Source organism: Phalacrocorax aristotelis, chromosome Z, assembly GCF_949628215.1.
Source record: "Phalacrocorax aristotelis chromosome Z, bGulAri2.1, whole genome shotgun sequence".
NCBI classification, from domain to species: domain Eukaryota; kingdom Metazoa; phylum Chordata; class Aves; order Suliformes; family Phalacrocoracidae; genus Phalacrocorax; species Phalacrocorax aristotelis.
This window is the reverse complement of record NC_134311.1, coordinates 14,162,593-14,234,681: the sequence shown is the minus strand read 5'-3', so window position 1 is coordinate 14,234,681 and position 72,089 is coordinate 14,162,593. Positions and strand designations below refer to the sequence as shown.

At 40.0% G+C, this 72,089-nt stretch overlaps 3 protein-coding genes across 3 annotated transcripts in view; 1 reads left to right on the top strand and 2 right to left on the bottom strand.

Annotated features, from left to right (window-relative positions):
* LVRN (laeverin) overlaps positions 1–6,630 on the bottom strand; it is a 42,413-nt gene extending 35,783 nt beyond the window's left edge. The window contains exon 1 of the mRNA XM_075078970.1: positions 5,932–6,630. Within this exon, the coding sequence (XP_074935071.1) occupies positions 5,932–6,536 (605 nt within the window). The 5' untranslated portion in view covers positions 6,537–6,630. The remainder of the gene's footprint in view (positions 1–5,931) is intronic.
* A 30,984-nt stretch (positions 6,631–37,614) lies between these two features.
* AP3S1 (adaptor related protein complex 3 subunit sigma 1) lies at positions 37,615–68,162 on the bottom strand. Its single transcript, XM_075079070.1, has 6 exons — positions 67,962–68,162; positions 64,551–64,642; positions 60,843–60,954; positions 52,824–52,895; positions 47,462–47,569; positions 37,615–38,308 (listed from the first exon to the last, which is right to left on the bottom strand). The coding sequence occupies exons 1-6, from the start codon at positions 68,028–68,030 to the stop codon at positions 38,180–38,182; spliced, it is 582 nt and encodes a 193-aa protein (XP_074935171.1). The 5' UTR covers positions 68,031–68,162; the 3' UTR covers positions 37,615–38,179.
* A 143-nt stretch (positions 68,163–68,305) lies between these two features.
* On the top strand, positions 68,306–71,747 carry ATG12 (autophagy related 12). Its single transcript, XM_075079071.1, has 4 exons — positions 68,306–68,486; positions 68,635–68,771; positions 70,215–70,277; positions 70,656–71,747. Exons 1-4 carry the CDS (start codon positions 68,306–68,308, stop codon positions 70,713–70,715), a joined length of 441 nt encoding a protein of 146 aa, XP_074935172.1. The 3' UTR covers positions 70,716–71,747.
* The last annotated feature ends 342 nt before the right edge of the window (positions 71,748–72,089 follow it).

Sequence of the window (72,089 nt, the reverse complement as noted above, 5' to 3'; positions counted from 1 at the left end):
CAGAAAGCTCAACATGAGCAAACACTGTGCTGGTGTGGCCAAGAAGGCCAACAGGATGCTGGCTTGCATCAAAAAGGGCATCACCAGCAGAGAGAAAGAAGTCATTATCCCACTCTACTCAGCGCTTGTCAGGCCACACCTGGAGTCCTGTGTACAGCTCTGGTCCCCGCTATACAAAAAGGATGTGGACAGGCTGGAAGGGGTCCAGAGAAGGGCCACCAAGATGATCAGAGGACTAGGAAGGCTGACATGTGAGGATAGGCTGGGAGAACTGGGTTTGATCAGCCTTGAGAAAAGGAGGCTCAGAGGGGATCTCATCACCATGTACCAGTACTTAAGGGGTAGCTACAAAGAAGATGGAGGCTCCCTTTTTACAAGGATTCACATGGAGAGGACAAGGGAGAATGGACACAAGTTGCTCTTGGGGAGATTCCGACTGGACAAGAGAGGGAAATTTTTCACAGTGCAGACAGTCACCATTGGAATAATCTCCCCAGGGAAGTGGTTGACTCGGCCACGTTGGACACCTTCAAGAGTCGTCTGGACAGGGTGCTGGGCCCTCTTATCTAGACTGTGCTCCTCCTAGACAGGTTGGACCAGATACCTCTGAGGTTCCTTCGAACCTGGGATTCTGTGTGATTCTGTGATTCTGTGGTGTGCTATGCCAGCTACCAGCTGCCTTGTTAAATGCAGCTGAAGCTCCACCTGAGACAGAACTATGACCTCCTCCCCTCCTTTAACCTGTCCAATGCCAGAAAGTGACTTAACCCTCTGCCAGGGTTGCACAAGAGCAGAAAAAATAACAAGTCGCTTCATCAAGGAAAGCAGTCACTGAAAATACTCTCATGTCTCTCTTGCCTTGCAGCAAAGTATGCTTTTGTGCATTCAGTTGTGCAATCAGTCTCAGTTTGGTTCTAGGAAACACTGAGCAACACCAAATGCCCCCACACCAGTGCAATTACTGCCTCAGGAGGCTCTGTACCAGCAGAAACTGATGCAGACACTTAGCAAATTTGCCCACAGGAATTCTTGTTCAAGAATACAAAATAGCATATATTTGGCAAAAGCATCGTGATAAAAAAGGAATATAAGGATGGATGAAATGTTCTTTTTCAGCTGGTCTCCAAATAAGAAAAAGAAAAATAGGAATGTTTCATGTTAGACAAATAACTGGTGTTTCAAACACACATTACCTCATATCATTTGTCAGAATGAGTCATTGTTGGGGCTTTTTTCTTGGTTTTTTATTTTTAGAAAGGTGAAGGCATTAGCATGACCAGAATTCCTAGCAAACTCTTTTTCACACTGCAGTGTTATCATAAAACAAATTACCCAGAAGGAAAATAATTTTTTAAAAAGACTAACATTGCCTAAGCAGACAAATAAATCCCTCTCTTAACCTTATAGTTTTGTGGATAGATTTCATTTTCTTTTTCAAAAAGTATCATACAATGCCTTTTTCCTGTAGTGAAACAAAATCAAAGCCACAATACTTTTAAATAATGAGAAACAAACAGATAACAGGATATCTTAGCCTAAATCTTTGACAATTTATGTTACACAAGTGCCTAAAAACAAGAAAAGGAAAATGAAGAATGCATCCTGTATAGTACACGAATGCCTAGAGGACACTGTTTCACCCAATAAAAAAACAGCATAATTGTAGAAGAAATGGTTTATGTTGATGCAAAAAAAAGGTTATTCTTTTAAAAATGCCTTCTCATTAAAATAATGTTATTTGTAATATTGATAGCATAATGGGGGTTTGTGTTAACATCTTTTATATCTGCTTTCATCCACTTTAAATATATATAAGATTAAACTGTAAAACAAACCCTTAAGTGGCTCCAACTAAGGGAGTTTTACAGTGAGCAGAATCCTGTTCTGTGCAGCAACATCCGGTCCCTCTTTTGGGTGAACGGGGCTCAGTACAAACATGCAGCCCAAAAAGACACCAAACCTGTTATTTGCTCTGATTTCTGTCCCATGTCTTTGATGGTCTTACCCACAGATTCATGTAAAATAGAGTAAGAAGAACTTCAGATCCCCTGCTGTGAGGCACAATGAACTGCTCGAATGCTGTTCTAATCCCCTTTGTCCTCATTCTAGTAATTGGTGCAGAAACAGCTGATAAAAATCAGCACAAATACTGTGTTCAATAACATTTTGGGATGCCTGTTAATACCAGCTCTATCCAGTCAAGTATTTTATAGAAGTTGCACAGGATATGTGCAGAGTAGCTACCAAGCAAAACTCTCAAAGGATCTGGAAACACTGACATGAACAGTGACTTACAGCCTGCACTTTACGGTACAGTCCATGGGGATCCTCTAACCCTGGAGTGTATACGTGAGCTCATTCACAGCAGTGCAAGATCTCTGGGCAGAACGATGCTACAACAAGCCTCCTGCATCATATATGTTTGGGCGAGTGCTGCTAGAGAAGGGCAAAGGTGGTTTCTGTATCTTTCTGCCTGCCCACAACCTCCCCAGCTATATGCAGAATACAGATGCCCTATTTCAACAGGAAAGCCTTCAGATACTTAGTGCTGGTGAAATGGGAGCATCCTCCGTTTTTTACTTCCTTTGCTCCTGCAAGCACTGCTGGCATGAGCAGTGTGCTATCCAAAATGCATGCTCCCATTTTTCAGAGCGTTCTTTCGTATGCAAGACCAGGTCAGGTAGGTAGTACAAATCGTCAACAACAGTAAAAACATACACAGTCATCAATGATCAAACTAATAACAAACAATTAACGTGTTGGAAATTCAATGAAGTTTGAGCTTTGGTTTATTCCTTTTTCCACAGAGGTGAGGCTAGCACTTCTGAAAATAGCTGTCTCTGCAAACAGCTTTCCCACACCACCTTGCCAGTGTGCTCCAGCTCCACACTGGAGAGAGGACAGGGAACAGTACTTTGTGTCAGCTAGCTAATTCTGCCAATCTGTCAAGAGCAATGTGGGTATCTGACCACAAAAAAAAAAAAAAAAAAGCTGGTGCCAAAGCCCAGACAGAAAAAACATTTCAGGGACGTTGCTTCCCTTTAGGATCTAGCTGTGTACTGAAAGCTTGCCCTTCTCTGCTTAAATTGTTCTGAAACAAGAGGTCTCTAGTGGTTCCACAAGCACAAATTACAAAAACCACTAAGTCTTGTAGTGCATACAAGAAATACAGGAATCTGCATGACCGTAGATAAATGGCACATTGCCTGTTACGGCTGGTGGTTTAAGTTTGGTGATGAAGTCAAATGCCTATGCAGGAATCAGACCCCAAAGGTCTGCCGGAGCCACGTACAAGTCACTTTAGAAGAGCTACAGGACAGTGTGCTGGAGATCGTGGTTTCCTCATGACGCAGTAATGGGCTTTGTACTGACAGCTGAAAGGCACTGAATTGTTTCAGGATCGCTCCTGATCTACATAATCCATTAGAATTAAACTTTTTCCATCATTAACAGCTTGCTAGAGCTTACAGACTATATCCCTCAAAACACATCTCCTCAAAAAAAAAAAAAAAAAAAAAGGCAAAACACCTTCAGTGTTACTGGATGCCATCAGATTAGGAAACAGCTGGTAAAGTGATGACTTTAGTCTTAGTCAAGGAAAAATAACAAGATACTATTGCATACTCTCAAATCAGAGAAAGCCATTTTAAAGCAGAAAGGATATGCAAAAGCCATTCGAGAATAGCAGGAATGTGGGCAGGAACAAGTAACGAGGACAATACGTTGTATCTGCAACCAGTGGATTTCCTTTGATTTATTTCAGTGTCTGAACACCACTGGCATCTCTTTAACCAGATTGCAGTCTCACACTTCATTAGTGCTTCATGATGAACTAAGAATGAAATGGAACAATTGTCATAAATCCTCTAAACAACTGGAATTTTACCTATACACACTGTTTTAATGATTTAAAAACTTTTTTTTCTTACTTTCTACTGTGCCAGCACAGCCAACAATAGCTTTGCTTTTTTCTTTTTTGATCCTCCAAATTTTACACAGTCTGAATTAAAATCTGATAGTGTAATTCAGTGTTTCATAGATAGGACTTGTTTGAAACAGCATCAGAAATCACACTGATACAGTATTAAGTAATTACATGCTTGTTCCTTTCCTACTTATTTGGAATTTTTTTAAAATTATGTAAATTAAGCAGTGTTCTAGATCTTCCTTAACTCAAATGCTGCACAAATAATTCTGTGAATGACAATCAGTTAATGAATAAACAGCAACTGAAGAAAAACAGAATATATTTCCTAAAAGTAATTATTACCATACTGCATTTTTATCTAAGACTAACCATCTTATCTCCTTTTTGTTAAAGAAAGTAAGTCTGCATAAATTAAATTTTCCAGATGTGGCAGACAACAGTATCAGTAAAGAGTTACACACAAGCTGGCAACCGAAAAGCCAACTCACTGCTGCAGAAAACCCGAAGTCCTCCTCCATTTTGATAAAAACCACTAACTTTATTTTGTGGTTTCTTATTATTATTACTCATACAGGGACTTGCATATATGGATCTTATGGGTAACAATACTACTTACTTGAACAAGAAGTCTATGAACTGCTGTGATACACTTTATTTTAGAGGACTCATTGGTAGGCTGGGAGCCAAGAACAATCGAATTTTAACTCTAGTTTTCCTTTTGACTCACTACTGATCCTGAGCAATTCACTACACCTTTAATTAATACAAATGAACTAACTTTAAAATAAGCAATTTATCTGCCTCTCCTTTAAAGGCCTGTTCTGAGAAACTTGTCTTCCACTGGAACTATTTAAATCATAATCTTAAGTTTCACTTTTCTTTAGCAAGTTTCACATCCCAAAGTTTAAAATGCAATTCACCTTGAGAAGATTCCTAAAGCAAGCATTACTTTGAGGGTGAAAATATGTTTTAGATGATTGACTACTTGATCAGCTCACACTGCCGCAGTACTGATTTTGCAGTGCAAGACAAAATAAAAAGGAAAGCATCCTAATAGCACTCACTGAGGAAATAATTTGGGTTTTGATGACAACTGAACAACTTCATGTGCAACAGCACCTACAAAGTCCAGCCGCCTGAAGCGGCCACCCACCCTACTCCACCACACTTCTGCAACTCCATGCGGTCAACATCTCCAAAGTCATTCCCCGACACACACCCGAAATCCTGGGTTCTAGATGAAGACATGCTCCCCACGAACACGGGCAGAGGAGGTGAGGAGCTGTCAGTGCTAAACAGGCATGTGTGTGGCCAGGATGAAGACTCTGAGCCGGAGTGCACCTCCCAGGAACTGGGCACAGGTACTGCCTGATCCGGCACTGCCACTCAAAGGCATAGAAAGACAATCGACGTTGTCCGCAAAACGTCGCTTGGCCATTTGAGACAGACCCTTTCCCCTGCCAGAGACAGATATCTGCCTGACAGACCCTCCTTAAGCCCTCCCAGACTAACTCCGGCGCAGCGGCCCCTCGCCAGCCTCTGCGAACAAGGGGGTCGCTGCAAACCGACCCAGCACGGTGCCAGCCGCCGGGAGCCGGTGTGGTGGATCGAGGCAGCTGCTGACGGAAAGCCAGGGCAAGCTAGATGGAGGTACTCTCCGGAGAGGAGAGCGACCACCGCGGAGCACAAACCTGAGTTTCTGACAAGTTACCTCTGCAGCCCGTGATGCACACCTGGGGAAAGGCTGCGGGCTGCGCACAGCGGCTGCCCCGGCCTCGGGCAGCCCGGCGGTGCAGAGCAGCCACCTCTCCTGCCCCGCAGGGCAGCGAGCTGCCACCCCCAAGTGCCGCCCAGCCCCGGCATCACCTGCAATACTGCCTGCGGAGCCGCAGCAGCGGCCCCGGGGCTGAGTTCGACGCCTCCGCGCCACGGGTGACCCCGCGGCGGGGCCGGGGGACCTCCGTGGGGGGCGCGGGGTCCTGGGGGCGGCCACTACCGCCTACCTGCTCCGTCCCTGGTCGGTGTAGCGGGTGAGGAAGAGCCCGTCGAGGTCCTCCTCCAGCCAGCCCTGGAAACCGAGCTGCAGCACGTACCGGCGCCCGGCCCGCAGCCGTCCCCGCAGCTCCAGCACCGCCAGCTCCCCCGCCGCCTCCTGCCGCAGCCCCGCCACCTCCACGGCGGCGCTGGCCTCGGGCAAGGGGCCGCGCACAGCGGCGGCCCCCCGGCTCTGCAGCCCGGAGCTGTGCAGCACCGCCGCCCCCGTGTCCTGCCGGCACCGCACCGTGATGTTCACCTGCCCGGTAAAGGCGAAGGGCCCCGCCTGGCCCGGCCGCACCCGCGGCCACAGCTCCAGGTCGTAGTGGAGGGGCAGGAGGTGGTGGGGCAGCCGGCGGCCGGAGCCGGCGGCGGGAGCGGGCCCCGGTGGGGCGGCGGGGCCGGGGGCCGCGGGGGGCGGTGGCGGCGGCGGCGGCGGCGGCTCCTCCCGCCAGCAGCGCCCGTAGAGGGCGGCGAGCGCCAGGAGGGCGGCCAGCAGCCCCAGCAGCAGGGCGGCCAGCAGGACGGCGGCCCTCCGCCCCACGTACAGCCCGCGGCCGCCGCGGGGACCCATCCCGCCGCTCTGCGCCGCCCGACGGACCCCGCCGGCCGCTACTTACGGGCGGGAGCGCCCCAGAGGCGGGACGGGACGGACGGGGGAGACCGCTCTCCCCCCTCCCAGGGAAGCCGCTCCCGGGAGGGCTGGAGCCGGCGGCGGGGGTGGGCGATGATGCTGGGTGGGGTCCGTGCCCTAGGATCCCCGGGGATGAGTGGTAACGGCACCGCCCGAACAGACGGACAGACGGCGTTGCAGGCACGGGACGCCCCCGGCACGCCCGGGCCGGGGCTGGGGCGCAGGGCGGACGGCGCGGGGCTGCCGAAAGGCCCCCGCCATCCCGGCGCGGCCGTCGCGCCGGAGCTGGGAGCTCCCGCCGGACAGAAAAGGAAAAACACCAAACACACAAATATTGGTACTTTTTCACCATCGTAAGGAATGACAAGGATGAGAAAATGAGGTTTCTGCGGAGTGCAGTACCCCTGTGGCACAGGTGAGGCCATGTCTCGAATACCATGTTCAGCTTTGGGCCCTTTAGTACAAGAACGACACTGAGGTGCTGGAGCACGTCCAGAGGCAGGCAACGAAGCTGGTGAAGGGTCCGGAGAGCCGGTCTTATGAGGAGCAGCTGAGGGAGCTGGGGTTGTTTAGTCTGGAGAAGAGGAGGCTGAGGGGAGACCTTATCACTCTCTACAGCTGCCTGAAAGGAGGTTGTAGCGAGGCAGTCTCTTCTCCCAGGTCACTAGCGATAGACTGAGAGGAAACAGCCTCAAGTTGCACTAGGGGAGGTTTAGACTGGATATCAGAAAAAATATCTTTACTGCAAGAGCAGTCAGGCATTGGAACAGGCTGCCCAGAGAGGCGCTGGAGTCACCATCCCTGGAGGTAATCAAAACACGTGTAGACGTGGCACTTCAGGGCGTGGTTTAGGAGACATGGTAGTGTTGGGTTGACAGCTGGGCTTGATCCTAGAGGTCTTTTCCAACCCTAATGATTCTGTGACTCTATGACTCTGTTTCTGTTTCACTACTTCAAGTGTGCAGAGTGTTGCAGGTAGAGTGGATTGGTTCCTGAGGGAAATCAACATGTTAAAAGAACTGGGGGCAGAGACATCGGACCGGAAAATCTTTGGTACATAAAAAAAACACAGACAAGGTGGGTTTCTGATAAATCGTCCTCGTTTAGAGCCTCGCTTTCCTGCATAATTCAGTTGAAGCTATAAACACCACCGTACTGTACATACATAGTTAAACCCGTTGAAATCATTAGGATTAATCCAGTGTTCCCAGTTAAACACATGCTTAAAAGTTTTGCCAAGTTTAGGCCAGATTGCCGGTGAGATTGCAAAATTAAATCTTTGTTGCCTTGTAAAACTTGCCTGTTTGTTTTGCTTGGTTGCAGCTCCTCTTCTACATCACAATGAGCCATGAATTAACAGGAGTGGTAGCTAGGAACAGCGGCCCTTACCTGCCATTGCTTCAGATGCTTTTTAATCTGGATTACAAGCAGGTTAATTCACTTCCCACACACATACTATTCTTTTGAAGCCAAGGTAGTTCCTTTGGGCTTGTAGCTCACAAAGCAGCCACCCTCAACAACAATCATCTCTATTTGCAAAATCGAGGCATTGGATTAGGTATGGCAGTCTGTTTTGTCACCAGAGTTAAAGCTAAACCAGCTAAAGTAAATTCCCCTTGATGACCTAAAACTAAAGGTTATCCCTCCTGCTAATTTATTTGTTAATTGAGAGATACCTTTTCCATGGTCCTGTACAGAGCACAGATACTGCTTTCCTTATGCTGGGCGCAGCAGGGCTGGCTGCTACAGGACTAGGGAATAGCTTTGAGCCACTGAAAAAAAGGAAAGTTTCTGGTTCCAGCAGAAGACCATAATCTGTTGTTTCCCTGTCACTTGAGGGGTGGACAGGATCCCCTCTGCCAGCCTGTCCCTCTGGTTGTGGGCTCTCCCACTCTTCTTGCCTCATCTGCTGCCTGCCGCAATGCCTTTGCTGTCTGCTCGCACTGGCCCATCTTCTGCTGTTTTCTTTCACACAGTGCAACTTGTATGTTTCTGTTTCTGTGCTTCTTTTCTCATTTCATTCTCATTTACCTCAGTCTTCCCCACCCACACCCTGGGACCTGTTTGTTTCTCCAGGTCAGGCCTGTGTCTCTTTCCACTCAACCCATCATCCTTTAACCCTTCTGTCCTTGCATGCCTCACATGCCTTTACTCTTCATCTTGCACATCAACAGCTTCTCCCTTTTCTCCTAACATGTTTTGCAACATGCATTATATTGCTCTCTTATACTAAGACTTTACAACAATCTCCAATGTACTTCTTGGAGGTCACTGGACCTGCAGCCACACAGCAGCCCTGGACAAACTGCCCTCAAACAAATATGACCTGCTGCATGTCACTTAAATTGAGTTCACATAAAATGTTTTCAAGGGTTTAGGAAAGTATCTTTTCCCTCTTATTGTCACTGTAAGTTTGGGAAGCAGTTTGTTGTACCAGTCCACAGAGTTGCTCCATCCCATGGGAGTGCTGACGTGGTATGGAGACTGGGTAACAGGATGATCAAGAGCTCCCAGAAAGATCAGGAAAGAAAAAGCAGTGCTGCAAAGAAGGAGGTGGCAGGAAGAAGAAATCACAAAAGTGCATCAGTGTTTCTAAGGCAAGAGCCCAATCACTCTAGAAAATTATGGAGGATTTCAATGCCCTACTTTCCAGATGTTTTTTATACACTCTCGACGTTGTTCAGTAAAACCATGCTCAGCCACTCACCTCAAAACAAGGCACAGGCATAATCAAAACTGTGAGGCATTTCATTCCACATTTGTGAAAACAAGCAGAACTGCTTGGTAATAAGCCTGTAAGTAGTGCAGACCCCGTGGGAAGGTTGCCCTTCTTAATGGTGCAGGATATGTTTTAAGGTTTACAATTCACATCCGTAAAACGTGCTTTGTTTTCTCTTGGTTGCAGTGGAGAATTCAAACCTGCTTCTTTCCTCAATTAACACGTAATAAAAACAGAATAGTTATGACTTACAGTAAATATTTTAAGAAGTGTTGTTTAAGTATCTTTTCCTCCCAAATTATTTATAACTACCTTATAAAGCGACTGATGGGTGAGTAGAGGCTTTTACCAGTCCATGGGTGTGGATTCCTCTCCTGGTGGGAACACACACTCACATGTTTGAAATGGGAAAATAGTTTGCATGCAGTATAAAAAGTGAGTAGCTTCTGTTGCAAATATTACAGTTCACCATCCTGCTAAACTTCTTTGTGGAGTCAAGATGTCTGAACGACATGTTTCTGATGTCCTGGGGCAGGACCAGCACTCTGGCCACAGCACGTGAGGCAGGGTCTTTTGTTCAGGCTCAGCCCAAATCCTGACCTTGGACGGAAACAGGAGGCTTGTATTTAAGTCAGCAGAAGCCTCTAGTACACATCTGAAGGTAGAAACAAATCACCTGTTATAAAAGGAGTCAGACAGCTCTGTCACTCTGAAGGACAGCAAAGCATGTGGCAAACTTTACTATCTTGTTCCAGACGAAGGGGTCTGTGCTGTGCTCATTAGCTGTTCAAAGTCCCATCAGTGGCCACTGGATTTTAAGCAACAGATAAAGGTCAGATATGACAGCGTAGGATCTACTATCCATTAAGGTGCAGTAAGGTAAACACCACTTCATGTGGCAGCTAGCCAGGAAATTTGACATAAAATCTCAATTAGCAAAATGGTACCATGACCCATCCTTAAAGTTCATCAAGATTCTTAGTTAATAGTATTGTTTTCATAAAAAATACTGTGGTATCGTCATAAATCATATATACTTGATGCTAAGAAAAAGGATAATCACATGTTTAAGTAATGTGAAATAATTGTTAGGCTGAAAGATGATTCCCTAAATCACATTATTAGCGATTTGTTCAACCTAATTGGAGGAGTTCTGGATGGTGGCATGTATAGGAATTCCAGCAGTGGGAGCTGGGGGTGATCAGCACACTCCTGAAACTTTTTTTTAAGAGAACAGTAGATCTTGTTTCCTCTTTAGGTTTTGGGGAGGTGCCTGATTTTTTCTGTATTTACAAAGTCAGATCAATACTCCTTGTACACGTGAGGGATCAATCCACCTACATCCATGAAATCCCTATTTTTTTTTTAACTTGGTCTGCTCATTTTATGCACTGTAATTTGCTGTGCATCATTTGTTCTCCTTCTTTAACAGAGCCAACGATATGTCAGAGCTGAAAATGTTGTAATGCCTGGAAGTATCTGTGGCAGGAGTTATTCCACAGGAGATGCTGAAGCTGCAGACTTTTACTATTGCTCTGATAGTCTGATTTAGTGGATATTTTGGGTTTCCCAGCTATATGAAGTAAGAAGTGTGAGCTGTACGTAGACATACGTAGTCTGCATAGCTGCAAATAAGTGCAATACACATGAGCCAAGTATGAGCAGCAGAGGACCATAACTTCTTACTGGACATGTCAAAGATGTCCTCAGCTTTTCTGCAAGCTCAGGATGAATACTTTATGTTCTCCTTTATGGAGTATGTATCTTCAATATCAAAGTCAACACAGGTGGTACTAGTTACCTAGTAATTGGAATTGGACTCCAAAGAACAAGGTTTCCTTTCCCTAATAGAAAAACCCACCACCAAAACCTCTGTTTCAATGTTTCTGTCCTAAGATTTTGTACACTCCCCATATAGATCTGTCAGTAGATATAAGGTTTACAAGCTGGCACAGTAGCAACTGAGCAAGGAACTTTATTTGTATTGACAAGACTGTCTTAACTGGCCAGTACAGAAAGGCAATGTGGAAAAGACTTCCAATTCAAGAGCGTCAAATTGGATCAAGTATTGGAGTATCATCAAAAAACATTATATTGAAAAATCAGATTAATGCTTGGAGTGAGGTGTCATTGCATTGTGGCCACTGTGTAAGCAAGGAAAGTGCTTTCACCATAAGACAGTCAAGTATCTAATTAAAAAATTGTAGTAGGGAAGCATGCTTGAAGCATTGCTATTATTGGTAATGATGTCTGATACTGTAATTGAAGTAATTTTTCACTTGTGCTTTAATTAAAAGATGTTCCTCCATGTTTTGGACCAACAGGCCACTGAAAATCCTTTTCTTGCAGACTACCAAACCATCCCAAAATTTGTTTTTACAGTTTATTCTCGTTCAGTGGACCAGCTGTGAACTTTTTACCAGGGCCTTGCTGACTGTCTCTGTAGAGCTATGTACCAATGCAATGGTTTGGATCTACACAGCAAACAGTGGGTAGAGGCAATAATACTCACCAGTGGAGAAAAGACAGCAACTGGGGCAAAACTAAGTGATTTATTTGAGTAGTTCTGCTTGTGGAGGACAACAGAGTAATCCTGAAAAGGTATGGGTAAAATGCGGTAGCAATGAACTCTAAAACTGGACATTAGCATAATGATCAGTGTGTCCAGAGCGCAGACTTGCACTCAGAGCTGGAGAAGGCTCCCTCCGAACAGCTCAGGGTGCTCAAAGGATCAAGAAAGGCCTGCAGCTATCTCTGAAGGTATGGTACCTGGGAGAGCCACCTTCTCAGGTCAGGAGAGCATCTCCAGGGAACAGAGCAAGAGCCACAGAACAGTATGGAAAGTAACCAAGCAGTAACCACAGCAGGTGTGAAAACCACTATCCAGAATATGATCAGGAGATGAAAATTACATGATAGCTGGAATTAGGAAGGCTGCAGTTTTATCAATATTTTTTTGTGTATAGTTGGCAACTCTTATCAGTCGGCTTCTAAGCTGTGGCAGGCAATAAATAGGACTGATTAATCAGGTCTTGCAGCTGAGGATACATGGGAAAGAAGTGTATCACATTTTTACCAGTTTGCTTAGAAAGAAAAAAACCTGTAACAATGCACTCTTAATTGAAATGAAGTTTTAAAAAAAAAAGTATTTAATAAGAAAAGGATAAGCTAATGCATGAATCATTTGCAGGGTGTGAAACTTCATTCCAGATGGCATTTATCTTTTTCTTTAGTGAAGTTTGATATTTACTGATTGTTACTGCACTTAAAAAAAAACTCGAATAGGTATCAGCTTTTCTCCAAGTCACTATTTTCAGGCTTGTGCCTGGTGAGACTGTATGAAAGTGAGCAAATATTTGATCAGAAAAAAACTTGCAAGTGGATTTTTTTAAAAATGGCATTAAATGTCTGTAGATTCATATTGCTTAATATGATGAATGGTGGCATTTTCAAAGTTGTTGGTCCTTTTTATTAAGTGTTTTACAAGCTTTCAGATGCCTGGTATTTTTCTGGCAGCTTCACTGAAATGAACCAGGAATGTGGTATTTGTCCCCTGAGTGCTAGTCATAGCGAGATTTGTCAGCTCTCTAGGACGAATAGCAAGTTAAAGTTTGAAGAACTGACGTGTTGAGATACTGTAAACTATTTCTCACCCATAGAGTTGGACCAATGGAGTTGGACCAAGGACATGTGTCTCCTCTCGTTTCACTTGCTTTTGTTGCAAGTAAGGTTCTTGGATGGTATACAAGCCTGAGATTGCAACAGCCAAGTACAGGAAATGCTTCATGCAGCTTGCTTCAGCCCCAGAGCTGCACAGAGAGCTGGAAGGGAAATAAGCAGAACCTTAGAGTGTCCAGCTTGCGCTCCTTTTACTACAAGGAGGATAGTAGAAGAGAGCAATGTTATTCCTGCTAGAAATAACCTCTTTATCCACACTAGCCAGGTGCCAGCCAGCCAGTTCTGTCCAGAGTGGTGGGCAATGCTCAGTCTTTGTCAGGACTTTTGAAACTGGTCTCCTGGTGCACCTCATGCGCTCCAACCACTGATGGGCATTCAGTCCAGGACACCACAGCTAATCTGAAGTTAACTGCCTGGAAATGCATACGCTTTGAGGACTGGGTCCTCTATACCAGCTGGTTTGCTCTACAGACGCACTCCTTTTGGGTGCACGCTATCTATATATCCCAATCTTTCTTGCCCCACTGTCCTAGGAAACTGTCTGCTTTTTCTGTGCTCCGCAACAGGGCTTTATTACTGCACATCTACAGCAAGCACCACTGGCTCAACATCATCATCATCAAAAAAAAATACAACTACTGAAAGATTGTTTTAAAATCTGTCCTCTTAGCTTATAAAGCAAGATGTTTGCTACATTTTGTGGTATGCCAAATTTTCCAAACTTACTGAGAAATGAGCACAATTGCTTCTGTGCAGGTTTTTTTTCCTGATTAAAATCTTTATTAAACCAGACTACAGAACACCTGAAAATTACTGGTGTGAATTCACATGCTGGCAGAGAACTAAACACCCAAGACTTCAACAGCTTTAAAGCTTACAGGTAGTCTTTACCCCCAAAATCTAGGTATTATATTTTGCAAGACATGCTTCTGGAAGAAGTTCACAAAACACCCCACCAAATATTTATTGGTCCAATAAACCTGTGCTTCACCGCAGAATGTGGCTACATGTCAACTGAGATCAAATTGGCTAGAGTTCTGTGTAACCCTACAGACTCCAGAGAGCCTGTTTTTCAGGGCCTCTTTCTGGCAGACTTTTGGTGGAAACATACTGAGGCTTCAGCCTGATTTATAAATGGAATAAAACAGTTTAACCCTTTAGTAGGTTGTTCTTGCATCTCAGACCACCGTGCCTGTTTAACATTCTGGTCCTGGTGCAGCCCCCAATCCCATTGCAGATCTCTGTTCCTACTGGCCAGGTTTGCCCTCACAAACCCTAAATCTGATCTCATCTGATCCCCAAACACTCTGATCCTTTCGGACAAAAAAGAGGAAGATCTCTCCTGAAGCCTGTATGATTGGCTGGCAAATAGTTTCAATATTTTTGGCAACTCTCTGTATTTGGTGGCAAGCAACATGGCACAAGAAAATCTGTATGTGACAGAAGTCATGGAAGTGTTTAAAAATGCATGCATTACAAAATGTAATTCATAAATCTTTTGTGTGGATAGACCTGGGGATGGGTCTATCCACACAAAAACCAATTTGATGTTGTACAAATTGGTTTCCTACAGAGAATGTGACACACGATATGGAAATGGTCCCTACTCACAACAGGGTAGGAAAAAAGTTTTCACCTGAAATTAATGTGTGTAAAACAAGAATGCTGCTGGCTACTAGACCCTGTCTTTGGTGCAGAAAAGATCATAACAGATTAAAAGATGCGGATCAGCCTCTGAGTGGCTCCTTCTTTTAATGAAAAAAATCACTTCTGTGCATTTCTTTGTGTTTTAAAAGCTACAGTTACAAAAGCCAGAGCTTCTTGCAGGACTAATGATATAGTAGATGCCTCTGAGGATAGCTCGGTGACTGTAACAGAGTTGGGAAAATATTTCTGGTCTTTCTTTTTTGCAGAGCTGGGGCTGCAGACTGATTCATGCCACTGACTCCTAGGTGTGCTGTGGTGGTTTCCGAGATGATACTGGAAAGGCATTAGGAGAACACTGTCAGGATGCACGTCTGAGGAAAGTGGAGACTGTGATATGAAGATCAGTGAGAAGACAATTCCCAGCTGTTGGCAAGGTGAGGAGAAATGGCAGAAAGCCACGTGGCTTAGAAGGCAGCAGGCTGTATCACTGTTTTTTTCAGGGGATAGTTTCTGATTGATTATAGAGTCCAGCTGCAGGAATGCCACAGTTTTACTGTAAATTCTGGGGACTTCACGGTAAAACTAAAAATAAATTCCCCAATGGGGAACTTTATAACCAATCTGCAAAAGCAAATTACGAAATCTTTATGAGACATAGAGAGACATGTCTCAGAAAGGACAATCCCAAACATTACGCAGGCAAAGGCTGAGACATCTCACCTCATTGAACAGAGAGTATTTCTTGTCTTATATTCATTTAGATGTATGTATCCCATTTACTCCATCATATTAATTTCTGGTCTACCCTGATACGCAAGAACAGTATGGATTCTGTAAAGGATGAAAAAGCACCCGTCAAAAATAATCACTTTGTGTTTTCTTCATCCCTTTTGCCCACCACTCTTTTCTCTCTGCTCATTTTAGCATGTTGCTAACCCAGGGGTTAGGTCCTGACAACTTGTTTAGGCAGACAGCTCATTATAAACTCTTCAAAGGTACCATTTGCCCATGTTTGTGCGAGGAGATTTTTGAGATTCACAAAATTCATAGGTGGTGCTGAAGAATCATGATAACACGATCTATGAGCCGTGATTGAAAAAATTCCAGTTACTTTTCTCTGGGTTTGTTTGCTGGCATCATACAATGTGGACTAGCCATTACAGATGTTTCTTCAACTCCTAGGATGGCTGAATTTGCAAAACATTAATAACCCCCAGTGCAACCTTTGACCCTTCTGCCAAATCTGGCTCTATTCTCCTTGATCCTTATTCTCCTTTTCATATTTTTCTTGTCAGGCTGTGAGTATTTTCTTTCTTAAAGCCAGATACAAACAAGAGTACATTAGAACCCAACCCTTTACAATCATCTTTCCAATCTCATTTCAAAAGACATGGAAATCTCAAATGTTGAACCCTAACATCTTGTCTCCATTTGGATTTGGTAAACACAAAGGGCAAAACACAGACCTCACATCAGCTGAGTTCTTTCCACAAGTCTCTGGACAGTAATCGCTGGCCAATGCTGTCATAAGATACAGAGTGGGTGCAGACTAGTCAGGAAACAAGTATAGACAGCAGTGCAATTAATATGGCATTATATGGGTGTACGGTATTTAACCACTGCTTCCCTGGGCCAGAAAGATGTTGTCAAACAGAAAAAGCAACATAGAACATAGGGGGTAATACACCTTCCAAAAAAAGATCAGCCCTCCTCTTACCCCTTTTATTACTCCTTCAGGAGCTACATCTCCTGTTATATGTCACTTTCTTTCCCCTTGGTAATTGAGCTTCCATTAAATAATTCTGCTTGATAATGCATCACAAGTTACAGTGTTTTACTCCATTCTCAGTCTCTTTACTCCCTTCTGTTCTCATTCTGTTCATTATGGGACCAATCCTATTGCTAGAGAATCTTCTCAGAAGTTGAGTAATTTTTCAGAAGAATATTAGGGGAAATACCCAAACTTGTTGGACCAAATGCAGCTATACGGGACTCTGTCTTCGTGTAGAACAACTGCATATATTCACTTTGATGGTTTTTATTTGTCAAACTGGGAATATTTTTGAAGTTCCATTAAGACAATTGTATTTTAAAAAAAAAAGCAAGTGAGCTAAATCCCTGCCAGCTTGCCACTTTCATTATACTACTTAATCATTCTTCTTCACTCATGTAATAGATAATTCAGTTGTCAAAATGTGCTTTATTGTATCATAAAGTGACAACCTGTGATCACTTCAAACATCTTCATGGTTCCTTGTTGTGGGTAGCAGAATAATGAAGCTTGAAGTGCATCCCAAGAATCATCTCAGTACTCTCTCCAAATTCACTGTGTCATCCCTAAACAAAGTGGTGTGGTCATAATAGGCAAGAACTAAAGACTGCACCATGGGTAAGTCATTTTAACATCATGACTGCCTTTCTGAAACTGCATTCAAGCTGACAGTTGCCCAACACCGTGTTTATTGTTATTGCCATCTCTGTTGCCATGCTGTATCCCTTACCAGGTCAGAGAGGGTTGTATCAGATAGGTTCCCCACTGCCCCAGCACCTCACAGCTCAATGGACCAGTTGCTGTCACAGCATAGGCGAGAGAGGGCCAAGCTAAAAGTTCATCTAGGAGAAATCTTCCACTTTCACAGCCATCAGTTTTCCTTGCCTGAACTCTCGGAGTGTTGCTTATATATCCAGTACTGAAAAGCAACTCAAAATCTTTATCATCCAAGTACCTATGTAGCAGTTGTGAAATAATGATACTCACCAGCAGTCTGAAGCAACCAGCAGGGCTCAGGAACAAAAATGAACTTATTGCCTCATCTACCATCAAACCTGCCACAGAAACTGTATCTAATCTCATGCAAACACCTCACATGCAGAAATGTGAGGGTACCTATCATGGTTAGTATAGTGGTTTGCCACACCAACACTTGCCATTGCCATGACTGTAGTGCCAAACAAAGAAGCTTTCCTGAAATTAGCAGAAGGCAAAAGAGGTACTGTGGTGGGAACTGAGTGACAAATTTGGAATTGGAAAAACTATGGGATGAAGGCACTGCAAAGCATGAATTTTATGGGTAAAAGGAAGGTGTCCATGTATCTCTAATTGAGGGTTATCATAGATATTGCCAGTGGAGACAGCATAAATTCCTGAGAACCCCTTTTAAAAAGTTTAGCATCACACTGCTGTAAGTATATATTCATTATTACATTTCTGCTGGCTGATCCTGAAATAGATCTCAGGCTACCTTTAAAAAATGCTGCATCTATTGCACACACACAGTCATTTAAAAGAAAAACATTGAATGTGAACATACACACCTTGTTACAGGCATTTAAAGATTCTCTTATTCTGTATTTTAAATACTGTCAGCAAAGTGTTTTCGCTTGCAATTGCAAAAGGAAGAGGCAGGTGAGCAGCAAGACAATATTTCTGGAATTTTTAAGTTAAAAACAAGAATTCCAGGAATGCTCCAAATAATCAGAGAACTGGAACAATAGATTTCCAACAGGAGGGGTAAAAAAAAAAAAAAAAAGAGAGAGTGGAAATTTTTATCATCTGCTCACTTATTTACATTACATGTTTTAATATGTGTAAAAAGATTGTTCCTCAAAACCAGAAGAGAATTTAGTAAAGGTCTAATGTTACATCTTTTATGCTAAAAGCATCATGCAAACATGCCCCTTTCTAGTTAACCTAGAAAGTCTTTGTGGTTGCTTCCAAAAGTATCTTACCTTTTCTCTTTTGTGTAAAATTAAGTACCACAACAAAATTACTGCAGTATCAAAAAAATGCATGCATAGAGCTAACTAAGCTTCCTATCATAGAGAAGGAACCACACCCTCCCATAGCCTCAGAAGTCAAAATTTGAAATCAGATCTTAACCACACAACCCACCGGGACCATCTGGTGTAATGCAGAAAAGCTGTTCAAGTAGAGAGGTTGCTAGGTTCCAGAAAAATCAGTAAGTACGAAATAGCTCAGAGATACATGTTGTAAGGAGCAAAATAATACCAGGGGATTGCATCTGGCATGCTGGTATTGCAGCCTTTTCTTTTTTTTTTTCTTTATTTATTTTTACTCCACTGTTTCTTTGCTTACTCTTCAAGAGCCTCTCAAAACTGAGATGGCATGCTCAGGGTTGAACCCTTTAGCTTTACTCTTGCCAGCTGTAGAGAGAAGTTCATAGGCACAGCTGCTAGCACACCTACTGAGGCAAATCTTGCTACACAGCAGTGGTCGAATATGTGTTTATCCGGCAGCAAACAGGAAACATTATCTTTGGTGAAAAATACAAAAATGACACTTTGAGTTAATAGGAAATGAGAAAATTCAGAAGTATTGGAGTATAATTTCAAAATTATTTTCATTTTGAAGTGTTTTAAATTGTTCACATTTTAATTTCATACAGTCATTTTCTTTGTATTATCCTTTTTAATATCAGTCATGAAACAGTGAACAGAGAAGTACGTGAATTTAATTTCCTAACCTCCATAATTAATTGAGTAAAATTTAATATACTTATTACTGATGTACCTACAGTAATTCTAATATGAAAAGTAATTATGAACAGATTTTTAATAAAATGATAACTTAAAAATATACGCTATAAAAGTAAGAAATAACATCTCTACAAACCTCTGAATTCAAAGTGAAGGCTTTAAAGTTCAGCAAAAACACTTCAACTAAAGTGAAATTTAAAATATGTAGAAATACTGGAATTTTTCACCAATTGGATTTATTGCTGCAGCCGCTCTGTGCTTTCTGGGATGTGATATATACAGAATGTCACCACGTGACTTTTGGTACGTTAGCAAACCTTCAGCTCTGTGGTGTCAAAGAGGGTGCAATTTCATCTTGAACATCGTTAATGGCAACACTGGTATTAAGGTTTCCCATCCTCCTTCAGTCTTGACTATTTATTCCTGCCCCTGTGCAGCTGTTCACCCCCTCCCATGCTGGGACAATGTTACGGTCTGTGAGAGCAATGGGAAGGAACATGACACACACCCCCTGCCCCCTTAAAGAGGAAATCAGAGAGAGGAGGAAGGGAACAATGATGAAATGTTGATTGTGCCCTTTCCACTCACATTTGATGAATTTTTTGCTTCTCTAAAGTCCATGTGAATATTGCCAATGCCTGCACAGTGTCACTCTCTGAGTGACCATAAGACACGGTACCTTTCCTACTTAAAATCTAGACATCCATGAGCTGACAAGCCAGAGCAAACCCCAGGTTAGCGTAACAAAACTGTATTCTTATCAAGAATATTAGGATAAAGCCAAATTAGTGCAAGTGATTATTACATTGCCTCCTAAACTTTGTGTTTATACCATTGTATTAATGAATTAATGACTTGCATGGGAGTTACATCCACTTCTTATAGGCAGCATTGGCTGAAGACGACACTTGTCAAGTATAACATTAAAGCAAAGAAAGCATTCACAGAGGAGCAGATGGGAAAGGGACCAAATCACATTTTTCTTAACCACATCAATATTGCTATTTTTCCTGAGACCAGAAAAGTCAAGAAAAAATACTACCCTCCACCTTTGAGGTCTTCGGCTGAGAAGCACTGTAGGAATCCCACGTAAATTATAATTCATGCATTGCATGTGGTATACCGTTCTAGAGCCTACATCAAATACTTTATGTCAAAGAGGTTTATGTAGTCCTAAGATTTCTAAAGCAAAGGTAATAAGCTTAAAGAGCATTTTGCAGAATCTTTCTCACCTGAAGAAACATGGTATAATAAAAGGATGTTTATTTTTCAACTGAAGTCACTGTAAGACAAAGGACTTTTTCCCAATGCAGATATAACAGAGAATGGAAAATGTAAACCATCTGCCTGTGAAAAAAATGTAAAGGATTTACAGAATGGTTGGGAGGACTTCTGCACAATGCATAGGCCATAGCAAGCTTTTGCTTTTGATCAAGACACAGGATATGCTGAAATAGCCACAGACTCTTTGCCAGCACATAGTAAGAAAAACACAGCAGTCCGTGGAGACACAATTCTGACTTTACCATGTGTTTGGAGACACTTGGTCCCAGACCCATTCACTTTAGTGTTTTACCACTTTAACATTTATCATCTTAGGCTGTTTAACAGAGAGAGCTTTACCCTAGTCTTAGATACATTTAAAGAAACAAGCTGCATACCCAAACTTCTCAGAAAGATTATACAGCATATACTGCCATAGAAGCATCAGAAGAAGGCCCACCATTTGGCTCTCTACGTATTAACATGGTGTTGCTTAAAATGGATGTCACAGGACAGATGTGAAGATTCAGAAAAACACCTAAAAATTGCTCCGGTAAAATGGCTGATGTAATCATTGGATTCATTCTGCTGTAATACAAGGGAAGACAAGAGGTTGCTCTGAGTTCAGTGATCCTACAGTTAATTCATCTGGGTTTATAGGTGAGAGTAAGACTGTGGTCAGAGGCAGCAGGAGGTTTTGCAGACAGGAAATCATAGGAATAGAGAGTCTTGGGGAGAAAGCTAAGTCCAAGATTTACATTCTGTTATCGTTATTCAGTAACCAACGAAGCCAAACCCCTCAAAACACAGCTGAGCTATACTGTTTGACGTCATACTATATTTCACAGGCCAGCAACTATTTTCTATGCTCTGAGGTAATGGAAAAGCAGAGGTACTGTTTGACAGCATATCAGCGGTCCTATAAAAAACTGAGCATCACAAGGTGGTTGTCCTGAATTACCCTTTCACGATTTCTATATTCCACCTGTCTCTGCATCTTCCCTCAGGAATCCCTTTTCATTTCCGCTTCTTCCTGCAGCTTATCTGCCTTACCCTTCTGCTTTTTAATGGATTGCTAAAGCTGAATCTTCCCAAGACTGCAGAAGACAGGCCAGAGACACTCTGGCACAACCAGGCAGCACAGATCCTCAGACTGATGAGCAATCTGGCAATCTGTTGTGCACAAATGACAAAACCTAGGTGGAGATTTTATAAAGGAATAATGTCATGATAAAATCTATCTAGTTTTGAAGACGATCTTATGACACGGACAGAGCAAGTGGCTGCCCCTACCCAGGCAGGTAAGTCGAGGTAATAATGAGTAGAGGCAACAACTACTAAAGGCTACCAGAATGGCACAATGGACATGGATGGTCCATCCATTTGCCAAACAGAAAATATTTGGTACAATAGGAAAGAGAAGGGCTGAAAACAGGAGGTTTGAGTGTTAGAAAAAGCAATCAGAATTTTTCCCATGCACAGAGTAGTAGATTTTGCTGTAGTTTCATTCAGAGAATTGTCTTAGTTGAAATAGATACTTAATTCTCTCCGCTGTAAATAGATAGATAGATAGATCAATAGATAGATAGATATTTAATTCTCCATAATTTTGAACTCCTCCAATGGCGAAGGGCTGTCTATTAAGTAACTTTGTCATAAACAAGTGACTGAATCAGAAATACATTTTATCTGTAACTGCTGTAACAGCAATTATTAAAAGTTATTTTGTGAGCTGGAAGAAATGCCTATACAATTTTGAAATTTTTGAGTTAGTTATGTTTATATTTCCATTACACAGTATTTACTTGTACTGAGTAGCTTATAATTTTGGATCCAAATGGCCACTTTTTTGAGCATACAGTCTTGTTTCTTGAGACTTGAATATAATTGCCCTAACCACATGAAGAAAGCTCTCCCAATGTGATCAGCATGAAAAGACCTCTTGAGAGTAATCAAGTTACATCACTTACAGTGATGTGGATTATATAAAACATAGGAGTCAAATTTTAAATCCTAGCAAGAAATAGTAGAAAAGACTTCAAATAAATTATTTGCTTATTTGAAGATCCATAGTGACAGAGAAGGGAAGGAAATAAATTCATACAAGAATCAGGATTAGTATTCATGTAAGGGTTAAAGCACTCTTCTCTTTTTCCTCTGCAGATGATCTCACGATAATAACATATATAATGTGGTTATGACATCACAACTCCCATAAACACAATCTATTAAATTTTTTAAAAATTACTGCATATACCAATGTTTATTTATTATAAAAGCTTCAAGAAAAGGATCTGTAGACGTTGAATTTTGTTCTTTATACATCATGTAATTAAGACTAAGGAACTAAGAGTAGACACTGAGTCCATTTACTAATTTACAAATGAACACTCCAGCTCAGTGGCACAAGAGGGCAGCCTGTTGGCTTTTGTGCTAAACTTTGCACCCACTGAGTTATACAACTCTAGTAAAATACTAATTTTTTAAATTTATCTGGGTTTCTATATTACAATGATTACATGCCATCCAAATGTCTCAGATAGCTTATGCTATGCCTATCAATGCTAAATGGCAGGCATTCTTCTAGTACTGTCAGCATACCTGTCCAAGGAAGCAAGCTTCTTCAGCTTCTCACTTATGAACTTGTTGATCCATTTCAGACTGTGTAGCAAAACTAGACACCTCAAAGATATTTAGTTACCCAGACATTACATATCTACAGAGAGAGAAAGTAAAATCTGCTATTCTTACTGAGGGCAAAGCTGGGGGAACAGCTATTCCCCATTCCCTTTGGTATGTGGTGGCAGGCCATTCATCGCATGTGCATTGGCTGACCCCTCGGCACGTGGCACTGCCTACCTCATTAGCTCACTCCTAACTCTAGCCTGTGTTTCTCCCCTCACCTCAGGAACACAGGGGGGAAAAAAAAACCAGACAAGAACATAGAAGCAATCGCTGAACTGGAAACGCTGCCAGCACAGGAAGATCTCAGGTTACTGTGATGCAGATCTCATGGGATACTGGAAGGGAAACCGGCTTATTGCAGGGAGAGGTGTTGGGTGACAGAGCATACAGGTTTGGAGGAAATCAGGCTTCATTTGTTCTGCTGCTCATGGAATAACTTGTCGTCCCTTCTGGTTTACTTATTGTGTTTCACCAAGCATAAGGAATGTAACCCTTCTAATAGCAACTTTTGAACTGGGCAAATGTTTAGGAACTGCATTCTAATATAGGTTCTCTTTTTCTTGTTGTTGTGCATTAGCTGAAGGTGTCAGGCGGCACTGTCGCTCAAAAGTAATGCTCAGCTAAAGCTGATCAGGTAAGAATGGGTGATCATTCCAGTTCCAGGAGACAACGCACATGTCCAGCTGTGTGGAAAGCAGGAGATAAATGCATTTAGAAATTCAAAAAAATGATGGCTTCCACTGGAAAAATGTCCCTGTTGCAACAGTCACACTGCCACCCCACCCGTAAAAAACCCCAGATAACTTCTCCCTTTTGCAGTCATTCATTTACCTCTATTTAACAGGAAATCTGATAATATCATGCAGCTGCCTGCATTCCCCTTGCAGCTGGAATAAATTGAGTTTTATTCAGATTAATTTAGGACTAGGAATATTATACACATTTACCCTTCCCAAAATCTGAGGTACTCATTTGACACTCCAACCAAGTTATGTTTTGTTTTGTTTGCCTTCACAAGTGCCAATCAGCTTGGCAACAGACCAAATCCCAAGTCAGGGTGCTGTGCTGTTTAGTGAACCCTGAAAAGCACAAGGTCAGTGGGAGCTTCAGAGTATGCAGCACCTTCCAGAAGCACCTGTTTTGGTGTCATGGATGTTGGCATCTTGTCGTTGAGGGGTTAACAAGGGTATATTTGACCACATGCTCAGGAAGACACATCCACCCAGGCATTGGCTGCTGGGCTTTTTTTAATACTTAAACTTCATTTCCTTCCTCAGCACCTCTTAAGTGATTATCTTACCATTCATTACCCTGCTTTGGTGGATAGACTATCAGAAGCCTAGCTTTCCAAATCCGCTGGAGAAGAAGGTGGGCTGTGAAATCCACGCAGCAGTAAGGCACACCAATCCTTTTATCTTGTTTTAAATCTTCTTTGTCATTTTGGTTTTTCTGAACTCTGGAATCCAGTTTTCATAATTAGGTAGATGGAGACCTGCAATTCCTTATATTAAGGCAGAGCCTCTTGTTAGTACATTTATCTACAGTTGAGCAGATTACAGGCAGGGGTTTTTTGTATGTGAAGAGAGAACTTTAGTTTAGACTGCTTCTCAGAGGACTTAAGTGTTTGGAAACAGACGCTGCTACCTAGAAAAAAACGAACACCAAAACCAGAGGCTCAGAGCTGCTTTGTGAACCTAGGCTTATGGCAATAGCAGTTAGGTGTTCAGATGTCTTTTAAACATAGCCTTATGGACCTTCTTGTCTTTGCACACAGAGCCATATTTTGAACCACTTAGGAACATTATGATTTGTGGTTTGATACGGAGTGTGGTTTCAAAATCATGCTTAACTTGTCATTGAGGTTACCCTGGAGAGACAGACAGATTTGTTTAGATCATTCTTTCTCAGCCTTTGCTAATCTTTGCACTCTTTAGAGGAGTCTTTGCAAACTGTAACATCTAAGAGGCTTCCAAAATTACAGAGAGCCCAAAAGAGTACAAAAGAGTACAAAAATGCATGCAGCAACACTGACAAATTTTATCATGGGGTTCAGCTCTCCATCCTGCTTTTAAGACCCTTTGTGAAACTTGCATAACCTCTTAGTCCAGTTAAATATATACTCAGTTAAATAAAGCTACTCTAGCTTCACAGCAAGATCTAGCTTTCATGTTCCATTGTTCCTGTTGCAGTCCTATGCACTGAGGTGCAAGGATGTCAAGAAAGCTAGTTTGATCAGCATTGCTCAGTCTTTGAAATATCAATTGCAGGTTCATTGGTTTCCTTCCCCACGTGCAGCTATACAGACCGATGGCTCCCACTGATTCTGCATAGAGTGCCGACTGGTTGGCACTGCTGAAAAGTTCAACTCTGTATTTTGTTAAAACTAGCACGATGTTTTTGAAACCCACGTTCTCTGTGGTCAGTGCTCTGGAAATCTGATGCCACCATTTCCTTGTACCAAAGACTAAGGAATAAAAACCTGCAGACGATACAAACCAGGACAATCAATACTCTGGCTTGTAACCTCTCCCTGCAACTTTCATAGCCTAAATTAAGTTGCGGGGATATGAAGAATGACATAAAGATATAATGTTATATATGAACAAGTAATGGTAAGCATAAACACAGGCACCTTTCTCCCTTTAAAACATTAACTGCCACCTAAAATTAAGAATCTTCTCAATCTTCTGAAAATATTAGAATTTTGCTATTGCATTATTCAGAAAATAAAAATGCTTCACTTGTATTAGTTTGAGATGTTACATACTGAAACAATAATCTTTTACGGTGGTTTTAATACAAGCTAGATGAACGTGTTGGATGTTGTATGTTTTCAGATGGAGAAAAACATGCAACTTAAGTGAAGGTCAAATTTCTTGTGGTTGAATCCATGAAGTAAATACAGAACATATTTTGTTTGTTTGGATCTTGGGGGAACAAACTGTTTTTATCGTAGTCATATTACACTAAAACAAGCACTGTGATGTATTGCATTTCAAAATCACATATTTATAAAATAGGGAATGTTCTGACATCCAGTATAAACAGTGTCAATCAGAAAAACTGGAAACAATTCTGAAAAGTGAAAACTTGAAAAAATGTACATTTATTTTCTAAATGATAACATACAAAGGATAAAAAAAACCTCCACTGAATGCTGATGTAAACCTTCATATCACTAGGATCTAATTGTGAAACCTGTTTATCATATGTGACTTTCTTACATGAGTCAAATTCAGACCGGTCATTCAAAATGGCTACATTTGAAACATCCTGTCTTGTTAAACCCCATCAACCTCCTCCTGATCCAGGTCTTCATGATGCAGTATTTTACCTTAATCCCCAAACTTGTGTTTCACTAGGAAAATGTACAACAAAAATAAACATTTTACAGCATCTTTATTGAATATGACTTGGCAGGTATTTTGTAAGTTTTACTAGTTAAATTTAAAAAGATGGTATCTTAAGATGATTACAGTTCAGAAGTGGTTAGGAGTGTCTGGAAACTTTTCAGATTTTGAAAATTCTTCCTGTTCCATCTGGGGGGAAAACCAAGATCCTTCAAGATTTTCTGCAAAGAAACAGAGAACGAGAACTCAGAGTAGAGAATAACATTTTGTTATTGGAACTACAGTTTGACTGGAGGGCATCAGCAGTCCATGCACAGGTGCTACTTTGGGAGCTCCTTTGGTTTTAAGAAAAAATTGCTTGCAGTGAACACCCTCAGCAAAAATTCCTATCAACTCTGATTCAGTCATTAACAGCTGTGGCCACACCTAATCACCATTTTCCAAAACCCTTATTTTGCAAAATTCCTAACCTGATTAATTGATGCCTCTTTCCCAAGATAAACAAGCTGCTCTGCATTAATTTATGAGTGGCTGCATTTGGGAATTACTATGCGGTAGGGCATTATGACATTTCTAAATAAACAATGATGTTGAGCATGAAAATGCTAGCCTCTGTTTGCAATCCACTGAAATACAAGATGGATCTCAATATTCCTAAAGGAGGAATAAGTTAAGCTCATTAGTTTTAGGGATACAAATAAACACAGTGTGTTTCTAATTATATCAGTGAGTCACAGCAGAGTGCGAATTAATAGGATACTTTTGTGTGCCTGAAGTCTGTCAGCCTCTTCAGAAAACAGTGTGCTTGTCCCTCTTCCATTCCCCAAGCACAGCTGATCACTAGGCAGCATTAGCCCATCATCACAGCCAGGACAGTTCAGGTCACAACCCTAATCTCCATGATATGGGGACATTTATACTGTCACTAAATAAGCACAACCCAAGGAATTAACACAGCTCTTTGCTGGTTGTGCCAAGTGGTATGAGTGCTGTGTGTAGTGGAGCTTAAGAAGTGTACTGCTACGTAAGTAGATCTGAAAATATCCCCATCACAACCACTCAGACCACCTCAAGCTCAAAAACATTTAAAAATCTACTTTTCAAGGCTATCCTCATAACAAAAGGGGCAGAAAAGAGAACATATTTTAACAAAACCCAAACTTCAAAACAGGGATTCCAGTATGATGGTCTTTACAACCTCTTATGGATCAACACTTTTTTTGCTCTTGCTCTTCCGATTCTTGCTCTTCCGATTCTCTCCCCCATCCCACAGGAGTGGGGGCAGTGAGCGAGTGGCTGCGTGGTGTTTCATTGCCCACTGGGGCTGAACCACGACAGTAAGCATCAGCAATAATCCCTAGATCCCCTCCTTGATTCACATTCCTCTCTCTGCTAGTCCCACCATCCAAACAATTCCATAACCAGAAAGGCACATGCAATACCACTTAACTGTAAGTTTATAATAAAACAATGCACTAATAAAAACAACACAACTTTTATGTATTCACTCCAAGACCAAGAAGTTTTATAGCTCTCATTTGGACCTGTATACTTTGGCAAATATGCTAGCATAACTCATGCAAATTCTCTAGCATGAATAATACAGAATTTGCATGAGTTATGCTAGCATATTTCTTATTCTGGAGCAATTACTGTGTTCACAAAATAGAATAAATGTAGGTTTGGTATTAAGATTTCATTTACGGTGGAAAAGTCTGTCTACCTGGAGAAGACATTCCAGAGCAGTGTGAAGAGAAAATTTCCCCCATAGGCCTCCCCAGTGGCTTGACAGGATCCATACTGTTTATCCAGTCAAACAGCTCTGCAGCAGTCACAGCCCTTCCTGATTTTCTCATCTGGCAGTCCTCCAGCAACCTTCACTCTGTGCAGCAGAATCTCCCAGTAGCATCTTGATTCTTACTCTCCCATCCTGCATTTGTGAGTCATCTTTCTGTTTTTCCTTCAGAAATTTCTTCATATGCCCTCCATGTGCCTGTCCCCCTTCCAATGACTTTCTCCACCACCTCCCTCTCAGACTGTTTTTCCCAAACTTTCCTCAACTCCTATTGTCTCCTTGCCAAGAAACTCCCTTTTTCAGTTTCTGCTCCCATCTCAAAGTTTTCTATTTCTTTCCTTTGAATCCATTAAATTAATGCATTTTGTCAAAAGCAGATTCTTGCCTGATTCCAAGCAATGAAGCTAAATGGCCCCTCATGCAGAAAAACTGGAGTTACACTTGCCTCTCCAGCTACACAGGGGGTCTGCAGCTCCCCGCTAGCTGTGAGCCAGTGGATTAGAAGATCTGCCTAAACATGAAGCTAGTTGTCCCTACCTGTCCATCAGAGCACCTATAAACCAATGCTCCACTTGAACTGCCTCCCCAAAACTCTCACCCACTAAATATCTACAAAGAAGAGAGAGATCTCTATGAAGACTCTGAAGGAAGGGATAGAATTTTTTTTATACTGAAACCCAGAAACTCCAGGGAGGGAAAAAGAGAACAATTTTGTTAAGGCAAAGGGAACATGGTGTAATAATTAACTTGGGGAAAATATAAAATCCTATTATATTTGCACTGGCCCTGTGCTGAAACTCTGTGTGCTAAACAGGTCTTTGTTTGGTCATTAGTCACTGAAACTCCCAAACTTTCAGCACAATGGTCAAATGTAAGAAAAAGACTAAATAAGTGGAAAGCCACTGGCAGCACGTCTTCTGGCGATGGACTGTATCTCTTTACTGTTCTCCCTAACTTGAAACATCCCGCATTCGGCCTCCCCACTGCTGTCCAGACACAGCTCTGCTTCTGCCATACGCCATGGGGTGGGTCTGCAGCCTGAAGCCACCCTAACACATCCTCAGCCATTGTAGGGCTCTCACAGCCTCCCCCTACGTGGGGCTGCATGCAGTTCCCAGCTGAACTGGAAAGAAAGGGGAAGGGAGGGAATTGCATGACTGAACCACAAGAAGCAGACATACACACATGCTGTGTGCTGCACGGCTCATCAGAGGCTGCAGTTTCCTTAGCTCTTCTAATGAATCCAGGCTTGGCACTAATGGTGCCATCTCCAGGTAATGGAGATAAAATCCACAGGATCAGCCTGGGAGGAAGTGTGTGCCTTCACTTTGAAAACTGATTTATAACCTCCGTTAGCAATTCTAACCCCTTCAGATGGTGCAATCTTCCCAACATATTTGAACTGCTTTCCGGAATTGCATCTCTCAGAAATTACGAGGAAGGCCAGTGGGAATAAAAAGGAAAGGCATTTGAAATTCCACAGCATGCCCTCCTAAGAACAGGTATGACTGCCACAGTACACATCAAACAGTGAGTGGGCATTGTGCACTGTTACTGTCAAACTCAGAGAGGAACACATAGAGCTGAATTACTGATTACACCTGTAAGTATGAACCAACCTGTTATTCTCACTCTTGTTTTGGATCAAGAGACTTTGTGTTGCCTATATGCTTTTATATTTCAGTTCTTAGAAATCTAAATAACATATAAAAACTTAAAAAACTGGATACCAAGCAAACTTATTGACTTTGGAATACTGTTTATCCTTCTGGTGGACAGGAGAGAAATTTTCTTAAAAAGAAACATCACTTGGGAATCTCAGACTCTCGGCACTGAAATTAGCACACACGCTGAAAGAATCCAACACTCCTTTTAGCCTGTCATTCACTTAATAGACAGTACTGCTAGGAGGGGACTTTGGGAAAGGGGAGGCTAGGGAACTCAACTGTTACCACTATGCACCTTGAATATTCAGCCCACCAGCAGCCCTATTACCCTGCTTTTGCACCAGAAAGTGCAAAAACATGGTGTAAGTAATTTCTTATGTTTGCACTTACTAAGAAACAGCAAGTTTTTTATTTTCTCGTATTCAGATCCATAGCTTCCTTCTTGAGTCTTTCTCTGTTACTGCTTCCGCATCAATCATGCCAGCTTTAGATAAATGTTTGTCAGAAAACTAAAATTAGACCAACCAGCAACTGTCGGAAAAAAACACATATATTTCAGAAGCTGTTTAAACTTGCTGCCTTTGTCTTTACGTGAAAAAGATCTGGTTTTGCGAAGGCTTGTCTATTTTGCTATATATATCGGTTAACCTAATAACTTATTTCACACTTGAATCCCTAGATTATAAAATAACCTGTTTGGCTCCTTCTTCTTTTACAGCCTTCCCTATCCTTCATTTTCCTCTGGCTTTTCTTTTGGGCAGCATTCTTTTTAAGCTGCTCTGCAACTACCAATTTCTTTTCACCCAAGCCCTCTCCTAAATTTTTCTCTCCTGGGAAACCTAAGTGAGATTTACCAGGAAGCTCTTCATATATTTATGAAAGAATTAATTTAAAATAACAACTTCATGCATAAAACATATGCCTATTGAGTTACAACTTTACCACCTTCTGTTCCTTCATCCTTCTACCTACCTCACTATTTTCTTGGGTTTGATTGGGATAGTTGGTGTTCTTCAAAGTAGCTCATATGGTGCTATGTTTTGGATTTGTGACCAAAGCATGTAGACAGCACACCCATGTTTCAGTTATTGATGTTCAGTGCTTACATGGCATCAGGCCTTTTTTCACACTGCCCCACCAGTGAGCAAGCTGGGGGTGCACAAGATGCTGGGAGGGGACACAGCTGGGACAGCTGTAATTTGTGTTCTGCTAACCCACAATGCTTGGAGGTAAGTATTTCAGTTAACTGCAATCTTAAACTAAAAAGATACTTCAGTGGCATTAAACTACTTAAATGGGCTATAACAGATTCTGAAAAACTGGTATTTCCAGGACCAAGGGGGGTTCATTTAATGGGGTGGTACTTCTAAGCTTTTCAAATCTGTTGCACTGATGCCAGAAGGAAAAGGGTAAGTGCCATTTCTTACCTTGCTACAGATTTTCACAGGTGACTCGACATATTAAAATGCTGTGGCTGTTCCTATCTACTGTTGGTTTTTTCCTGAAGATCATCTCAGTGATAGCACCTCTTGCTGGAGAGCTGCAATTCAGGCCTTCTGTGTAGCCTCAAACCACCTGGGGGAACTGTAACACCTCATGAGGCTTCCTCAGACAACCAGTCCTATACTACAAATCCACATTAGCCTGTGGCAAGAGACTCTCATATTAACTTCCTCTCTCCTTTGCCTGCACCACAACTCCAGCATGCAGGTCTATATAAGGGCTTCTCCCTAACCAACATTTATCTGTCCTTGTTTTCAAGTGAGCAGGGGAAATCTGAGCCAGGATGCAGATGCCTGTATTAACATATTTCTGTGTAGCAACATATTCTATATATTGCCAAGGCAATCACATTTTGAATGAGTACGCACCACCTTGCAGAGGGATGGCAGCCAGGATGTGCCCTGCCGGACTTTGCTGGAGGTATCTGTGATGACACCTGTCCTGAAAAGACACAGAAATATGACAGCCTGCCAGCCCTCCTTGGTGAAGCAGACTTTCTGTAGAGACACAGGCAGGCTAGTCTATGACATGTGAGACGCCAGGGTGTCTCAGGGAAGAACAGAACAGTGAGCGATCCAATTTCTGACGTCAAGTAAAACAGCACCTCACCTGGGAAAAGGATGGCTGTTTGAATCAAGAAAGGTCTTCCTGTCCTGACACACATCAGCACAACAAGTTATTGTAAAGACTATTTTGAAGGCAGAGTCCATTCCAGTTTTGCTTCTCTGTATGCACTTTTGCAGACTGCTTGGTCAAATTTGTTGAGATGGGCCTGTGGTGGTGATGTGGGTGCCATGTACCATGGCTACACCAAAGGCAAAAGTTTTTTAGATGCACACACAGTGTACTGATCATGCAGATACCTACACTGCAAACATCTGAAGCTGTGAAATTAAACTTGTGTCTCGCAGCAACTCTGCTGGCTGAGTGCTGAAAACCATACCAGAAGAGGGTCTGTGGACTGGACTGTGAAAGCCAAAAGAAAACAGGGAGACCATACACTCCTCCATCCAAGCAGCTCACAGTCATCATTACAGGACTGTTTTCAGCTCCAGTGACATATTAATAGGCCTGTTCGGAGAGAATCTGCAGGGGGATTTGCTCCGCTCTTGGTGGACTCCTGTGGGCTGGCGAGACAGCAGAGCCAGCCCAGAAAGGGGCACTTGGAGTCTGTGTGTGCTGCTGAGTTTCAGAAGAGCCAAACTCGGCAGGAAAGCACTGAAGTATCACAGAATCACAGAATGTCAGGGGTTGGAAGGGACCTCTGGAGACCATCTTGTCAAACCCCCCTGCTTGAGCAGGCACGCCTACAGCAGGGGGCACAGGAACGCATCCAGGTGGGTTTTGAATGTCTCCAGGGAAGGAGACCCCACACCCTCCCTGGGCAGCCTGTGCCACTGCTCTGGCACCCTCACAAATACAGCACAAGTGTGCCTGTTACTCTGCCTCATGGGATGGATGACAGATCAACTTAAATGCCTCTAACACTCCAGCCACAGGCACACTCAGTCTGCACAAAGAGGGGATGTCTCGACTTCCAGTTTCTCCCTGGTCAGACCATGTTGTCACAGCACTCCTAATATACCACAAGGCCAAAACTTCTGCAGACAAGGAATCTGGCTGCTCAGCTAACATAGTAGCGTGACTACCCTTGCGTTTCCACCCATGGAGTGGAGGTAAAAACATTACCTGAGCTCACTGAGCATTTTGGGGTAAACATTGAACACCAAAAATTGCAAGGAGACATCATTTCCTTAAATGAAGAGAGGAAGAGAAATTAACAATTTATTATGGTAACCATAAAAGCAAATAACTAACTATTATTTTTTATGTGAAATTAACTGTTCACCTTTAGTCAGTTTGGGCAGTACTTGGCTGCTTTCCTTACTCCTAGTAAAATTATGACAGCTCTGTGCAGAAGTTGAGAAATATATTTTGTGCAAGACTTAAGCTCTGTTTTTCTTTAAGTTATAAACAGACAATTTAATTTGTGACATTTTAATTTTCAGTCCCTTCTGTATTTTATGCTCCACACATGCTATAATTCAGTATCAAGGAGCTTTATGAGGTAACCCTTAGAACATTAGCAAGTTCCCATTCAGCTGTCAGCATAGGCCTAAGCAAACCTCAGGACTAACTTTAGCGTTTACTGGAACATGCTACTAGAAAGAAAAGTTCAAATGTGCTCACAGGAAGGCAGCACCAGTTTGAACTTCTGCCTTGAACCCTTGCAACCAGTGACACTTTCCTCCACTCATGCCTGACAAGCAGAATAAATCAGAGCAGCAACATCTGTTTAAGAGGAGGAATTTTGTATACACTTGTAATAGGACAAAACATTCCCTCGTCTCAAAATATATTCAGAGCAGTGCTTCAGTATTCAGGGAGGAGAGGGGAGTGTACTGACACAGCACCTGGACTGTTTGTGCTGTCAATAATGCAGACAGTGTTATCAGCTGATTCTAACATGAGATGCTTCGCTTTTAGTGAAAAAAGGTTTTTTTCAGCAGTATTCATTGCCGCTGCCCCAGGGGGGAAACTAGCTGCTCTGTTTTGAGTCTGTGGAGGCAGCTGGAAATGCCCACTCACTCAGTAGAACTTCTATCCTTTCTGCCCTTTCTCCATTTGTTTAGAAGAATCCATCTTGCAAGAAGGAAGAAAATAATCTGTCTGTTCCACATGGGCCTTCAGAGAAAGTCTTTGGCTCCTGAAAGGAACATGTTTCCAACACCTTTCCTCTCAATGCTTGAGAGGGAGTCTGTACCCCAGAAAAACAATTACTTGCCAGACTAGCAGTTGCTCTCACAGGCTAATCAGGCTTAATCTTCTCCCCATCACCAAATTTCAGAGTAAGAATCTCTGAATTTGAAAGGCATAATGACTTAGTCACAGTGTGGAAACAAGCAATCCAAACAGCCACTACACCCAAGCCTCAAGCTTGCTTTCTGAAGGTACTTCACCCTGCATCCTCAGAATACAAACAAATGTGGAAAATACTTATCTAGTGGAATATTGAGACAAGTAACCACCTGTGATGCAGGGTCCTTCTGACAACAGAACGTAAGGTGTGGGGAAGTGCAGGAAAAACAGGTTAGTTAAGACATCCTGAAGGCTTATTTGTATTATTGTTACACAGTCTTAAAATTATCTCTGTGCATGATTTATCAAGGATTATCAAAAAGTAGTACGGATAATACTTACTAGAGTTAAATTGCTATGATCACATGAAAAGGTTTCTCCCAGAGAATTTCACTAGCAGAGAAACTGAGCTGAATAGGAGAGAAAACCTAGTGTGGGAAACCAACACATAAGCTGGTCTCAGATACCCTAAGTACCAAATAGTCCTAGCTACTGTGTAACGTTTCATTTGCGGTTCTAAGAAATGCCCTGAGTTAGGAGAAATGGCTTTCAGTGATTCATTTACACATGCTGGTATCCTGATCAGTGTCACTTAAAAGGCAGGCCCTATGGAGGTGAAGTATTGCAAATTAGTCACCTGGCTTCTGCAGCTAAAGGATGCCTCCAGATGACCTCTTCTCCTGTTTAAAAACAGCTAATGCAAAAGACTGATATACGTAGATATACACATACCTACACACACATACTTATATATGAATGTATATATAGTATACACGTACGTGTGTGTATATACACGTTAAGAGGGGTTTTCTTAGGTTACAAAAGCATTAAAAACACTTAAATTTATAATCAAGAGCGTAACCATTTAGAGCCCACAGCTTATTTCCATTTTAAATCCTAAGCAGTAGTTAAGAGGACACTGGTGAAATAGAAGAAAGAATTCAAAAGGCACATCATTCTCATGAAGCTGATGAATACAAGCAGATCAGCATTGTGGAAAACTGCAACACAAGGCACGCCCTAGAAGGTCAAGAGTAAGGATACCATTTCTATCTAATCAAGTATCCCAGCTTCCTCTGACTGGTTTTAGTTTAAGGCCCAGCAGTATCAAATGACATGGTGAGAGGATAATATCTCCCCTGGCAAACTAAAGACACTCCTCTGGCAAAGGACTGTGAAACAGACAGGTTCAGCTACCGTGAGGAAGCCCACACTGTCATACCACGTTTTTATTTAAGAAAAAAATACTACCATTCAGGCTTTCTGTACGGTACCTCTTCTGTGTGGAAGACAGGATTTCATTTTGAAAGGAGTGCAATTTTACTGTGAAAATCTGATAAAGAAATTCTTCCCATCCAAGGATTTTCTGAGTAAGGAAGCTCCAGTTGTTAAGTCACAGCCTTGCATTAAATATTTGCTTGCCATCCACAAACAAAGAAGCTTCTTGAAAAGTCTGGTGTCTATGGAAGAGCTGTCCAGAGAAGAATCGTCTCCAGCAGAAGCCATGTTGTTTGAACTACCTTTCTCCTACCTGACAACAGTAATGCAAAACACAAAGCTAAAGATAAAAGCTTTATAATAGTCACATGATTGTTAAAAGCTAAGATCTAGTTTACTAAAATGAATGAAAGCCTGGCTATTGACAGATAAGAAGTGAGAAATTGATCTGAAACATGCTTCATGTCAACATGCATCTCACCCATATTTTCTCTAAGGATTTGGAAAAACACCTGATTCAAATAAACGCAGAAAAGGTATCTTTTCGAGGAATGAAAAAACTGTTAACTACATAAGCTTACAAATGTGTAAATGAACCACAGGGAAAAGAGTGAGACAAAAAAGAAGACTGGGAAAAATTTCTGAAATAGTGAGCTCTTTTCACAAATTGCCAGAAGAAATCTCTGTAGGTCAGAGTACCAAATGTTTCAAAATTTCCTATTTATCCTTTGGCAGCAGCACTAACTAAATCCTCACAGAGGGAACAATGCAGAAAATTTTCAACATCTTTACTTTGAATGTCAGATGGTCTAATTGTTAAGCAGAAAAACAAAAGTTGGCAAAAGCAGGTGAAATTATAACAGTTCCAGATTTGTACTAGCTAAGCTATCTACCCTGGGAAGACTAAAGAATACTCTACAGGGATAAAAAAATTCTGCACATTTCATTCTCTCAATTTCTTCAGTGGAAATAGGGAAATGGCAGGATTTTTACTTAAACCCCACCCGAAATTTCAGGAAGCCTCAAACTAGGAAGTTAATTTGGAAGAATTAATATTATTTTGAAGAGGTATGGAGAGGGCAATTCTGTTTTCAGAAGCGTTTATAAAATAGGGTTACTTTATGCTTCTTAAATGTAACACAAACAATATACATGAAGTTTCTCCCTGCCCCCACTTAAGATATATATTAAAATTACTTGGATTGTACCATATTTTCTTTTTTAAAAGTAATTTCTCTTTCTCTTTTTCACTCTCAAATGCCTCAAAATGCACCAGTAATAGTTACTATGGATCAAACAGTGAATATGATTCTATAACACAGTTCAACGACTCCAAGTTTATCCTACAAGGATATGCCTTAAAATTCAACTCAAAGGAGAAGAATGCTTGGTTTACATCAAATCCAAATTTCTGAAGTAACACAGGACCTCTCAAGACTAGTCCTGAAATGTGTTGTCCTTGATACAATATTACTGTGTTTTTATAAACAGTATTAACTGCATAGTTTTTTGGAGACGAAAACTTCACAGGAATTCTTAAATATCCCAATGATATTTTTATTATTCACTTAAACAGACTTGTACATCACACAGAGCATAAGAGCATGATAATAAAACCCAATCATCACCCTCTATTTTTTTTTAATCACCGAAGAGTTTAACAGCTGAGCAACTTACACAGAGGTGATAGCACTTAGATTTTCTGAGGTCTTGACAATACTAGGTATCTCATAGATCTAATTCCCAAAGCAGAGTAATCACAGATGTCAACAGGCACAGAGGCCCTATTAAAGCACCCTCATTTATCTTTCCAGAGTGCCTTCCTTTATCACATTACTTGTTACACTTACATTTACTGTTCTGAGCTGCCCAATCTCCTCATCCCATTCTGTACTTCTCATAACACACACAGCAACTGCAGAGACCCTTTTTCCCAAAACAAAGTCAGACTGTCAGGGAAGGTCTATCAGATTGTGTATCTCCTCAATATTTATATGTAAACAGAAGTCATTGCATCTTCAGTAAAGGCAGTTCTTCCTTCCGAATAATAATGAACAATTTTTGTGAGAAATGTAGAGCCAATACGTTCAACACAATACCCCCGTGTAATTTCTCAGAAATGAAACTACAACATTAATGCTTGCTACAACAGGATTTATATTTAGTCAATTGGTTCCATGAATGGGAAATAACATGATTTATTGCAAAGAGATTTCAGACAAACAGGTGTTTAGAAGTCCAGATCGTTACTATTTTATTTAAACAAGAGTTTAATGTTTCATGCAACGTTTGCACTTAAGTCTTAAATAATTGCGACAAACAGCAGAAGTAGTTAAGGAATGCACTACTTACAGACCTTAGAGAATACACAAAAAAACCCTCTCAGTATTATAGGTTATACAAAGTAAAGAACATCTCAAATACTTTCCCAAAACACTGCAGCAGCCTAGACATAGCGATATGCCTTACAAGGGCATAGGAATGTAATTCAGAAATCACATGGTAACTACCCATTTCCTTTAATTTCACAAACAAAACAAAAAGCAACATTCAACTCCACAAACTGATTTTTCAAATTATGTCTATACAATACTTTGAGTTTTATCCAAATAGTAAAAGTTAGACATATCGTTTATTTAGTAAACAATTACGTGGTAAATCTCTATTACATTTCTTCCTTGGTATTACCTGGAGTAGCCATGTTATTTAAAAGAGGGCAGGTTTGGCACTTTTATACTGATGTCACCAATATTAATATTTCTTGGGATCTCTGGCAGATTCATATTCTTTACAGCTGAAACAGCCCGGGCTGGAGCTCCTGCTAAACCAGCCTGTGTATAAAGTGAGGAAAAACGCAAGTCAGGCAAAGCTGGTCACAAGAAGATTCACTAGCAATATACACAGACAACTAACTTTTCAAGTATTTCCATGGTTACACAATTAGAAGGACCAGATGATAGTTGTGTTTGGAATGAAATGGGTTATTTGGAAATATTAAACCAGAAAGAGAAAACAGTTCACACATTCCTTTTTATATGGTAAAACATGTAATGTCAACTTGATGGAAAAGTATGTGGGAAGGAATAGGAGGCTTATCCAAGCTTGCATAATGCGTAGGTTATAGAACAGACAATCCTGAAGTATCTGAAGTCCAATGTGCTCCCTTTGCCTCTGGCCTATTCTAAAAGTTCACATAGTTCACAGCTGACTAACACTGGTTACAGGTTCAGAGTATGTAACCTCAGAGTAACAAGCTACTGAATGTTGGTTGAACCATATCTAAATGAATATATATATAAAGTATTTCAAGGTGGCTTAACCTAAAATGAAAAGGATAAAGACCTTGCATTTGTGGGTAATAAAGAGCATGCAGAGAGATCGTCTATAGAAGCTGGAGTCATCTGTTGTCCCACAGTATCTAATTATATGCTAACATATCTGCAGCCCACAGGCACACTGAAACAATAAATAATATCCTGGTTATGCCAAATTAAACATCAAAATACCTATTTTGTATTAAAGTCTGGTACTGTATGTAGTCTCTTTCATTTAAAGCCAGAGCCTTTCTGTATAAACATGCAAGTTTTAAAATATAGAAGTACCTTCATTACTGACTTCCATTCAGTTCTGCCTTTCAGATAACTGCCAAGTTTTTACACTAGGGTATATTACTGAGATCGTTTACAGCTTAGAGGTCTGAAGACATACAGAAAATGACCTTTCCCTATCACTTCTGAAGAACCCCTTCAAAACCCTGTTATTTTAAGGACTATTAGAAGAAGGCCAATAATTAAGTTGTTACTGTATTTGATGCTGTGTAGAAAAGGTACTATTTATTTTAAGTATGGAAACATTTCTCCAGACAAACACCTGTTTGCCTGAAGTTCAGGTTCTCTATGTGTATTTAGAATCAGTTGTGTGGTTTTACTTCAGGCTTGCCACAAAAGTGTAATGATCGTTTTTGTTCTTGCTGGGGGGGGGGGGGGGAAGCCTGGAAGATTTTAAAAACAGAACTCTTATTTGCAGAAAAAGCCATCATATTTAAAATTCTGTGACTATGTAAAAAAATTAACTGTTTATTTTGAAGGTTTAGAAGGAGGATTAAAAATATTCGAAACTAATAAAAACCACAACGTGATTTTCAGAACTACTACAGTTTTGTAGCATGGCATCTTGCAGGCCCAGTATAAAGGAGCAATCCACAAGAAACAAAGCAACATGCTAAGAACTGGTTAAACATGGCTAAACCTGTAGAAACGGACAGTCTTTCATGGTAAGAGTGTTAAAGACTGAAGAAACCAGTGCATTTGCAGAGAAAATATTTCTGAGCAAGAAATACAGCACAACAAAAGATGAAAAACTTCTGGAAAAGTTTGTCTCATATTTGATTATTAAATTGTGTTGGTAGGTGACCACTGCTCAAAGTATAACCTGTTCAGATTCTTGATTTTCACCAAAATTCATTGCAATTACAGGGTACTGAGGAATACACCTGACTTCCATTGTGTCCTCCTATACTGTTGCTCAAAAGGAGACAGACACCCCATATACTCCTCAGAAAACAACTCTACTTTTTGAAGGCTGTCCAAAAAAATATTTCCTCTATTTTACTACTCTCTTACAAGAAATAAACGTAACATCAAATTAACATAACGTTTCCACTTACAATCCTACCGTCTCCTTCTCCCTTCAAAAACATAACACATACTCAAAACCAATTAAAGTTTCCAATTTTGAACTAACACTTTCGTACTATGTGGAAAAGCTAAAGCATCATAAATCCCTAGATTTTAGTCACAGAAGAATTCCCAGTACCAGGAACAGAGACCAGAAAGCCATGAGTCATCTGTTATAACATACCCCCTGCCAAACACTCATACATGAGACATGCCAAAGTTGGGAAAGGCATGTAGGGGTAGAGCAGAAAGTTCAGGAAATCCAAATCTCTAATGCAACCAAATAATTTGCTCTTACTTTGGCCCTGACATAATCCAAATTATCAGGTCTCAGAAGTACAGACTAAGTAAAACTAAAAAGGCACGCAATAAAAGTATGTTCAAAGCATCTTTTTCCTTGGTTTCCCTTAACATCACCAAGTCTATCAGGTTATTCACTTCAAAGGCTGTTTCAGTTGCAATACCTTTCTGAAGGGGAAAATCTGGACCTAACACTAGGAGCATTAAGAAATGCAAGTATCCAAAATCTGCACCCCTGAATCTTCAATATCTTAAAGGAGCAGTATTAGACACTGCAATTTCTTGCTATTTATTTAAAAAACAGTGCAGAAGATATGAAGCTCAACACTGTGCTTTTGTATTTGTGAACTTGGAAATACTAATTTGAAATCAAGAGGCTCCTACCAGGAAGTTATATCAAATAAAAAAAATAATGCATTTCCTTTTTATTTGGTTCTATCCTTTAAATTCTTTATTCAGTAACTGGAGAAAAATTCTTGAAGTAAAACCAAAAGTGGGGCAATGTAAACTGTTTTCCATAGAGAAGATGAAAATACTAATAAAGTAGTAACAAAAGCAATGAATTATACAATTTGTAACTGAAACAATGGGAAACCAGAAGAGTATCATAAGTGATGGACATGGTCCACACAAACAGGCATGGCTGGCAGCTCAAAAGAGAGATGCCTTCTAGGTGACTAGGATGGAGATTCCTTACCCTAATTTAATGAAAGTTAATTATTCTTAATGGACAAATAGAAGTTTTAGTATAACTGGTCATTATTTTTACCTACCTGCAGCTATCCTCTTTACACAGACTTACAGTCCCTGCCTCCCGCCCCAATGGCATAGGATACAATGGAGACACAATTGAGAATTATTTAAAATACCACAGTTGACATGACCATTGCCCTTCCACCCCCCTGTACAGTCACAACTTCCAACAGTCACATTTAATGAGGACCATTCTGGATCAGGATCAGCAAAGATCCCTGACAAAAGTACTATGAATTTCAGATTGCCTCTTTTTTGCCTGTGAGATTGTCTTTCACTATCATATGCTGGAGTAGAGATTTTCAAACTAACATTCTCTTCTCCTGTCATTCTCTATTTTAAGTGGGTTTGTAATTCAATATATATATAATATGCATGGGAGAATACTATTTATCACAATTAATGCCAACCCTATCAAGCACAATACAGTCATACGGTATTTCTAAGAGAGAGCACACAGTTCATAAAAACTGTCTAATGGACAAAATGACTGAATAGTACTTAAACACCCAAACTGGATAACTAATACATTATTTCAAATGCTATTATATCCTAATACCTTAACATTCCTTTTTAGCATGTCAAACAGCAAACTAGTATGCAGTCCTTCCATTTATTTATGATTTCTTTTAAGGAAAGTGAACTGTATTTACAAAAACGAAGGTACTACAAGAAGTACTTCCAGCCCAGTGTGCTTTTAAGGAGTTTATAGAGGTACCTGATTAAAAGAGCCATCACTGTAACATTGAACTGGACAAGTTTCAACTGCTTTTTTTAATAAAATAATTCAGCAGGTAAATTGTTGAGGTGCCAAGAAAAAACTTCCACTTGAAAAAAAAAACCAAACAAAACATGTAGCAAGCCTTAAACATGCAGTGCATGATGAATTGTCTGTCACAGCGAGAAAATTACTTAAGCAAGTGAAAATTAAACTTCTTAAGACATATTAATGAAATTTCAGAAATACAGTACAAATTGCATACAGCTGGATTACAATAAGCCAATACACCATATTCTTGCCACAGCTGCTTTGTATTTTCAATTTTGTTTGTTATTGAAGGTGTACCTTAATGCTGAAACACTGTATACTAAAAGTTTTAGGTTCTGTTACTACAAAAAATGTTTGAAAACATGTTCATATACTTTTAGAGTGAAAAAGCAATGCAAATGCATATGCAAAACAATAATGCTATTTTAAAGATTGAAATACACACATTTAATAACAGTACTTTTATTCTACTTGTCCCAATCTATCAAGTGAGAAACATGAGCTGTTGCTAGTTTACTTATTTCATTAGTTATCACTATAGGAAACAATTCCTCTTTCCTATCATCATCCTTTCTCATAATGCCCCACTGATAACTTTATAAGAAAGTGATCCAGGAAACATTGGTTTACTCTTTAAAAAGAAATTCAGATCATTTGGGAAAAAGTACTGTACATCATAAATGCAGTTAATATGCATAATCAACTAGAAAAAAAATATTCAAACCACCGTCCCAAACAACTCTACACAGAGCTAGCTAGCTCACTCAAATAAACATATAAAAACATACAGCCTACTGGAAAACAAAATAATGAAGGCTAATGCTTCACAAAATAAGCCACCCTTTTCAAGATATTTTGGAGGTACCAGGACCTCTCTGCTGCTGGTATTTCATACCAATGCTTCTTTCCAGAACAAGTATGACCTCAAAGCAGCAGGGTTATGAAATCATGAAAGGATGCAATACATAATATAAAGGAATGATCATGTCCCCTGCTTATGAAGTTAAATAAATGAACATAATTAGAGAAAAAACAAAATGAAGTCTGCAAGTATATCAAAATGAGGCCAAACAGATAAGGAGACTTAAGACATACTCTTAGAAATTTTAAGCACTTGAATCACAAAGAGAATAATGGATGGGAATGATTAATTATTTGTTTGTTTTTCATTGCCAGACCCAAAAATAAAAACAGAATATGTGTGAGCAGAACAGAGAAAAAGAAAAGTAGCTTTGCAGAAATTGAAAAAAACAACAACAAAAAAAAACAAACCACAAACTAAACAAACCTGAAATCAAGCTCCCTATTTTTCCAGTGAAATATAGATTAGATGTTAAAAGTGTTGACATATTAGGCAGAGGAAGGTCATTTGCTTGATTTTCTTTGTGTGCTATAGCATACTTCAAATTTAGGTAAAATGTTTCATACTACCCAAAAAATATTTTTAGGTAACGCTTTACAACTTCAGGCTACTAAATCAAATTACAGAATTATATTTCTTAAATCTTAAACGTATTACAATACTTTATCCCAGAAAGATCATGTAAAAAGTAAAGCTATTCATAAATTAAATAAACTTCATCTGCTTAAGATTCCAGCTATTTAAAATACCTGCAGCTTGAATACACAGATACTTAAAATGAGTGGAAATGAATTTTGAAGTACTGCAATTGACATTGACTGACATTCCAACTGTTGAGCTGAACTAAATGTTTCGAACAGCAAATGACGGGAACAATGACCATAAACTGAACTTCCAACATACATTTGACTCCTCCTTTTTAAGTTTCCTGTTAATATTAATGTTCAGTGACTGCAGTTACCAATATATCTTAAAGCAAAATCCAGTGATTCAGATTGCAAGGGCAGCAAATGTACATCTGAAGTCAAGTACATACTGACAGCCCTGCTCATTTTATGTTTGATATACTTAAGGTTGAAAGATCAACATTGGTGTTTTTACATCATCTTTACAAATTGCAGTGATGATTTCATTCTGTGTATATAAAACTATTTGAGTTTGTTGGTTTGTTGCTTTTGGTATTTTGGTTTTTTTGGTTGGTTGGTTGGGTTTTAAAAGCTTTGTTCACCTGAAACACGTTCTGAAACTTCTCTCTGAAAGAAGGTAAAAGTTCTTTGTTTTCATTTGGAAATACTAAATGGTGAAGAGTTCATATTACCTATTTTAGATTATCAGGTACAAAATTCTCCCAATAAGGAAGCTATTTCTGATACATCATCACATTGTATTTTGTTATCTGTGCGTTCAATTTTTATTCAGATTAATGTTGCATATTTTTGTTAATATTCATACAAGTTCATACTCCTTTGTTTCTTAAACAATGATACAAAGAAAAGTTAAATTCTAAAATGCAGGAAGAGAAATAAAATAAAAAATATGATGTCAATGGAAAGCTAGTAAAATACACTATAGCCAATAAAAAGATGAGGGAACTACAAGAAGAAACTAGCACAAAAAGTAGGCTACAAGGACTAGTATGGGTATTTTTACACATAATTTTTGAGTCTGGCCTACGTAATTTAATGCCTTTGACATCATTTTGCTTTCCCTTTTTGTTAAAAGTACATTTTTTCTAAAAGTCAGCAATACCTTTGTCTACCTGTCCTGTCTGGGAGACTGAAAGATAAAGGTCTGTAAGAGAGAAGAATGGAAAGAGCTAGAACAGATCAGGAGGTTCGGAAAAAATGAGGTCCAACTTAAATTCTAAATCACACGCAGTTGAACACTCCAAATAGAGCACAGGTAGCCCAGGTTTACCTACGGTACTTCCAAAGGCTCTGGATAAAATCCCAATGACCCCTCTCCCAAAAGTTCCCTCCGTTAATTACAATGATCCTCTGGCTTTAGGAGGATTGACCAGAAATCCATTCACAGATAAGCACTAAACTGAAAGGTAGGGAAATGCAGTTAAGACAACATTTCTCAGGGTAGAAATAGAATTTCCTTTGTAGCCCATCCAAGCAACATAAGAGCTGAATCAGAAATCAAAGCTAGGGACTCCCTTATAGTGGTTTAAATAATTAATCTCTATTGAAACCATTAAAAATTCTTCGAGTTTATAACTTTGCTCAAATATTTGTGAATTTAATACATACATTTGATCTTCTTCACTAAATCCTAACTGAAAGCCTGTTCAGAAAGCTAACACATAACTAAAAAATACCTGATGTCAAATAGCTAAATTTTGTATATTAAGGGAAGCCAGGTGCACACAGTACAATTTAAAATATTTCTGAAAATGTAGCTCAGTTACAACTTTATTAGCTTCATCATTTCAGCTATAAAAGACAAGACAATTTAACCTTAAAGCAGCTATTTTGTGGATGCAAAAACTATGACAGAGGTCTAACAAGCCACACAGACTAAAGCAAGAGGGCTGAGTTATAGGTGGCAGTCCTATGAACTACAGACTATATCAATAATGATTTCTAAATTTTTTTTAATTATGGAAAGCTATGAAGATCCACTAGTTTTGATTTCTTAGTGACCAGCATTCAAAAATATTAAGTTATTACTGATCTTGATTTACATGAACTGGATTTGCTTGTATCTTGAAAATACATGTTCAGGAAAGACATTTTGAAAGATTTACAACCTTGATCAAAAAGACAAAGGAAAAGAAATAGCAATCAGGAAATTTCTGTGGATATACATGAAACAAATGATTAATGATCTGAAGAAATAGTTACCAGGTATTGTGAAATATCTCAGCATTACAGTAACTGTTAGATTTGAAAAGAAACAGTCACTGAACTAACAAAAAAAATGCATTTGTGGTGAGCAGACTGTGAAATGTTCTACTCCATCCCAGTCACCAAGTGTTTTAATTTACCACTGCTACTTCTTTACCTTCTATAATTCATTGCTGAATATAAAGGAACAAGTTGCTATTTGCCTTGCATATGCTCTAAGCTCTACATGTTTTTTTAATCTTCTACCACCTATTTTTATACTAAAAGCATCTTAAAAGAAAGAATGACTTATTGATGAATAATGGAAAACAGCAAGTATTGCAGCTGGCTGCACTGAATGGATGACTAGTCAGAGACTGGTCTACAGTTGATTTGGTAACAAAATTAACATAATTAAGAATAAATACTTTAATTAAATGCTTTTAGGTAAAACAGATACGCGTATAATACATCATAGAACGCAGCTGTTCAGTAAGTTCAGCTTTTGGGACACTGTTACTTTTCCATCAAATAAAAAAAAATGTATAGAGAAATTATTTTAAAAATTATAATTCCAAATATTCATCTCTGTGATCAATGGCCCTTTCTGAGTTTGATAAAAATGTTAAAATTAACATTTTGGACACCTTCATAATCTACAATACAATCCTTCTGGATGTGAATTGCTATGCGCTATATCATATCATACCTAGCTTTTTCCTAGGTAGTGCCTTTTTTGGATAAAGTTTGGAAGTTGTGCAAAACTGTTAAATATATTAAAAGACTTGAGGTGGTGCAGTGTGAGACTGCAGAATTAGGAGAACAGTATACATTGTACCACAAAAAAACTGAAGAATTAATTTCTGGTTTTGTTGCACTTAAGTTAAAACTAGGAAGTTCTCTGGGTCTTCTACAATGTCATTTAGTTCATATTTATGCCACCTGCAATATTTCAATCTACTCAGCTGAGTTTAACTTTAGAAACAGTTCCCAATTCAAGCAAAGGTTTGTTTAGAATTTTGAATATTATACTTTGAAAATCAGATGACGTGTTCTTCTGTGGAGTTACTCCCATCAGTAAGAATCAATCACGGACTTAGCTAAGATGTAGTAGTAGTATTTTGGCTTACAAGGCATGTCTGGTGATGTTAAAAGAACAGTAATATTCTGTGTCATAGCTAAAGCAATTCTAAAATCCTTAGTCTAAGTTTCTTTCCTAAACACAAATTCAACAATTGTTGAATTGAAAAGGGATTCCCAGAACTTACACGAGTATCCCTTGCTCAGACCATTACAGGTATATACAGAATATCATTCTGTCACTCAAATCTACTCAGCTGAAGACCAAATGTTCAGTTTACCAAAACGGCAGAATATTTATTTATGTTAAAGGGTCTAAACTAAGGCTTTAAATTCCTTCTAGTCTATTTCAGTCCAATTTATTATTTTGTGTTGCAGTATTATTATGACCCTAAACATCCTGCCATTTATGTCAAGTCCTAGAGACATACCAGTAGACAGGAGAAACTTGGAAAACTACAGAAGTATCTCAACAGCAATAGCCACAATGCTATGAGATACATATAACAAAAACTAATCAGCAGCAACTCTAAGCAATTATTACTTATGACGAAGGGTACAACATCCTAAGCTAATGATGCACTATCTCGTTTTTAGCACTATAAGCAAGCAGCTGTATATAGTTTGCTACTGAAGGACACACAGCATCATACAGCATGCATTTACTATAACCATGTTTTTAGTTTAGAAGCTACACAGTGTGTCACTCTTACCTCAGATTTCTCCAGTTTATTTTGAGCATCAATCTGAGTGACAATTTCATTCATGTTGGTCTCCAAAACCATTCCACCCATGACCATTTCGGCCAATATATTATGGACCTAAAAAAAGACCAAAAGAAAATCTGAAAATGTAAAATGTCCTACACCCATCTGGACAGACGATATCTAGATTCCTCAATTCAGGAACACATATATTCTGAAAGTCACTTAGTTAATGCTACCAATTTATTTAAAACCATTTGGGAACAAAGCTCATAACTTGATGTTCATTTCTCCAGTATCATCTTTGCTCATAGTTTTGTTACAAAACTTATCAGCTATACCACTTTGTTTATCAATGCTAGAATAAACTTTCACATTCATCTTTCTTTCAGTACCTGTCTTCTGTCCAAGGACTACGAACAAGAGTTCTAGATAGCATCAATAGTAGTAACACCTCTAAGGAGCAGGTGCAACAAGATCAAACAAATTGCTCACAAACAGATGTGTAAAAACTACTTTGCGCTACATCTATGAAGGAAGAGAGACATAGTGATACTCATCCACTATGAGTACCAAGACTAGACTTAAAAGTAGAATTAGCATATCTGAGCTGACCCATACATGAGCTACACCATAAACAAGGTCTCTTCAGCATCTAGGACTAAGATTGACATCTATGACTGAAACTGAATAACTACATAAACCCCCCAGGGACATTAATGAAATGGGTATGTCTAAACATCCCTCTTCCCTGCAACACTGATCTGGGGATGTGAGCCCTGGTTCACAAATCTCTGCTTCAGAGTCTGGGTTTGTACTTTACCTAAAGACTAATTGTTTGGTTTTTTTTTTTAAAGACGCATGCTTCCACATACTTTCTAGTAAAAATCCTAAATTAATATGTAATATATAATATCTTAATCCAATTTTAATTCTGAAGACAAGGAACATTTTACTACTTTTCTGAAATAAACACATTGTACCATCTGACACTTCAAAGCATAATTCTGCCATTATTTTGGATGTTCTTGCAATTTCCCTGTGGATCAAGGGCAGAAGTAAAACTCTAAATCAAACAATTCTAAAGATGAGTTGCAATTAGTGTATCAAAACCACCACACATCCTGGTTTTCTGCCATAACTCAAAACCAAAACTGAAGAATTGTTTTCCTCATGAATCATTAGTATATCTGAGTAGAAACTTAAAATGGATGTGTTTAGAGAGGCTGAAAACAGCTCTTCCTCTCTGCCTAATGCTGCTGAGCGGAGCTTTAAGAATCACTTATGAGAAAGATTAACAACCCTTACTGAGCCACTCTCTTACTCCTGTCATATATAAGTCCCTCATAATACACCATGCTAAAAAGCATAATATAAAAGTGGTGCCAAAGAATTAATTCTCCTGGCCTGTTATTAGGTGAACTTAAAAGTTTTTTAGCATCACAATTAGAAAGAAGATAAGAACATGGTAATCTAACAGTATTTACCCTGTCAATCCACATGTATTCAGAGATATCACCAATATTTACTTCTTTTTACTGAAACCTTATTTTCACTCGTAGCATAAGGAAACAGTTTATAGTGTACACAAATAGGAGTTAGTAAATACATTATATGGGCTACCTGAAATACTAAAACCAAATAACTTTCATAAATTTGCATTTGGTTACAAATTTGCAGAGAATTATTTCAGAAACCCTTGGTGAAAGATACAATGTATTCAACAGAATCAACTGAAAAAATACTGATTTTTCGGGCAATTCTCAGTTTTACTCAAATGATAATATAAGTTGATGATGCAAAAAGTTGACTTAAGATGTTGTTAGTGTCAGAAAGAAAATATCAAAGATGTTAATGTGGAAAATATTATACAAAAAGCATACTAAAATGGAGACAAAAATTGCATGTTTTTTTTCCTTAACCAAAAAGTTAACAATAACCACTAATGGCATTTAGAAGACAACACATCTCTACCATGGTGATTGTCATAAGGATTTTCACTTTGAAAAGGCCTGGCTAAAGATGTTATAGAATCAGTAAGCCAATCAACACAGTATTAGGTTTGATAATTCCTTAGGGAGGAGATGGTACAAGACATGTGTTTTAAAAATAGACAGATTTGTAGCTTCAACCACAATCACACTCAATTCCAAGATCAGTGATGTTTTTAAGCTTCTGCACAGGTTTATCTGGCCTTTTTGACTACTCCACAACTTTCAAGCCATGTGGAATTCTCTTCACAATATAGAAAGACTGACTATTACCAAAACATAAAAACTACAGAGGTCTTCATAATACAGTATTTATCTGGCAATTTTGGTTATACTTTATCAAGAATAAGGATTCTTGATTATTAAGAATAATCATTATTAGCAAGAATAATTATCAAGGATTATCAAGATTAAGCAAGGATTTTTCACATGCTATGAAATTTAGGGTTTCATGTTTTTTTTCTAGCTTCTGAATTGGAATTATACAGACTTATAGAAAGACTAACAAATAATTCACATCTCCCTACACAAATGGAAAATTTTCTGGCTGGTCTTACCTAATCTGCATATTTACTATGAAGTGATTCTTTTCCATCTCTCAATAAAAATACAGCATAACAGTGCAAATACCATCACTTGCTACTGCAGGTAATAGATTTGGATTTTATTTTCTTTTTAAAAATGCACCTGGCTCCAAAACAGCAACTGCAGTCATCACCTCCAGATTTTAGAGGAGTATTTCTCATTTTGCTCTTTTTGGCAGAGCTGGTGATATTAAGGAAGAAATTCCAGCTGTAATTTCATCTTAACTAACAGACCAAATTTCAGAAACTATTAAAGTCAAAAGAATACTTCCATTGTTGAAGAACATATTTTGATTTGTGGAGGACACCTGAAACTGCACTGATAAGTACATGAGAGACTAAATTCCAGCCTGCAGACTGGAGAAGAAAAGGAATTTAATTCAATTTCCTCCTAACATTCTTGAAAATTTTGCTAAGTTCTAGAACTTGGCCTTTCTTTTAAGGCACAGGAATAACGAATATATATTTCTGATTGAAGCAGCAAGAAATGACATCTCAGCAAGTTCCTGCTTACTTTGCTCTTATTCAGCAGAGAACTTCACAGAACAAGCCATAGAACTCTCGTAGGACAGAACAAAAGAACATAAAAGAGCATGTCTTGATCTTTATCGTTTATTAATTTCTATTTCAAAATAAAATAAAAATTAGTGATTTTTTTTTTACAAAAGCGCCTCTTTTCTCAGGTAATCTCTGACAGCTTACTGAGATGAAATACTGAGATGCTAAAGCTCTAAGATAACAGGCTGAAATCCATATGAAACCTACACCAAAATGACTGAAGAGATTGAGCATTTCATTACATTTTCACACGTTATGGTTTCTCTGAAATAAATTTCAAGGTGCATTTAAAAAGAAGTGTAATTAAATTATGCCAGTTTTGATAGCTACTTTTCCCCCCTAATAGGTAAAGGTAAGCAATTACAGTCCTGTCAACATCACTCATAACCAAGCTAATTTTTTCCTCTGGGTTCTGGAGTGCTACTGACACAGTGTACGTACGATCTATTAGACTACATCTAAAACACTGTGTCCAGTTTGGGGCATACAAGTGCAACAAGACATCAATAAATAGTGAGTTCTGCAGAGGGCCACCAAAATGGTTGGGGCTAGCGCGTTTGTCCTGGGCAGAGAGGCTGGAGGGCCAGAGCTGGTTCAGCTTGGAGAAGGGGGAACCTGGGGGCACCTAACAGCAGCTGCAGTGCGTACGAGGGGCTGTTGGGGAGCCAGGCTCTTCTCAGCAGGGCATGACATGAGGGCAAGGGACAGGAGAGGCTGAGACTGGCCGTAAGGAAACCTCTCCCCAGGAGGACAGGCGAGCAGCGGCCCAGGGGCTGTGCAGGCTCCCTCCCTCCCTGAGCAGCCTGGTCTGACCCCACAGCCTACCCTGCTGGGAGCAACGTCTTGTACCAGGCACCTCCTGAGGTCTATAACTGAATTATCTTATGATCTTATTGTAAAAACATGGTACTTCATGATGTGGAGAGCGTCTCACTGGTAAAAACAAATGCTTCAGAGGCAGAAACTTGCTCTATCCATCATAGGCAGGAAATCCAAATTTCTGGAAAAAGCTAGATGTAGAGAATTAGGGACAATTTAAGTGTAATGCATATGTCCACAACATTAACTGTACCAAAAGTGTCTGTATACACACACACACACACCCACACATATATATGAATAGGATCAGGTCCGACCATGAACCCGACACTACCATGTCTCCATTAGCCATGCCGAAGTATTCTGCAGCTAAAGATCAAACTCCTTGCCACAAAAGGACTGCAGTATTTAGGTTCTTTAAGCTCAGAAGCCAATATATAAGCCACTCACAAATCCTTGTGTACTTTAATCTGCCGTTTTGGAAAGAGCCAACACTTCCCAGCCAGGCTAGAAATCCTAATGACTTGTCATGAGCACAGTACCAGTTCTAACACCTACTCAAGGTCATTTGCATTTCACTGACTGGTCAAGGTACAAGTGTTTCATCCAAAAGAACATCCTGATTTTGAAACAAACTGAGTCATTTCCAAAAGATTATTTCAGATACTCCACTTGTTACTATTCATAGCCCACTTTTAGTGATTTTTTTCTTATTTTCCTTTTGTGTCTTTCTCTGTCGATGCAAAAAGATATTCACAGATGGGGAAAGGTGACTGCACAGAAAGCAATAGGCACAAAATGCACCTGAAGGAATAAATTCTGTATATTCAGTTCTCAGCATTTTATGTAGTACACCAAGAGGTTCCAATGCCCTTTCAAATGGAAGATTACTATAGTATTAGCATTTCTCAAAACGAGATTAATAAATAAAACACTTGTTTCTGATAGCTGGCAATATTCAAACAAAATTGCTTCTCAATGTTTGAAAAAAGACATAATGTCTGTCTGAGAAAGATACACTCAGCATTTAAATTACATAATCGCAGCATTTTGAAAGGCAACTGCCAGTCTTAACTGGAAAACCCTGTAACACTTTCAGTTCTGAGTAATATGACACCTAACCATAAACAAAAGAGAACAAATTATTTCCTGAAACTAAGTCCTACTCTAAGAATATTCACGTCTCCAATTTGACAATTATACATGAAACAACACTATGCAAATCTCCCACATTATTTTCTTTTTCACCAGAAAGACATGTCTCACCATAGCTTTCAAGTCTTAAAAACAATATGTTGATAGAAACTGGCTAGATTTCACTGACAATAGAAGTCGAATCACTGCACAGTACAATACCAAGTAACAGTCGAACCAAACATTTCACTTGACAAGAAATATTACAGGAGCTCATCACAGTACCTTGTCTACATGGAAAATTAAATCCAGTTCACAGACATTTTCAAAACATTTGTCTAGTGTTTCCACAAATACCTGCAAAGAGAAAAAAAAAAGCCAGACGTCACACTTTAACAGAAACCCAGTAGTTCCATTAGATGTGAGGTTTAACAGAAGCAAATACAGAAAATAAACACCAGGCAGATTTTAAGGCATTAAAAGAATCTACAGAAATTACATGGTTAACATTATTATGTCAACAGATTGTTATCTGTAGAGGGCAAAACTGTATGCACAAGTCAGTTAATGTTATAACTCTGCTAATAGAGTCACACAGTTTTAAACAATAATTGCACCTTGAAAAAAGCAGTAACACCATCTATACTATAATTTTTTCAGCTGTGATTCAAAGTATTCCTTCCCATTTCATTAGAACCCTAATATTAAGCAAAAATCATCTAAGTTTTTTCATCATTATTATTATTACTTTTAACAATTACTACACCTTAGGCATCTCCTGGTTAACCAGGCTACTGTTAACTTTGCCACACAGAGACACGTGTGCAGTGCAAACTATGAGCATCATGCAGGTTTGTCAGCATCACATCCTCCAGCAACAGTACAGCAGCTTTCACCTGTTTTAGACCTGCTGAATTCAAGACGGACCAAGGAAAGAGGTAGCTGTCTTAATGCCACACTTGCTGATCCTGTCAGGCATACCACCACACAAATTTATAAAAGTCCAGCAGTTTCTACCAATGCAAATAACCCCTCCCTGAATCTAGAATGTAGGTGCACAAAGCAGAAAAATCCAAACAGGTGCTGAAACTCTGCCATTGATGATCTCTGACAGATACAGACTATACGTTATCGTGCTCTGGTTACTTCTGTAACAGTTTTCTTGGTAGTCATGTTAGCAAGTTTTAGTACACTAAGAGCATCCTAGCCCGCAATTAGGTAAGATAATGAAAAGATGACTGTACTTGCACTCCCAAGCTCCTGAATACCAGTCACCACGTGCTTGTCATGAGTGCTGACAAAGACTCCAGACTTAGAAAGGTATAAGCACAGTTCCCTTTATGCAAGGGATAACTCCTGCTGACTTAGATGAGATGTGTCAAGATCTCTAAGCTAAATATATGCTTGAGTTTGAGAGCTTAGGGTCCCCAAAATTAAAAACAATTTCTGTAAGAATTTATAGATCATTTATTAATGACTAGTAAATAAGCTGCAAATTGTGGGAAATCATCCCAGTTTTGTATGTTTCAAAGCCGTTCTGTCACAGTATGCACTTCATATTATTTAAGTTGCCACTGCATGCAATTTTTTTCCCCTTGCAATTCTAAACTCAAACCCTAAAGCAGCAATATGGAAGAAGTTAAACACCTGGTTTTGATTGTCTATCTTTTCAACATGGTTTATTAATCCCATCTTAGTCTTTTGAGAGGAACCAGATTTCAAAGTGACTATGCCCGGAGAAACAGGAATGAAAAGCCATATTCTGCTCACAAAAATAAAGTGGATAAAAGGCCTGCTTTTACAGATACATACTTATGTCTACAGACCTGGTGAAACAGGTCTACTTGACATCAGCAATTTCTAGTTGTCCACCTTGTATATCAGGAAAGATTACTTTTACATCTCAATATGTGGTCTCAGACCCTGCTTACACTATAAAAGAGAACAGGATCACACTCTGCTGCTGCTATTACTACTATTATCAACCTCCATTTTAAAGTCAAACTACACGTAACTGACATTCCATGCATTCAGAACAAGGATTATTCTTTATTACCAAATTATCAATTCATAACTTTAACCTGGAATACAGAGCATTTTCACAGGCAGACTCAAGACAGTAACGTTCACTGACAAGTTAAATTATACTGAAGCTAAGTGAAGCAGCATTTTTTTTCTTCAAGTAGTTGTTAATTTGTTGTGATAATAAGTCTTCTATAAAAAAGGGATGCAACCAAACAAAAAAACTTGTATGCTAAGCAGAACTAACTACACAGTTCACAATTATGCACAGCAAGACAAATGACCACAGATGTTCTCTTACTTTCCTTGTACCTTAGCAGAATGTGGTTACAAGGACAGTGCTATTTGATATGCAGGAAGAAGATTGGAAATACAGTGTAAACGTAACATTTATCCAAAGGTTTTAGCTACAAGAGCTAATTGTTTCACACTATTTTTGAAAGAAAATACTCCTCATGTATGTCCCCAAGTTTGCACATGAATTTCATACTCTGACATCCATCTAGTTCCTTGGCAAACACAGGAACATGTTAAAACCAAAAGAAACTCAAAAAGCCTCAAAAAATAATCCCACGGATATGTGTATTTAGTAGCAGTATGTATGCCCACACATCAACAACACAGAAGTTTTATTTTTCTGACCTTCTTCCAGTAACTAGGGCTTCTCCTGTAACAACACTTGATTCATACTTACAATAGTTGCTTTTAAACATTTACCCATTCCATAGTCACAACTCCACACACTGAATGAACTCACAGATCTCTGCTTGCAATGCATGACCAGTAACGCACACTAAACATTTTTTAATCTAAGGGAAATTAGCTGGCACTGAGTATTCTTCAGAGAGATTTTTCACCGGCTAAGAATTTCACATGGAAACTTCAGACACTTCCTCCATCTTCTTTTCATGATGGAGGGTTCACTCAGAGTAACACCAGCACTGACAAGGTACTTATCTATTTTGAATAGCTTTGGTCTACTAGGTAAACCAGATTTTTCACACTTACATTCCTTGACATATTTTAAGACACCTTCAAATAATCAATATGGTAAATAAAATTAGAGCCATTTTCATCACAATTTTATTTGAAAGTCAAACAAATTGCACACTGTGGCAAGCAGTGCTAGAATTTAAGTACTTCAGGCACTACTTCAGATGCTGCAGACTTTTAGATCAAAATAACTAGAAGAGAAAACACACCAATTGTTTTGGGACACACATACACACATCAGTTCAAATGCACCTTGTGATATTACTGGAAAGGAAACATAAATGAGTCAAATAGCGGAAAAATAAGGAAGCATGCACAATGAATTACCAGCTCCCCCTTGTGCTTCATTTTTTAAATCATAATCTTTTACAGTTCAAAGAAAAACCCATGCACAACTCCATGCAAGTAAAAAGAAAAAAAAAAAAATAGAAAAAAAGGGAAAAACCCACACCTTTCTTTTGTAGTAAGTATGCTTTAATAAAGCCAGATACACATCTGGAGAGTAAACTAATCTGGAGAAGTAAATAAATATTAATCAAAATACCAAATTGATATTGGATATGTACAAGCCAGAAGCAACCTATACTCAGCAATACATCATAATACAAAACACCACCTTTACCATGAAGGGCTCATTTTTAATTGGGCAAATAAGACAACAAAGGAATAAAACATACATTACTATTGGGAAGATAACAAGGCTAGCAGAAAAATCATAACACCTAATCAATTAAATGCATCTGATGCTAATGTCAAATACTAACAAAAGCGGGTGCAAAAACAGAAGTAAAAACAACAGGAATAATTCATACCAAGAATATTCCGTCCTTTTTCCTAGGCTAAACAGCAATGGGAAACCTTAAGACAGAATTAAGTCAATCTGCCCACAGAGAGTCCTCTCCTTCACTGCTTTTGACTGTTCAGAGCCTACTGGAGACTCCAACTAGTTTAGAACATAATAGTCTGACCATATAGCCAGTTCTCCATACATGAGACTGGTTTCTCTTTTGCTTTAATGTGAACCTTTAATAAGTCATAGTTCACGTATCATTGCAAGCATATGAAATCAACTACAGTGTTTCCACAGCCTTTCTAACTGGGAAATCCTTGGAGCAGCTGCTGCATAGTCCCATAGTTACACTGACATCCCAGTTTTCTTTCAATAATTTTTTTAAAACTACTCATAGATTATACAGAGAATGCCAAGATCACAGTGTAAGGGGAAGACTGTACAAGCCCTGCTGATTAGTCAAAAGAGAAGTGTGTTAGGTCTTTCAAGTAGACCTACCAACAGACAACACATTACCCATAAGACTTTTTAGGTAAAAACATTCTTTTTGTCCTTAATTCCTGCCCTTTACTTTCTACTCAACTCTAAAATAAACTAATAGTGTAAACTGATAACTAGTTTGGGATTTTTCTACCAAAATAGGTACCCCAGTCATAGGCCTCTCCCTTTTTTATTTTATCAGCGTAAAAGCATCTCTGGTCAGGATGATTTAACAACTGAGAAAAAACATCCTTCATGAACTGCACTGCATTTCCCATATGCATCTTACTGGCAACACTATCTTTCAAGGCTATACAAAACTTTTCATGGAAGACTGATCTCACAGATTTAGCCACATACTGAGTCAGTATGTCTTGGCAGTACAGCAATGGACTAAAATCCTCAAAAATGCTTCTTTGGTCCAGAGGATAGGTACCACTTTAAATGTCACTCAATTTTTCCTCATGGCAGTCTACAGCTATATTTTCATATGTTCTTTATTTCCATGCACTATAAACTTACATTCCATAGGCTAACAAGAAGGGTCTGAAATAGCTACAGCTGATGATATAATTTACACTGAATCCAAAAGAGTGCAAAATCTACTAAGCATAGCACAGATGCTGACCTATCTCCCATGCAATCAGTCAAAAACAATAAGCAGAATCTTGTGTTTGCATTTAAATTTTAAAAATGGACAAAAATTAACAGTGTGAATTTGCCTAAGGTGTTCAAACACATTTAGTTTCAACGCAGTATAAAATCTGAGGCAGAGCCTATGATTTGTAACATATACAGTGCATTCATTAAGCTTGAGCAAAGAAGACTTATCTGTGAAACAGCTCTGACCTAATGGTGATGTAAGCGGCCTTCACAGAAATGTCTTAAATATTACAACAAAAGCTTTATGCTGAAAATGCAGACTGCCATATGTAATCTAATCTTCCATAGATTTTTTCAGTTTACAAGACAAAAAACTCTAAGTGCTAGACTGAGTTCTAGGTTCATTTCACCAGTTCATTTACTTGAGATCATTAACTGGCCCTCTACATAACTACATATTTAAACAATTCAGTATATATATGATTCATAACAAACTCCAGACGGCTTACTCGTACCTGTGTTGTCTTTGAACTACAGTAAACAAAGATGTATGAAAATGGTTCAACACTTCTCAACAAAAACCAGACAAACCTTATTTGCTTGAGTAGATGTGTATGCTTATATACTGCCAGCCTGCATTGCATGTGTGGTTGGGATGTAATAATTAACTTTCTGAGGATGCTTTTCCAATGAAAGATACATTTAACTCTGACTGCCACTGCTAAGAGGATTAAACAGATCCTTCTTGTGAGCCAGACTGCAAATTAAAAATGTTTAATTAACCTCTGTATACTTCCTACTATAATCAAATGGTTGAATTATGATGATCTAGAGAAATGGGAATACTGAACAGCTGCAGGTACTGTGGTGAGACTGTATTTATAAACAAAATCACACTGGCCAGAAAAACGGTACATAATTTTACCGGCATATAATTAAACACTGGGGCATAATAGAAAAGATGTGAAATATAAAGACTGAAATCAAAAGACTGGACCGAAATCCATCAAAGCACTTCTGGCACAAGAAGCAATGCAATTTAGAAAAAAGTTTAAGACCTCCCTAATTCAGATAGTTGGAGGGCTATACAAATATAGGCAGTAGTAAGCTCAAGCAATTGCTTCAACATCTTAAAGTAAAATTTAGGTTGCACTGTGTAACTGGAAATAACTGGAAGCTACTGAACTGACATTTTTAATATATGGTAAAGAATAAAATCTTAGTTGAACTGGTAGAGTGGTATATGACCACTATATATATATATATATATATAACAGATCAGACTGATTGACCTAGATAGTCTTTCCTACTGCTATTATCTGATTAAACACAAGATATTTATAATACCCACCATTTCTGAAAAACATCCCTAAGGCACATGAAATATTAACATGCTTCTTTTATCAGTTCATAAATATTTTAGCACTTCCATGTAAGAAGACATACTATGCAACAAGCAACTAAGCAACTCTGAACAGCAAACTCCTAAGAACAGGTAAGGTTACTGTGTACCTCACTCAGTAATTTGCACTGTTCAGATATTGCAGAATGTTTTAATGACCAAAGATGATGTAAGAATCTAGAAAAAGAGTTTCCCTCCCTGCTACCCATACAGCCACTTGGGAAAGATAATTTGTATCTGCTGTCCAGAAGAGCACTGTAGGTGACTATGAGAAGCTCTTCGGCTCTAAGAAAAGACCGTGGGGACTTGTGAAGCCTTTAATGCTCACAGTGCTTGCTGCAGTGAAATAATCAATAGATACAGGCCCATGCCTCAGGACACCACAGGTTTTACTTGTGTAATAAATCAATTCTCTTGATATGCAAGCTTTTGAAAGGCTTAACAGTAAGTGAAGCATACAGATATACAAATATATATATATATAATGCATGAGTATGTGTATGTATATCTCCACAACCCATTTTCTGTAGTGACATACGTCACTTCATAGTGTGAAACTATTTTTTGCCACATCTGACTATACTAACAATCATCAGTGAAATTGTTTATGTGCAATTTTTGAGTTGAAAAATCACTGGTGTAGTCAGAGTTCTCTTGACGTAAGAGTGTTCCTATTACCAGACATTACTTTTGTTGCTGAGTTAATATAGACACATTGAACAGTTTAAATCACACATGCTGTATTGGCAGCCTTGCAGAAGACATTGCACTCGAGGAGTTAGTGATCTTGAACAGGCCATGTGTGCTCTACTGGGCTTGAGAAGCCTGTATCTTACTAATACAATCTATAACTTATAATACCTTTGCAAAAGGTAAACTGTGAGTGGATCAAGGAGTGAAATGTACTGATACTAACCAAGAGACTGCTGCATGTTTAGGAGTTAGTGATTCACATAACACTTAACCTGCACAGGCACAGGCCTGTGCTGCACCACACAAGTTCTTTGGCTACAGGATAAACTCAGCTCACCGTAACGGAGGAGCCTGCAGGCAGCTCCCACTTGGTACCAGTGGTTACACCACCTGCATGGCCTTGCCAACACCTCAAAGTGCAGCAAGAAGTTCTCATGAGAACATGCTTTAGGAACAGAACTGTTTTCTTATGAGGAGATATTATATAATAGCTCAAAGGTCCTAAAAAGAGAGAGCTTCTCTCCGTGGACAGGATCTGCTCTGCACAGCGCACCATGGGAAAATCCACCCGGGCTCCATTGGATGCTGCATGAACACAGGATGCCCAGCATCTGAAGGTGTGTAAGATTTACCATCTACATTCCTCTTCTTATTCTGTTTCATTAAACAGTTATCTTGTTAACCCATTTTATTGTCAAGCCTTTCTCACTGAGACCCAGAAAGAACCTGTAGTGGCTCTCTTTCTCCTCACCTCTCCCCACCCACCTGGTGCAGAACACATGCCTAGGGCAGCACTTGCACTCATTTTCTAAGGCATACCTGACCAAAAGCTTGTAAGCCACAAGGAAAGTTTCATCCAAAGAGGTTTTGGATGTGTTAATCTATTATATATTTGTAGTGAATATATATATATGTGTGTGTGTCTGTGTGTGTGTATTTACACACACACCCAGAGCTTTACATATCAAGTTTAGCTGTGTTAAACTTGTCTAGCAAATGTCTGAACCCACTTTTATCTGCAGCCAAAGCAAAGCTTTGAAACGCTCCAGCAAAACACAGCTGCTGATTGTTCAGTAGGTTCTGTACTATTTCCTTCCTTTCTCATGAACTTGGGAAACAACTTTTTCAAAGACAGTCCAAAAAACTGCGAACAATCTGAAAGTAATACCCAACACTCTGGGTGTGTGCACAGTATGAAAGCCACCTTCAATTCCAATTATTACAGAAAAAGACACAGCTAGATACTGAAGTTCTAAGGTACTTAGAATTCCACTTATTCAAAAAACGAAGCAGAAAAAACAAAAAAAAACCCAAAACTTACTTGTATGAGGTCTAAAATGCCAAGCTCACTTTCTGAAGAATCCACACAGAAGACAAAATACAAGGTGGCATAGTGTCGGTAAATTAGTTTGTTATCAGATCCACCTATTAACCTAAACAGAAAGAAAACAGGAAAGCTTAGTTAGCATCTCAAGATAAGTTGGGCAAATCCCCAAAGTTACTTCAGTTAAAGGAGGCCTGTTGTTAACAGCTGGCTGGAGTTCTCCCAAATCCACCAACATCACAACTTTTATTTTGTGATATAATTACAATGGAAGAAGGCTAAGTACTGAGGCAGACCAAGTTATATTTAACACACAAGCACAGTTATTGTTATCGATGTGGATAATAATTACATCAACATATGCATCTTTTTATTAAAAATAAATTCAAACTGACCATGCAGTTTCATCAAAAAATGGGTATTAAATGTGCCTCCACTACACACTAGTGGGCACTGTACAGGGATTAATCTGCTTTATAGATTAACTGAGCGTATGCCTATGAATCCTTCCCTGCCCTTCTTAAAGGAGCAGGAACAGAAAAAGAAAACTATAAAGCAGACTGGTATTTGGATTACAGAAAAAAGCCTTAAATTGGGTTTATGGTCCACTTAATAACCAAGGACATGTGTAACACTCTTGTGCTACAAAATGTTTGATATCTTCAGAAATAACACTGTACTACAACTAAGAGTTTGGGCTGCAATGTTAAAGTCGCAGAAGCAATTAAATTCGAATGGACTCACTAATCATCAAGTTACTGAACAAGAACAGAAGAGGTCTAAACAGGTATTTCCTTCTACTCTTCTGCAGTAGTGATCCCAAACAAGGTACATAAATCATAGGAAGAGATGTTCTTCAGATCATTGACATTTGCTTTGAGCAGTCACAGGCCCAAAGCCTTTGATACTGTCTCCCAAAGCATCCTCCTAGAGAAGCTGGCTGCCTAGGGCTTAGACAGGTGTACTCTTTGCTGGGTAAAAAACTGGCTGGATTGCTGAGCCCAGAGAATTGTGGTGAACAGAGCTAAATCCAGTTGGCAGATGGTCACAAGCAGGGTTCCCCAGTGTGCAGTGCTGGGGCAGTCTTGTTTAATATCTTTATCAATGATCTGGATGAGGGGATCGAGTGCACCCACAGTAACTTTGCAGACAACATCAAGTTGGGCAGCAGCGTTGATCGGCTCAAGGGTAGGAAGGGTCTACACACTGTGTTCCTGGACAGGCTGGATCGACGGGCTGAGGCCAACTGCATAAGGTTTAACAAGGCCAGGTGCCTGGTCCTGCACTTGGGTCACAACAGCCCAAGGCAACACTACAGTTTTGGGGCAGAATGGCTGGAAACTGCCTGGCTGAGAAGGACCTGGGGGTGTTGGTTAACAGCCAGCTGAGCATGAGCCAGCAGTGCCCAGGTGGCCAAGAAGGCCAATGGCAATCTGGCTTGTAGCAGCAATAGTGTGGCCAGCAGGAGCAGGGCAGTGATCATGCCCCTGTACTCAGCACTGGTGAGGCCACACCTTGAATACTGCATTCAGTTTTGGGCCCCTCAGGACAAGAAGGACCGTGAGGTGCTGGAGCATGTCCAGAGATGGGCAACGAAGCTGGTGAAGGGTCTGGAGAGCAGGTCTTATGAGGAACAACTGAGGGAACTGGGGTTGTTTAGTCTGGAGAAGAGGAGGCTGAGGGGAGACCTTATTGCTCTCTACAACTACCTGAAAGGGGGCTGTAGCGAGGTGGTGTTGGTCTCTTCTCACAAGTCACTAGTGACTGAACAAGAGGAAATGGCTTCAAGATGCATCTTTGGATACCAGAAAAAATGTCTTTACTGAAAGAGCAGTCAGGCATTGGACCAGGCTGCCCAGAGAGCTGGGGGAGTCCACCATCCTGGAGGTGTTCAAAAAACACGTAGACATGGCACTTCAGGGCATGGTTAATGGAGACATGGTAGTGTTGGGTTCACAGTTGGACCTGATGATCCTAGAGGTCTTTTCCAACCTTAATGATTCCATGATTCTGTTTTGTAGCCTGAACCTACATGGCTATGAACATCCTAATTCTCACTTCATTCTGTACTAGAGCTAAATCACCTGTTGGTGAGTATATACATGGGCACTAACTCATTCCTTTAGTTTCTGCCTTCATCATAGGAAAAGAATATGTAAATAAATAAAAAGAACAAGAAAACTTTCAGGTCACTTTTGCTTAAGCATATTGGTGTGCATCAATGCTTGCATGAGGGGAGAGGGAACCTTTGCTCCTGAAGAGCAGGAACTATGTTTAAGAAGTATCAGACAAAAATATTACAAATAAAAGTAAAAGTATAAAGAAAGGGCAGTTAAAGTTTCATTCTGTATGCTTTATCTACCCAATTCTTTCAAATACTTCAGTATACAGAATTAGTATATATAAATTGTTGAGGCCTTTGGGTAAATTGATCTATAAAGTGATTCCTGTCCTGAAAAGAAAATACACTGAAAAAAAATACATTGTAATATTATCTCCAGAATTGAGCAGTAGAAGGAAAGCCAGAATTGTGTCCTCTGTCTTAGCTTCCTTTTGGTGCACATCTGTGATTTTTTTAGAAGGCTCCAAATGGCTTCTGTCTTTCACTTACAGAATTCAAACCGGCATCTTTTCAGCTTGAAACCATCTCCAAGAAGCTAACGATAGAACCACCAGTTGAGTAGTTGGAAGAGAACAATTTTGGTTTAAAAATAAAAAAATCAGGAATCCTCTTGATCAGGAAAAAGACATCATAGCCGACATGGTACAGCTAAGCATTTGAGTGACTCTGCACACAGAAAATTTAGCAATCAGCATACTAACTTTCAGTATTCAGAAATTTCCATAATCACAATATTTAACAGGCTATGACCTTCTCTACATTTAGACTGGAGATCATGAGCTTACTCCATCAATTATGACCCCTCTTCCTAAAAGGTGGCTTTGTAGCTACTTACTCTTGATGTCTAATATCTCAAAATTAAACACTTCCATTTCAGAATTTCTCCTCTTCAACTGAAGCAAGACCATGTTGAAAAAACAACCAAGATGATTCAAGAAAGAATATTTTCTGTGTGTCTTCTAGAGACAGAAGATATGAGTCTGGCTATCCCCCTACCTTACTCTACCGAAATTAATAAAAAATCTTTGTTGAAACTGCATTAATTAGCACATATTAAACCTTTTTTCCCTTCCTAGTTTATATAGCAAGCCTGAACCCTGATAAAAAGGCTGAGGAATCCTACTAGCAGAGGCTGCCCACTCAAGTTTGGGAGCTCAAATCAAAGCAAAAGCTACAAAATATTTTCATTTTCTCATTGGGTATGGTAAATGCCAATGCCTCTTCAAATGAGTCCAGAAATCTTTAGCTTGATTATTAGGAAACTGACTAGGTATCGTCTGCCTGTTTCTTCCCCATCTTGTGTCTGAAACAATTATTACGCTAGATATGGCACTGTGTTAGCTATAGCACTAGAAAAAAATCAGTTTTATCGCCTAACTCAATTTGATGCATATATGTATGTATGCTTCAGTTAAGAAATAATATGTATATCTGTTGCAACATTATATTATTCGTTGTGTATTAAAATATCTCAAGTGACATGGCATTTACATTACAAGTGTAAAAACAGTTATATGCAATCAGCAGTAATAGTATTTGCTAGGCGATAAGTACTGGGCATTTATTTCAAACTCGATACTTACAATCCTCCTTCTAGGAAATTACAGACATTTTCATCACGTTTCGAAACTAAATGGAAAGTTTCTCTGATAATTTGTTGCTGTGTATCTTCACTCTATGAAAGAAAACATATTTTGCTATCAGGCTACAATGGATTAATTAACAATGCACAGCACACCAGCTAATAAATAGAACATAAAGTGTATCAGCACCCTCAAACTATCTACTTCTGAAGCTTTATATCTGCTGATTGACGAGCTAAGTGTTGTTTTTGTCATTTCAACACAAAAAGACATTTTTACAAGTTAAGCTGTAGAATACATTACTGATGTAAGACCTGTGAAAAAAAGACTGTTTTTAAGAAACTTCTAAAGAAAACCTATTTTAAAATAGTTTCTTCAAATAAACAGGAAGTCTGTTCAAGTATTCTGAATTTTCTGTGTCTCCACCATAGCCTGAACAACTACAGACATGCTTTGAAACTACTTTGACCCATGAACAAGGGGGAAAACAGTCTCAAAGGGTTAAAGGGGGTGGGGAAGCTAAAAATCCCACAATACATAACTCTCCCAGAAAAAGCTTAAAATATAACAGCATCATGAGCAACAGTTTCTTCTAAGCCATTAACTTTCCTTCTAGCGGATAAGAAACATCACTTCTGAGTTTGAATTCACTTGACTCTTCCTGAGTCTCCACTGTGACCCCATCATTCCTGCACACTTGCTTTTGCTACTCTTCCGTAAGAGTGGACTCATTTTTATAAGTCTCTACTTCCATACTCAAAAAATGTAGATAGGATTCCTCAAATCCTGCATTTGTTTTATGGCACAAAACCCTAAACTTATCAAGCATAGATAGCTCTCATCCCTGCCCAGGCATGTAGGTCAGCATTTTAAATCGTTGTATGAACAAAGACTCTAAGCAAAACTGGCGCACATATCTTAAAAGTGATTTCAGCTAGAACAGTGCAGCACCTTGCATGACTTCTAAGCAAACAAAGCCTGGCATTGGTGTGGTCTGCACTCGTCACCTTAAATTCATGTGTTAATTTACAAGCAACTTCTAGAATCCACAAATACATCAGCAAAAAGCTCCATCAGAAGTAAATTGCTCCATAAAACACAGAACGAGAAGTGCAGGTTCCTCAGCTTCTACAGTTTGTGTTCCTTAAATCGTGCCTGCATTGTTCTGCTGCAGTTATCTCAGTTACTTCTCCGGTATTTTCTGTGGTAGCTGGAAAGAGACAGTTTGTCTTTTTTCCTTAAGAAACTGAGATACTGAGTTTGTGAAATATTTGTTTCCAGAATCTGCCTTTACTCACAAAGTTGTTCAGAAACTTATTTTTAACTTTGAAATTATGGCCACGGGTCTATATTTTGAAACATAAAACCATGGCACACCCATCTTCCTATTTAATTGCCATTACTTATTTTGCTACCTAATTGCAAGAGATTATTAACTTCATTTTACACAGGAGAAACTCTTTTCATTCTCATATATATCAGGGAAAGAAGTTACACCCATTCTCTAAGTTTTAGTATCATGAAGCAAACAAACACACACCTCTTTCACGTATCTGACCAAGTCAATCTCTCTAGAAAGCAGGAGATGCTTTCACTTGTAGAAAAAACCCAGAGATTTGCCTCCAGTAGTGGTTCAATCAACATCGAAGTATGCATAAGTTTCAAAAAGCCCACAAATAAACCTGCCTTATTGAAGTCACACACAGAAAGATGATCAAGACAATTGCTCCTGTTTTTGTGCACCACAAAGCTTTAGGGAAATCTCCTAATCACGTAGTTTCTTAGTTTAATTTTATATCACATTTTCAAAGTGCCAAGGCGTTCTGTTTATACAGACATATTACCCTACTTTAAGCATTGAGGATTTATTCTACTTCCCATTATGAAAGTAGCAGAGCAGAAAGAAAAATCTGGTATCCTCCTGCCATTCAATCCTCTCCTTCCCCAGCTTCTTCTCCCTCCCAAGACTTTGGTTACACAACAGTAACAGAAGACACAAAAAGATAATTACATTTGAATGGAAAATGAGAACAGACGTTAATTGTTTCACATTAATGCAAGTTTTGCATACCTTTCCAAAGCCTTTCATCTAGCCATTTAATTGTTACCTCCACATTGACAGGAAAAAAACCCAAAAGAAACAACAACAAAAAAAACTTCTTCAGAAAGTTACCATAGCTCTGCAGTGGAAGTTATCAAGAAGAGAGTGGGGATGCACACAAGGGGAATGCTTATCAATACGTGTAGGTGAGAATATTCCATTTTAAATTTTATATTAGAAATGGTAAACAAAAGACAGCTGCTTGTTAACCCAGACTGACGAGAAAGAAAAAAACACGCTCATAAACATATATTAGAATTTCCCAATATTGCCTTTCTAAGGAGAAGGGATCTGATTCAGTCACCCATAGCAATGACCTGTATCAGTTGCACTCCTTTAATCAAAAGCCTGACAGTGCAAACTGAAGTGTCACAGTCATCATTTCTGCTCTCAGTTGTAGAAGATACATCCCTTCCAATAAAGTTAAATATGACTTCTGTAATAGCCAGAATTGCAAGTAAGTGGTCACAAATCCAAGTAAGTAATACCGCTACTGAAGAATAATGTTTTGCCTACATACGTCTGGGAAGCATCAGTTCTTTTATTGTGTTTTAATGTCCAAGGTAATCCCAAGCAGACCTTAGCCTATTTGCTAGCAAGTACAGTACATGATCAAACCATCACCTTAAAAGCTCGTATCCTGGAATTACATCAAGTGTTTCCACGTTATTTTGTAATTCCCTGTGGCTGCACTCTCTCTTCATTCAGATCAAGTGCTCATGCTGCGTTTTCAGACCTGCTTTACTACTTGCCCTATCTAGCGTAAGACAATATACTTTCTGACTTCATTACGTTCCTTTTTCATGTAAACGTGAAACTTTACAGTCCTCTGAAAGTTTCCAAAGGAAAAGGCTCTGCTTATGGAACCTATGGGTCCCGTAAAACTTATCTTCCTGCTTCTAAACCTCTGCCACAGCATGGAGACCGGCAGCAGTACACCAGAGGGGCCGCACGCCGGGCTGAGAAGCACGGCAGAGATCCACAGAAGGGCTTCCACAAATATGCTCAGAGAACCGGGCCTGCCGTCCACCGAGCCTGCCTTCCCTCACCTTCCGTGCTGCTGAAGGGCAGCTCCCAGCGGAAAGAACATCGGCTGCGATAAACGGCTTGCTTTCAATCCGCGCTCGCCCTCACGGCCGGCTCTCACCACCCTCCATTTCCTCACGACGCCGCCGGCGCGGCGGCGCGGCCGGGCCTGCGCACCCGGACAGACACACGCACATCCCCCGCACCCCCCACGGCCGCGCCCGCAACGGACGGGCCCGCGGACGGCCCGACACCCCCCAAGCCCCGCCCCGCCCCGCCCGTACATAGCGCTGGTAGAACTTGGAGAGACGCGGCTTGCCGTGGTTGTTGAAGATGAGGATGGCTTTGATCATGGCCAGGCGAGGGGGAGGCGGCGGCCGCCGGACTCGCTACGCTGCACCCTGCTTCTTCTTCTTCCTCTTCCCCGTCCTCTCCTCCCCGCCCCCCGCTCTCGGGGCGGCGGCGGGTCGTGCGCACCACTTCGCCGGCGACCGCCGGCCCTTCGCGGCGGAACTGCCTGCCGCACGTGACGCGCCCCTCCCTGCCACCTGACGGGAAGGGTGGAGTCCCGAGTGGGACAAAACGCCTACGCGCTGGCGTCACTTCCTCCTGCCAGGCGTGGAGCGGGATGGCGGAAGCGGAGGAGCAGCTGCCCTCCTCGCCTCAGAGCGAGGGCCGCGGCGAGGGCGGGGAGGACGCCCCGGAGGGTGCGGGTGCAGGCGCAGGCGCGGCGGGGGCTGCCGACGCTGCCCTGCCTCCCGCCGGCTCGCCGGGCACCGAGGAGCCCGCGGGCGACACCAAAAAGAAAAGTAACGGGGCGAGGAGTCGCTGTAGTGGGTGGGAGGGCGGGCTTCGCGCGGTGATGGGCAGGTGTGCTGGCCAATGGGTGGTGGGAGCGGCGGCCCCGGCCAATGGGGGGCGGGGCGGGCGGTGTCCTCACCGCGCCCCTCCCCGCAGTTGACGTCCTGCTGAAGGCCGTGGGCGACACCCCCATCATGAAGACGAAGAAGTGGGCCGTGGAGCGGACACGCACCATCCAGGGCCTCGTCGACTTCATCAAAAAGTTCCTCAAGCTGATGGCCTCCGAGCAGCTGGTAGGGGCCCGGCGTGGCGCGGCGTGCCCCGCGGGTCGCTGGGGCAGTACCCTGTGTCCGGGCAGTCACACCCAGCGGGGGAGCTGCCTGGATGCAGGCGACGGTTCTTGGCTGGAAATTTGGCGCGGGGGCGGCTGTAAAACCCTTCAGAGCACGCACCGCAGCCCAAGGTTGAGACGAGCCACAAATTGGGTGCACTCAGGTGCTCAGCTCCAACCTTGGGGCTGCCAAACTGTAGAGGTCAGGTATGTGGAAGGAGTGCTTGGAAAAAGTGTAAAGCCTTTGGGGTTGATTTTCTGAATATCAGTGTCTGTTGCTTCCAGAACTTGCTTCTCAGACAGTTTAATTACTGTCATAAGACTGATTTCTCTTAAAATGGGTAGCTTGGAAACGTTTGCAGTTTGATAGTTCGCACGCTACTGGTACTGTTTATGTGTGGCTTCCTGTGAAGCCCAAGTGGCCTTCTGACAACATTGGAAGAGCTGGAACAGATTCAGAAATAGGATTGTACCAATTTTTTTGATTAGCAGTAAACTCTTAACATCCATACACTTCAGAATTTTCATTTAAGATGTAAAGTTAAAGCTAGACCCACTAAAATAGTCAAATGTGTAGCTGAAGTGTAGATGAAATCACTCTATTCTTGGTGTGGAGGCTCTTATTTAAGCATATAGGTGTAAATGGTCTCACTGGCCTTCTCCTTCACCTTGAAATCATGAAGGGATTCTTATTCCTGAGGCTTAATATCTGAAAGGAGAGTAATAGTTCAGGTATTTACTGTTCTGAACAGTTTAATTCATTAATTGCCATCTCATTGTCTAAGGAAAAAAATACAGAAGCATGGAGTCTTCTGGCGCAGTTTAAGCTTAAGGCTATACTTCAGGAACAAAGCCCTAGGAATTCTGTGACTCTTCTTTGGAAATAGCACATGATTCCTTACTACATGTTGTCATCTCACACTGCAGATCCCATGACCCTCTTTGATGTCATGGACTAGCTACTATATGCATGTATATCCTTTGAGCAGGAGGTGAGAAGGATGACTTTAAAACAGAACAAAATATTGTTTTGTGACTGCTATTCTGACTGAGCAAATTTGGAATAGCAGGAATTGTTTGGATACTTGAAATAAGAGCAAGAACTAACCAGTGAGTTCACTGCATGCTGCTGAGTGGGAGACTAATGGGTCAACTTGCAGGAGAAGGCAGTCAGCTTGCTTTGGCTTGGTCTGGTTGGCCAGTGAGAATTGACTCCTGGAAGTCATGTTGACCATCCACCCTAAAGTGAAAATACTAATTTGTGGCATTTTGGTGTGGACTCTAAAGATTATAAAATAAATGGTGAGCAGAGGACAGATATACCCACCTCTGGCTGCAGAATGTTTCTTCTATGTGATCTGTGAGATCTATGGGACATCTCCATCTTTGGTTTCTTTTCTTGCAGTTCATATATGTAAACCAGTCTTTTGCTCCATCTCCAGACCAAGAAGTTGGGACCCTCTATGAGGTGACTTTCATCTTAAATATCCTTTCCAAATGTGTTTAGCAGAATGTGTCAGTACAATTCTGGCACATGAAGAAGTCTGTTACTGCCCCTAGCTATGCTGGTAATCTCTTGCACTTAATGTAATGGAGTTTATATTTGCAGATCTGTATGAATCTGATTTAAAGAGACATGACTTCATACAATCTCTGGAAGTGCATTCCTTTGCATGCAGTATGTTGTCATGCCTCCCATTATGATGGAGAAATTTGTTATCAGTAACAGTAGTCCATGACACAGTTTTCTGGTAGGGGGGGGTTGTTGTTTGTTTTGCTTCACGTATATGCTAGCCGATGAATAATCTAATGGCTCTTGTTTTGGTTTTTTTTTTCTTTCTTGCAGTGTTTTGGAAGCGATGGCAAGCTTGTACTGCATTATTGCAAAACTCAGGCATGGGGATGAATGACAAGCAATACAGTTATTTAGGTGTTGTCTTCAAAAATGGAAAAGGGACTATCTTTCTTAAACTCAACCTGTAAACACACACAAAGAAGGAATTTGGCATTTCTGCATATGACTACATTTATAAAAATATGCATATGACAGCATAAAAGAAGAGCTATCTAGGCTATCTGATCATGTAGCTTTTTTCTGATGTGCATCTGGGGTACAGAAAGAAAATGTGCATCTGCCATCGATAGAGCAGAGCCAGCATTCTTGCTGCCAAGTTCTCAATTGCTGTATCTGAGGGGGAACTATTTCATAGTTGTCTGGAGGACTGGGCAGGTCTGTCACTCTCTATGATGTACTGAAGATAAAAGTTCCTTTTTATTAAAAGGGACGTTTATTGTACATGTAGCCTGGGATTCTGTTTTTCTGATGTGTTGTACATCTGTTACGTGCGTTCTGTTCTTTATGAAGGCTTCATCTTGAACATGCATTATCTCATGTCATTGCAAGACAGTGTTTTGATTTTTTTCTTATAACTAATGTGTAGGTATTGATGTATAATCTAATTACTTCACCCCGTGCCTTCATCATGTTAGTATTGTAAGTGTTTATTGAAGGCTGAATGCTTCAGCAGTTGCCAATGTGTTTCTTCTGGCACTGTTTCATGACTAGTGTCATTAGTCAAATCATGAAACTAGCTATTGCATCTTTCAATTAATGAAGACATAGACATGAAGGGCTAAAAAGCCTACACCATATAGTCTTCTTTCAGCTGCTGTTATTGTCCTGTTTCACCAGCTACATGTTCCATGAACAAAATAGAATGTACTTTATATCCTTCTGCTAAGTCATAACATAATAAGGATTCCTCTTTTTTTTTTTTTTTAAATCCTGGAGGGAACTTGATACCTTTACTAGGCTAGATCTTTGCTTTTATTTATTGGAGGGTTTGGGGTTTTTTGGGTTTATTTTAAATGTCTGTTGTACAGTCTTTTATGTTGGTTTAACCTGTACTAAATTAAATGTTAGCTGTTTGCTTGCAAAGTGTTGTTATGCTGGATGGCAGTTTTAATCCCTGACATAATCCACTTCTTCAGCACATACAGGCAAAACAGCCTGTTCTAGTTTAAAGCATGCTGTACGTCAGTCTTTAGCTGTTCATTGCTCCTTCACGTATAAGTGGCTCTTATGTGGCCTCTGCAACCTGTGTATTTGATTGTTTGCACCCTTAGAGGACTTCTGGGGAACAAATACACAGCTTAACTTACTGATGTGGCTGCAGTTTGCATGCAGCCTGCATTTATGGCACAGCAACGCAGGTGCATGCCCTGAATGCTTGCTGCATAAATCGCTTGATATATTTTACCACTTCTTAAGTGGAAAACC

Excerpts from the sequence above, each read along its gene's own strand:
- AP3S1 (XM_075079070.1), bottom strand. The coding sequence starts at position 68,030 with ATGATCAAAGCCATCCTCATCTTCAACAACCACGGCAAGCCGCGTCTC. Across the intron at positions 60,955-64,550 it reads AATTTCCTAGAAGGAGGATT|GTTAATAGGTGGATCTGATA; the intron begins GTAAGTATCGAG and ends CTTTCTGTTTAG. Across the intron at positions 52,896-60,842 it reads GCATTTTAGACCTCATACAA|GTATTTGTGGAAACACTAGA; the intron begins GTAAGTTTTGGG and ends TTCTCTTTGCAG.
- ATG12 (XM_075079071.1), top strand. The coding sequence starts at position 68,306 with ATGGCGGAAGCGGAGGAGCAGCTGCCCTCCTCGCCTCAGAGCGAGGGC. Across the intron at positions 68,772-70,214 it reads TGATGGCCTCCGAGCAGCTG|TTCATATATGTAAACCAGTC; the intron begins GTAGGGGCCCGG and ends CTTTTCTTGCAG. Across the intron at positions 70,278-70,655 it reads AAGTTGGGACCCTCTATGAG|TGTTTTGGAAGCGATGGCAA; the intron begins GTGACTTTCATC and ends TCTTTCTTGCAG.